Genomic DNA, 67,371 nt, shown 5'->3' with positions numbered 1-67,371 from the left:
CCTTTTAATGAGAAATTTTAATCCTTTAAGTAACAGAATAACCTTCAAAGTGAAAGTTTTGACATGACGTTGTTGCACTGAAATGTTTTAAGAGATTAACTGGATATGTTCTGTTATGTATTTGAAAAAGACGAACAAGCTTTGCGTTTGAAGAGTTTCCATATTTAATTCGAAATTTACGTTCGCTAATATATGATGGAGTAGATGAACCTGGATTTGGACCATAAAATGTCAAATTGAAAGGGTATACTTAACATCTCAATTATTGCTGTTCAATTAAATACTATCGTTAACGAATTTTTATCTATGATTTCATATACATTTAATTATGTACCTCCAGTTGGAAACCCTTCGTGCTTTAATTTTATGAAAAATAAACCCCGGTTTTGTTTGGTTTGGTATTCCTCAGTCTTTAGTTTTCTATTTGGTGATTTGTCGCTAGTTGTATAAGTTTGAATATGACTTTTGTATTTTCCGCCTTTCTTTTCCAAAATAATGTTGTAGACAATCTTAGCTCGTCCCATACACTCAGTCCTGCTCGTTTTGAGTTCGTTCATTTTTCTTGAATTTTTATTGTTAATAACCATGATTTTGATCAATAGGCAATTAAATACACTGAAATAAATAAACGAAAAAAACAAATATTTCAAAGAACAACTTCCACAGAAGGAAATGTTAATTATCGAAGACGTGAAATACTGCATCCGCAGTTAATGTTAAATTAAAAGATTAACATTTACATACAAGTTAATTTTATTCTGATTTCGATTTTTATGATGCTTAGATGATACTCAAATGCAAAGACACACTTTACAATATTTGCCATTGTTCCTGTTTATATGAATGTTTTCTATTCTGGTAAAAATAAAAAGTAAGACAAAAGCTTGCATTGAAGCATTTATATGTAGTTGTATACCTGTCATAAACGGCGAGACTGCAAATTTGTCAAGAAGTAAATACAACTTGATGGTCTTTGCATACATTACATAATATCCTTCTTTTTTTTGTCTTTCATTTTTGCTGATGTGCTTTGTCTATCATTGTTTGTAGTAGAACATGTCTATCGACCATTCTGTCTTTATTTGTAGTAGACATAGTTGTTTGTTCTTATAGTGATTATAGTTACGGTTACATTTTTTACATTTTTACCTGTTATATGTGTTTGATTTGAGCACACATTGTTGTTATTATAAAAAAAATTATATGCAACTGTCAATCAATTGAGAGGTTGTCAAGCTTAAAAACAGATTTGAATAGCCATTTTCTACATAACAATCAAGTGAGAGGTTTGTCAAGCTTCAAAAACAGATTTGAATAGCCATTTTCTACATAAGGCGATTTCAGAACCAAGTGAGAGTTAATTTCCATCGTTTAATGCGTTTGAGCTTTTGATTTTTGAATGTAGAGTTTTTAGTTTTCCTTAAAGTTCCGCATTTTTTGTGATTTTACCTTTTAGCTAATCAGATAGGTATATCACTCTTAAATATAAATTAACATGCAGATATTGTAAATGCTACTGATATCAAGGCATTAAAGATAGCAGTTAAAGGGAACACATATTATTTCGCTTATAGGGTCTTTGCGTCGGACATAAACATATTCATTCTAAAACAAGTCATTTGCAGTATACGGGTTATGTTCTTTTCGGATATTTTATAGTGGTATCATACTAAACCCCTTATGGGAGGGATTGTTCTTGATTTTCATAAGATGAAGACGTAATTTTTCGATCAGTCGAAATTAAAAAAGGTCCGGAAATGGTATTACAGTAATGGCTAGTAGAACTTTGTTAATTTATGTTGAAGGTTCCTTATTGTCGTTTTTGTAATATTCTCCTGGTAAATCATATATCATATCATGCATTTTTTGTTTTTCTGACTCGGATGTCTTTAAAAATAAGTTTTGTTGTGCGTATAAGTGTGTTCTTTTTTATTTCACATTGGCTATATGTAAAATGGGAAGGTTGAGATCTCACAACCATGTTTTACCCCGACGCTTTCATTTTCCTGTCCCAAGTCTGGAACCTGTCTGCCTTTTTTATATTGGTTCATTTATATGATTTTGTGTTTGGTGTGACGTCCGTATCCGCTAAACAAATATACAATTAAAGCGCTGTTCTGAAGACCCGTTGGTGGCCTTTTGGCTATTTTCTGTTCTTAAATCGGGTTGTTGTCTAATTGACACATTCCCTGTTTCCATTCTCAATTTTATAAACAAAACCAATAAAGTGAATACGTTATTTGATTATATTTAGTCCTAGTCTGGTATTGAATAGTTAGCCAATTCAACATCCTTAACGATACAAAGTTGGTGCATATTTGGTGCTGGAGGCAAAAATATTTAAAAATCTAAACTTTAAATTGATATTGAAAAGCTGACAACGTAAAATAGGACCAAGAGTATAGCTAAATCTAGACAAGGTCTTACTAGAGTGATATTATAATTCTGTGGTATGAGATCTTTAAAATTGCCTTCAATTAGATAATTAAAATAAAACAGATATATGAAGTGTTCGATTTTTTTAAACTTTAAATTAGTTAAAATTGTATGGTTTAGTTTGCATTATGTGATAGCATCAATATGCATTTAAACATTCATAACATAAGACATGAATGTAATGACAAATTAGTTTCCCATACCCTAAGAAATTGAATAAACATAATAATGAATGAATGAATGATAGCAAGCGAGAAAATGATAAACTATTATCCTAATTATGCGTTTAATTCAAATTTCTTTTATTAATGGGACAACTTAAATCATGAGAAGATTAACACATGCAAAAGTGTCCCAAAGTTCGTTATTGTAAACCGGGCCATAGCTATAAAATATTGAAGACACGACATTTTTTTAAATTTCATTTGATTGTATATGAATGACGACAGATTTAAATAAACCGTATTCAATAATAAAAAAAAAAGTTATGTAAATACTTACTAACATAGGGTAAGAGGGGTAAGATATCCTTCAAAATTTCTAATCGACCTCCTTCTACATTCGCCATTACGAATCGGTGAATAGTTGAAAAGGATGTATGAGATGTACATACTCTTTGGAATACGGATAATCGAGTGATAGAACATTACCTATACATCTGAAAAAGAAATTAAAAAAAAAATGAAAGGTTTCTGTTTTAATTCTGCCTCTTATGAGTACAAATAACATGTTTGTTAGTAGTGCTTCACATCAACCGACTGTCTGCTTTTAAAATTATCATTCTACCAAAATGTGCATCATTTTCAGTGAATTTGATTTGGAACATGGTGTGGTTCTTCACAATGTCTGTCGTGACTTAATACGACAAATGTATATCACGTTGTTGTACATAAAACTTATGTGAAATGAGATGAAGTACACGATATTTCATTTGAACATCTCTATCTCCGGGTAGAATGATGATACGAACTCAGTAAAATGATTGGAACATCTTGATGGTGTGAGTTTGTATTGTTTTTCAAAGATTTTTGTGAAATTTAGGTATCCCATTTAAAGTATGAAGATTTTCATTGTCAATGTTATGTTAATATTAAAAAGTAAAATTACAAACAAAAAAAACTCCGATGAAAATTCAAAACGTAACATCCTTAATCCAAGCGCTAAATCAAAAGCTCAAACACACAAACGAATGGACTTAAATGGTTTTATTATACAAATTATAACTTGGATGGAGAGTTGTATCATTGGCACTCATTCCACATCTTCACTGTAAAAATAGTGCTTAGAATTTAAACATGTTGCAAGACTTATGTGCTGAGGAAAGTGTTTAATTTCTAAACATTAAAAACTAAACATGTTTTGGCTCTCAGCACTTCGCACTAAACATGTTTAGGCTGTCAGCACTTCGCAATAAACATGTTGTTGTGCTAAACATGTTTAGCTACATCGTCAAGTATATGAAGCTAAACGTGTTTCAATTCTAAGCACTTCCAATATTTAGACACTTTCCTAAACACGTTTAGAATTACAACACATTTAGGCCGAAGACGGCATGCATACCACGTGCTTATTTTTGAGCGGGAAGAAGGAACAAAGAACCCGAAGTCAAAGGCCACGTTGTTTACTTCTGACAATAACTGATCGTAACTTAACTGTTTCAGAAAGGTAAGGAGTTTTAATTATACTGATTTTTATTTTGTACTGCCAATTTTAAATGATTATTGACAGTTATAAGTAATGTTTAGAAGTACACTGCTGTATAGTCAATGCAGGAGAAGAAAAAGGGGGAACCATCCCATGAAACAAGTGCTTGTAAGAGCTTTTAGTGTTCAAACTATCTTGTGATGGATGAGAGTTGTTTAATGTTCTATCATGCAAGCTAGCACTTATTATTTTATATGTATATATTCTTGGAAAGGAGTTTGTGAGGACAATTTTCATTTGGTATACTCCTCGGCAGATTATTATGGAACATGAAGGGAATTAAACGGAATCTGCCGAGTGCATCATTCGCAAAACCAGTGTCATATCGAGTTCATTGTTTTAGTAAGGACTTCCTAAATGCACAATCAACATTTGCTGAAATATAATTAAAGATACTTGTTTTTCTTCAATAATTATAAGCGTTTGTGCTTTCTTATATTTTTATTGATGTATTGTTTTATTTTAGATGAGAGAAGTGCAGAGTAAATCATTTGTCTAGACATGCAAAAAGAGGAAATAATGCACAGTAGCAACTGTATTGCTAGGTAAGAATCCGAAGTGTATTTGATTTTAAAAATGTCAATATATATTTGATCAAATGAATGATATTTAGCATGAAAAGAAGTTTTACATTAAAAATATCAATTGACTCAACAGTACATTTATGCTTTTATACCACGGTTCTAATGTTGTTATCTTGATCTTAAATCATGCATTTACTTTGTTGTGTTTTAGTTCGTATACTTATATTTATTGATTAATTCTACTTAGTTGCTTATCAATATATTTCTATCTTTCAGGCCAGTGGCCAGCAGTTGGGTACTAAGAAAGGAGAAGCTCTTATTGACTTATAAAATGAAAACAGGACATTTTCAAATTGTTTTGATCGGTTAATATTATGTATATGTACGTTGATATGAATTTATGATTTTATATTTAATTGTGTTCAATGATTAACTGGAAATAAACAATCACATAAATTCCTTTGTTTCATATGTTGTAATTTTGTTTTAATTCTACTAGTAGAATTAGTATAATAATAATTTCATTTCAAAAGTTCCAGACTGTTTAATGAGTATTTGAAATGAAGAAAAAATGCAATAGTCGAATGTCAACAATTGAATTAAAGATAATACTCATTCAGATTGAAAAGGTTATAGTCACAATGAATTTGATTTGGAATTCCAGTTTCTTAGTTTTATGCGTTTTTCTCCTTTTGTGATGGTATGAAAACATGTAGTATTGAGAGCTATCATACGTTTTACAGTCTAGCCTCCGGAATATTAGTTTATTTGGAGTCTAATGAAGAAACAGCTTATCGCATTAAAACGATAAACATGTTTCTTCACGACCCTTTATGGTCTAAACATGTTTATATTCAAAACACTTCACAACTAAACGTGTTTCCTGACAAAACACTTCAGAGCTAAACATGTTTTCAGATACAACACTTTACAACTAAACATGTTTACAGTCTAAGCACTTTTTAGCAAAACATGTTTCTAGTCTAAGCACTTTACATCAAAACATGTTTACAGTCTAAGCACGTTAAAGCTTGACACGTTTAGGCTGTAAGCACATTAAATATTAAACATGTTTAGATTTAAAACATGTCAAAAATCGGTTTCACAAATGTGTTTAGGAAAGTGTTTAGGCTCTAAACACAATTTTTAGAGTGTTCTTATATCTACCAACTGTATTATTCCGTGAATTAGTACAGGGAAATTTTGCTGGTTTCATAGCTAGCTAAACAACTCACTTGTATAAAAGTCGCATAAAATTCCATCATTTTGACAGTAGGTAAACAGACAACTATTGTGGTATAATCTCAATCACTATGAAAACAAACAATAAAAAAACCTCAAAAGGCACATAAGCAGAATCGAATCACAAGAAGAGGAATTAAAGGAAGACTTTAACCAGTTATTTAGATGATAGACAACGTCGGTACCTATAATCTATACTTCAAGACCATCGACCATCGTGTATCATATATGAAGTTGATACAGAATATTTATCAACAAGATATTGGTACCTTCCGATGAACTTTTTTAGAAACTGGACGAGTCGTTTTATGACATACTTTGGAGAAAGAACGAATTTATGATTTTCTTAAATCTTCTTTCTCGGGAAAGATATTGGTATTTCCCTTTTGCTACGAATTTTAAGTTCTGTATTGATACATTTCAGATAATGGTTTTTCATCTAAAACAACATTGTTTATTTATATGTATGAAAATGTGGTATAAAAGAGAATAAGACAACTCTAAATTTATCACAATTTGTAAAAGTAAACCATGATAGGTCAAATTACGGTCTTTGTTCATAGTCTTGGATTTTACCGAACACCAACATATAAAGGGTCCTCAATCTGACTAATGTAAAACCATTAAACAGGAAAACAAAATTTAAGAAAAAACAAGAAACAAGAAACACCATAAAGAAGATAAAGTCACAAAAATACTGACATTTAAAAAAAAACCAAGTGAATATGCACGAAACGAATAGATCTGATCTATGACCTATTGTAAATAAGAAATATATTTGTATTGTTCATAAAGGCAACAGTAGTATACCGATGTTTAAAACTCATAAATCACTGGGCAAAAAACCAAATCCGGGTCACAAATCAAAACCGAGGGAAATGCATTAAATATAAGAGAATGAAATCGAAATGTAACACACACAGAAACGAACTAAACATTAGACAAAATCCAATGAGAATAACAAATATAACATCAGAACTAAATACATGAATTTGGGATAGAAAGTACTGTGACACGTCTTATAATAATGTGAATTCACACTCAAATATAAGAGGAAACAAACGATACAAAAGAAACAACATAACTTTGAAATGTAACACACACAGAAACGAACTCTAATTTAACAATGACCATATTCCTGACTTGGTACAGGACCCTGGTTTTATGGCATGCCAAATCTACCTCTTTTAGTCTGTTAAATATAACATTAAAATGACAACACAACATTACAGGACTTCAATACACATAAATAGGAGAATCACGCGAATAATAGCTAACAAAAGGCACCAGGTTTCAAGTTTAATACACCAGAAGTGCGTTCTGTACACACAGGACTTACTAGTGATGCCTAGATACAAAAATTTGAAACCCAAAACAAGTTCAAAGTTGAAAAGCATCGAGGACCATCAGGTCAAACAATTTGTGCCAAAAACTTCAAGGATTTTCTATAAGGTTCCAGAACATCCCTATTATTTAGAATAATTTATACCTTTGCAAACAGTAAATTTCATAAAATGACTATATAAAAGATATACATGATAAAACTGAAGTATAACTAATTACAGAAAACAACCGGATATATTACATAACCCGACAAAATCCAACACAGTCCAACACAAAAACTAGAAACACCCGAATTAGTCGAGACCGCAACGTAAAGTGACGTCACATTTGAAATTGTAAAAAAGGACAAAAAATGACGTCACATTTGAATGAATATAACTATCCGTCAAAAATAAGATAGAACTAGGATTAAGAAATAATTCATGGGGGCTTGAATATATCGTGATTTTACCACGGGTTGGCCCTTTATGACAAATATTTTACCCTGAGCGATAGCGAGGGGTAAAATATCCACATAAAGGGACAACCCGTGGTAAAATTTAGATATATTCAAGCCCCCATGAATTATTTCGATTCTAATAAGACAAATACGGCAATTCTTTTGGATCGAAGCGCTCTAGGTGGAGGCAAATATTTGCCGTTCCCATAAATTAACGCACTTTTAGATTGGCGGTAAAGAACGGAGGAAACAGAATTAGTGTCATGTTCAAACTATTTACAATAACATATTTAGATAAATTTGGAAAAATGTTAATGATAATTTACCTATATATCTTCTATGTATATAAAATAGGGCTTATACCACATTTTAGCATCGTTTGTTTACGTTTCTTTGTTGTGATGATTTTCGGTATCAGAAGCGTGTATTTTCCCGTAAAATGCTTAAATTATTACGTCATTATTCTATGACGTCGTGTACTTCATTCATAAACAATCATGTGACGTGAGAGTACAATCGGAACAGCCCAACCAATATATTCATATTTTACCACGGGTGTGTACTCAAAGCGATTGAAGGACGTCATGTTAGAATTGATATTATATTTGTACAAAATACTGATATTACATTTAATAACAATGAAAATTACCTATATTCTATGTCCGGTTAATTCAGAATCAAACTGCAACTGTGATACATCGTACAAATTACGTTGAACCAAATCAAATCTAATAAATGAAGGCGGTGATTAACTTTCTTTAATATAACAGATGAATATAACTGAAAAGACATCAAGGCATTTGACAAAATCCGATGACAATTACAAATATAACATCAAAACTAAATACATGATTTTTGAATAGACAAGTACCGTAACACGTCTTATAGCAATGCGAATTCACACTCAGCAAAACAGTCACAATCGAACACAAGTCACGTTTGGTAATCAAAAGATAAGACGAAGTAATGACAAACCATTATCTAACAGGTGATAAAAAAAAGTCTTAGCTAGTTTGGTCAAAGACACATCGTATGGATCGACCAATTCGTGATGGTGTCCGTAAAATTTACGGAGTGTCAATTTTAGTCCTCTTTATAACTTTGTTGGAGCAGTGTCTCCAAAGGGTACACTCCTGTATATGAAGTCCGTATAGTGTGAACAAGCACGCGAATAACGTATCAATTGAGATATGTAAACACCATACGAAGGGGCAGAGGGTATGTTACTGTCTGTGGTTACTGCTGAGAAATAGGAAATAGATAATTGTGAAGTCGTCCATTTGCGTCAATATTGAGGAAAAGATCAAGCTGTGATAGTACGAAAACACTTATCAAAGCTGATATATATACAAAATAAAGATACTAGATATAACACTAAATTCATAATCATTAAATAACAAAAAATGATTTACACATTGTATAAACAGGTCATATTAATATATATAACACAAACGTACGATTTGAGAATACTCGCAATTACTACAAGCTAGTTAAAAATTAAAAAAACAAAAATTAAAAATAAATAATTATGCACCAGGAATTAAAGCGTTATCGGCTAGAGTAAACACATATTTTGTCGTGTATGTAACACAAAGCATCCACAGCCTCTGGATTTTTGAAAAGATTAGAAACTCGTGAGCACAACGTTTTTCGAAGATTTTGAATGAGCTTTTAAATACACGAACGAACAATTTTATTTTCTATACATTTAGAAGAAGTGTCCATTTTTGGTTCATCTAGTTTTATCCTTTTACTGGCATAAATTTCAAAAGCATACATCAGTAGCCTGAATATTAATTAGTTCGTGGACTGTAGAAAAGGATACTTTGTGCAAAAACTCTTTAAGTTGTTATTGGTATTCGAAGATTAAAACTTAAGAAATATCTGACCTGTCATACATGGAAATATAACAGAGACGTGCCTCCTCTTTTCACATATGTCATTTTACTAAAAGCACTGTATTCTGTTATTGATTTCAGCCTACTAGATACGTGTCTACTCAGAATTAGATCTCATAATATAGTAGCGCCTCATTTTCTAGTGTGCTCGAGCAACTGTATCACTAGCCTATCATTTCTGAGAATGTGAGTTCGAATTCCGCATGTCAATTTTGCTGACTATATGATTGTCAGCTTTCTTATCCAAGGTCGATGGAACTCTATGGTCACTCCGTCTGTATCCATATCCATTAATGCAAACTGACCGCCACGAAATGCATCTACTACGTATGTGATGCGTTGGCCCTTGTGTGGGTGTCAGTATATTATAATAAGGGTAGCTCTGACATACCTACAATTAGACATAGACCTGCTCACCCTTGTTCTTAATTTCAGTATCATTATTCTCTAAGCTATATGTTTCATTCATGTCAATAAATATATGTGTTTCATTTTAGATGTCACTTTTCTTTATACATGTTAAGTTAGTCATATATTTTATTTTACTAGAAATTTGTCTAATCTGTCAAAGATGCATCATAAAGTTCATCGGTATTTATAGATGGTTTGTTATTATCGAAATTAAAACTTAAGAAATAGTACAATTGAGAATTCTTTCATCATTTAGACCAAGCGGGAAAAACAGTCTTGAAACGGTCTTCATAAATGAAAACACAATGCCATTTGTTTAGCAATAAAAGCACCGAACAACAAAATAGAAAAGAAAAAAGAATGGAAATCAATACGAAATACTGCATACAATTGTGAACGTAATTAATAGAGATTAATAATGTACTTTCACATAATCCATAATTCACGTTTGAAGATTAAAAAGTACTTTATGTAGGACAGGAAAATACCTATTAGTATGGTTAAGTGAATGCAACTCCTAAGTTGAAGAATAGTCTAGACTAACGTATTCATATGTGATTATAAAAGTATTTATTAAATACAAAGTCTAAATTGTGAAGATAGAATTATTCATATTTTAAAGCAAAAAAAAAAGATTTATCATCCTTCTCTTAGAACATATTGTCAGGATAATATAATTCAGCACTTGAATACTATTTATTTCCTTCCCTTTAAACTAGGTACGTTATCTCATCACTAGTATAATTTTGACATTATACATGAGATATTACCGTGGATCGTGTATATGTTTTGGTTTTGAAGTATTATTATATATAGTTTGGAACTTTGTTTTTCTTCAAATTTTTCACAATTTCTTAAATGAAAAATGAGCAGTTGAATAATTGGGTTAATTATCATCGTTGTATTTTTTTCATTTTTTGATGAACTCATTTCGAAAAGTACTAATCGTTCTACCTTTCATAAGCCCTCTTTTACAATAATAAAATGTGGGTCAATATGTTTGTAGGTTGTAATTGACACCCAAGTGCATGCAACCAAGATAATAGGGCACTAAAAGATCAAAGTGTTATCAATAGTATTAGATTATTTACACTTAAATTAGCAATGATTCTTATATTTTATTAAAACTTGTATGTGTTTCATTATATTCATATATTTCTATTTATGTCCTCTTTTTAATAATTATAGAAAAAAGTGAAATGAGACGACATTAATTCGTGCAAATATTTAAACAGACGTTATGATATTTGCATATAAGTATATTCTAAACACTTGCATCGAATATAAATTAAATAACTCCTACAATAAATGATGAAGTCTCTGGCAAAAAAGGACAACTATGTAGATTGTATCTGCAAGAAATTATACACAAGAGATTAATTTGCTGGCACTTTACCCTTCATCAGGGATAATGGTATTTTAATGTAGTTAAAAAACATATCAGATCGATGGAAAGCAGAAAAAACAACTAGTAAAAACCCAGACGAGACGTGTCTTAGAACACCAGGAGCAGTATAGAGTATGTACACCTCTGAGAAGCCCAAATTTTCGAGAATTAAACTTTTTTTCTAAACCTGATCTGTGGGTTTATATGACTGTAAAAAAATAATTGATGAAAAATATATCATATGGTGATATGGTTCGTTTTTTGCTACGACCCTTTGTAAGTACCTAGTTTTAATGTTTTCTCATTTTTCAACAATTTTTACCAATTTATCGTGAAAAAAAACAGAGTTCAACAATTATACTTTTGTTCATACTCTCAATAAAAATTTACCAATCTGAATGAAATAAACTGAAAGATAATATAGGTAGGTGTTAATGTCAATGAGACTGAAAAGTCAGAAGAATATATCCTTAATAGTAGATCAATCAAAAATCATAATTTAAAAAAGTATAAAGATCACAAATCAAAAACACCTCCAACTGTGGTATTCGTCCCATAATTATTATATTTACAACTCTTTTTTATCTTAAGGTTTTACCAAACACCTTTTCTAGAATTAATTTGGTTCGTTTGATTTCCCAAAATATTCACTTTGACCCTTCTATAAAAATATAAAGATTTCAAACAAAATTGAACCACAGTTTGACCATTTATAATTTTGATCTGTAATTGTCGATTGTTTCGACAAGGAGAAGTTACTCTATATCTACTTTAACAGTAACTAAACAAAGCATGGCTATTGGTGATTAAACCAAAAAATATGGGTCACTATGTTTGTATATCTAATTCAAAACTCACAGAGCATGTAACCAGGTTAACAAGGCTTCAAAGGATCTAAAAGTTATTAATACTATTTCATTATTGACACTTTTACACAAATATTTATCTTAAGTGGTAATATATACATCTTTAAATTTTGTGTTATAGTAGCTTAATAAACATGTTCATGTCATATGCTTCTATTTATGTATTTCAGATAAAAAAAAATAGAATAAAAGATATCGATAAGTTTATAAAAATATTTGTAAACACGTAATACCATGAATTCGGCATACTTAAAAGTATATTTTTAACACGAAAGACACCAAATATAGACTTGATTGAAAAGAACAATTTTAATCAATTATCAAAACATTTGGTTGAAAAGAAAACATTGTATTTCCATCAACAAAATGTATGTTCTGTATTTAAAATAACGTTTTAGTAGATATTTTTGTTGTCTTAAATACCAGTATTGTAAGGGTAAATATTCGTCATAATCATTAAAAGAGGAAAGTTTTGTTTCAGTTGTTTGAGGTTTGTTTGAATTTGTAAACATATTGAAATCAAGCAGATGTCTTTTACACATACAGTGTGTTAAACGTTTGTAATTGATATGCTTTTTATGACATAATTAGATTTTACTAATTAAATGCAAACCAAAAAAGATTGAAGATATCTATCATGGACGTCAGATTATTCTATGTATCAAAAATACAGATACATAATATCTGTTGGTTGCTCATTTTTCGGAGGTTATGTTTCTAAAAGACAAAAAGGTCGTTACATCACACATAAATTATTTCTATTATCTTGTTATCTGCGGAATGTTTAATTATACCATGAAATTAGCATAACAAGAAACGACATGGTGACCTATATTATCTCAATCGCTATGATTTATGAGAGTTAAAGGAGTATTTTTAACTCTTTTTAAAGAAACTTATACTGTACTTTATCAATTCTCGCAACTCAGATGGTAAGGTTTATTAGTTTACCCAATCTCTTGGGTCGAGTTTTCGAGAGAAATGTGATTAATGTATATTGATATATCAGTCACTGTGAAACAATGTTCTGAAAGCTTAAACGATATATTCAGGATATGTGAATCTGTAGTGGAGATTATTTTATTTCTCGTATTTTTTTCATTTTTAATTTATTTATTTTATTTTTTTTTATTTTTTTTTTGGGGGGGGGGGGGCTCAGGCTTTGATTGCTTTAAGTCGTTTATTTCTGTTGATTGCACTCTTGATATCTTCTCCTTCTGTAACTGAGATTTGGTTCTTTGTTTTCCCTAAATTGGGGTAAATACGTGCTTCCAGTTTCCTTATCAAGCAGTTGATGTAATGTTATTTATGAACAAAGATCGTTTTGTTTGTAGCTTTCTTGCTCTGTCAGGTCTACAACAGTTAGACAAATGTCTAGAAATATATTAATGTTAATCTATATCAACAATCGACAGGATCAATTCTATTTTTCTATGTCAAATATGAAGCTTTCCTGGTACCTTTGATAACTATTTACACCACTGGGTCGATGCCACTGCTGGTGGGCGTTTCGTCTCCGAGGGTATCACCAGCCCACTTGTCAACACTTCGGTGTTGACATGAATATCAATAATGTGGTCATTTTTATAAATTTCCTGTATACAAAACTTTGAACTTTTTACTAAAAATAAGGATTTTCTTATCCCAGGCATATATTACCTTAGCCGTATTTGGCACAACTGTTTGGAATATTGGATCCTCAATGCTCTTCAACTTTGTATTTGTTTGGGTTTACAAATATTTTTGTTTGAGCGTCATTGATGAGTCTTATGTAGACGAAACGCGCGTCTCGCGTACTAAATTATAATCCTGGTACCTTCGATAACTATTTACACCACTGGGTCGATGCCACTGCTGGTGGACGTTTCGTCCCCGAGGGTATCACCAGCCCAGTAGTCAACACTTCGGCGTTGACATGAATATCAATAATGTGGTCATTTTTATAAATTTCCAGTATACGAAACTTTGATTTTTGAAAAAACTAAGGATTTTCTTATCCCAGGCATAGATTACCTTAGCCGTATTTGGCACAACTTTTTGGAATATTGGATCCTAAATGCTCTTCAACTTTGTACTTGTTTGGGTTTATAAATATTTTTGATTTGAGCGTCATTGATGAGTCTTATGAAGACGAAACGCGCGTCTGGCGTACTAAATTATAATCCTGGTACCTTTGATAACTATTTCGACAGAATTCATTACAAATCATTGAGAAAGGCTTATAAACGCTTAGTCTTTTTGATAAGACGTTTCGTAAAGAAGGTGCGAAAGATACCAGAGGGACAGTCAAACCCATAGACCGAAAATAAACTGACAACGATATGGCTGAAAAATACAAAGACAAACAGACAAATAGTAGTACACAAGACACAATATAGAGAAGTGTTTTGACAATGAATAACGTTGTATGCTCAAATTAAATATGGATTTCAAACTTTTATTAATACAATTAGGAGATAATTGATATAAATATAAAAGAGAGGCGAAAAATATTCATTTGATAGTACATTTTCAAATTACCGACTTTTAACTACGGAATTTACATTTGTTCAAACGGCTACATTCTGTGTGGTAGAACATCCTGGTACTTGGCCAAGTAAGAACAACTTAAATGAGTTAATTCAATATTTTAATCGGGAAAGTTCAATGTTTAAAGCGTTCTATACATAACTTTATCATCGCATTATATTCCCCCCTCCCACAGAGAAGGTTGCCTGTTGGTAAATTGTAAAACCCGGAGTCAAAAGTCAGTAATAAGAAAATGGTACCAATATTTCTGGACCAGATGCACATTTCCATAATGAATTGAATGTTCCACCAATTATTGTGATGCTTGAGTCAAAAGTTCCAACACATAGAAAAAAATACGTTGCAGCCCTGATATAACTGAAAACGAGAAAAAAATATTGCAGAATTCCAGGCTAGTAACCCAACGTATATGTGTAAGAGAAAATATCTTAATTTCTTTTGTGATTTTTATATTCAAATACAAAAATATTCGTTTTTTTTTATATCTATCTACTGTACAATTGAAATCCTAGAGTAAGTTCAGAGGTATTGATTGACCCAGCACATGTATTTCAGTGTTGTTTTTTTGTTAATTACGATTTTGACAATTAATGTCTCTTTTTGGTGTTATAATTTTAGTTCGTTAAGCAGACGTGGTATGATTGGAACACACTGATGACTAAAATTAGGTAAGGACTTTAAACATGACTGATTTCTCATAAAGATTGATTCTTAATCAATAGATCAATGCTTTTTTGGGCTAAATTAAACTTTTTTGTATTATTTCAGCAAGTCGGAAAAGTCAGTGATGGGTAGAATAAGGTTAAAGATGATAAAAAAAAATGTGCATATTCAGATTAGATTTTTTCTCGGTTTTTTAAAACGTATTTGATATACAAATTGTAGTTTTAGAATTATATGTGAATATCATATGATTTCGTACAAAATTATGGTAGGTCATTTCTGAAGATAAAAATGCAGTAACTGTCCTCCAAGGGGTGAAGGCAATAGATATGATAACCCGTAGAAAACATTATCAACAACTTCCGTGTGTAAGTAGTAACAACTTGACCTTTATACATTTATACAAGGTAGATTGTTGATTCAACCTTACAAAGATTATAAAACTTAACCTATATTTACTTTGCTTCGCAAACAAAATTTATTAATGTATAATTAAATCTTACTCAATTATGGTAACCTGAAATATGGACATTTTAAGTATCAACCTTTTTATCACGTACACGTTGTCATTGTGAGGTCAATGAAATGTATATTGGGACATGTGTCCTAATGGGACAGTCAAAGTTATAAGTATAATAAGAACAGAACCCAGCAAGAAAGAAAGATAAATACGACAAGACAAACAACATATTCAGCACTTCTGTGTTGACTTGAGTTATCATTGATATGTTCATAATCATAAATCAACTGATAACAAAACTTTGAATTTATGAAAAACTAAGGCTTTTCTATCTCAGGAATACATTGCCTAAGCTGTGTTTGGTAAATCTTTAAGGATTTTTTTGTCCTCAATGCTCTTCAACTTCGTACTTTATTTTGGCCTTTTAGACATTTTTTCATTCGAGCGTCACTGATGAATTATTAAATTTGTTTTTATGTTTATCTTGATGACATTTTTGCTTTAATAATCAAGTATTCATTAAATCTACTACAGATAATGACCAAGAAGAAAACACTTGAAATAATTCGTATTCTCCTAAATATACGTTACATATGTATTACTATATACTGATTAGATGTTTTTAAAATTGTTATATCATTGTTTCATAAGGTCATACATCTATATAAGTTAGCAAAATACCGAATTCAAGGCAAATCCAAAAAGGGGAATCCGTAAATACTGACAAAATCAAATAAAGGCAACAGTAGTACACAGCTGTTCTAAACTCATAAATCCATGGACAAAAAACAAAATCGGGGTAATAAACTAAAACTGAGGGAAACGCATTAAATATAAGAGGAGAACAACGACACAACATTAAAATGTAACACGCACAGAAACGGACTAAGCATTAGACAAAATCAAACGTTATCAATCAATGGACTAACGGCACAAAAACAACTGCCGTATTCCTGACTTGGTACAGACTTTTTCCGAAGAAAATGGTGGATTTAACATTGTATTATAGCTAGCTAAGCCTCCAATTTGTATAACAGTTGTTTATATTTATATCATATTGGCAAAATGGGTGAGCAACCCATACAGACATAGTAGGCCCAAACCGACTGTGTAAGCCTACATCACAGACCTACATCGAACACTACAAAAACATTCAAATGAACATACAGATTAATCTAACAAAGATGCCAACAAAACATGTCAACTTGAAAACATAAAATCTATATCAAGCCCATCTTGTATTATTTTTAAATTAGATGCTGAAAAGTTATCTGTATGATCTAAATAATTTCCGATGAATTTTTTTAAGGACGAGACGTTATCTGGCAAAAGCCTGGCTCAGTACTTTTTTGCTAAGACACCGATACGATATACAAAATGTAAATAGCAACTGAATCTTGAATATCATGTGAGTTGAGAACTTCGTTGGAATACCCGAGAGTTCTTTTATACCAAAAACGTTGACAAGAGGCTCGAAGTTGCAGAATTTAAATTAAAATTCAATATTGTTTGAAACTTCATCCACTGAAACAACAACATATGTGACGGAAAGAGTTAAACGTTTTAGTCTTTGTCTTTGAATGAAATGCATTTGTATGGCTAATGTGATGTTAACTACCCACATCAGCCTATATGTGTTTTTTTTTCCTTTTGAAAGTAACACCAGTACCATGTTGAGCTGAAGTTATTTTCAGAAATGGGATTGATTAATTTGCAGGGTTTTTTTCATGTTTACATGCTAAATAAGTCTCCACCATTTAGATTTAAGGTTATTTATATGTATTTTGTTCAAATTAGTACCCAGATATGCTCGATTTGTATTTCAAAAAAGACCTTGTTATTCAAGTATATATTTATTCCTTACTGTTGACACATTAAGCATGACATGGATTAACAATATATAAATAACACATAGCTGAGAGGGTGATAGAGCAGATTGTTACCCCGAGAAAACATTGTCAAACGCGGCAAATTTGTACAACGAACGATAACTCAAAAATGTTTACTGTAACTGGCTTTACTTTAGCAGATATGTCACTCTCACAGCTTAATTCTGTGTACCTAAATAATACGGGCTATTTCTTATAATATTTTAAAATTTTAGCCTAGTTTATATAATTTTCCTGAAACATGTTGTTCATGTTTTTAAATAGAGATGAATTACTCTATAGATATAGGAAGATGTGGTGTGAGTGCCAATGAGACAACTCTCCATCCAAATAACAATTTAAAAATTAAACCATTATAGGTTAAAGTACGGCCTTCAACACGGAGCCTTGGCTCACACCGAACAACAATTGTTCAAGCTTTGTCTTTAACTATAACTAGTTTCATCAAAGGGATTTCTTACGACAAAGAGGACATGCATTTTTCACTCCGCACACCTTAACAGATTATTTCATTGAAGGTTACAGCTTTATGTCGCCAAATCTTCATCTGCATGATCAAAATCTCATTTGTTAATATATGTCGATGGAAATTTGGTAAAAAGAAGCTAATTCTAAGTAATGAAGACAAGAATTTCATTGATATTATTTCTAAGAAATTTTTCCACCGCTGGTTTGTTTGATTTGCGATATATATATATATATATATATATGTGAAGAAATTAATAACCAGTAGATTCACTTTAATCTCATTATACTTTTTAAACATAACAATCACGCTTATCTACGCAAGAATTTACACTGTAATATATGTTTACCAAAACATCAAATATTGCAGAAACGTCAAAAACTTATCTAGACCAGCTTTGCTTAGACTGTATTTTATTGGTAAACACAAAAATTGCGCATCTTTTATAGACCTGATGCGATTAAAAGCTTGTACCATTTTATATTGTTGAAGATTGCTGGATGCCTTCTAGTAAGTGTCTTTGGTCGTGTGTATTGCTTTTCAATGGCGTATACTCTGCATCTCATTTTATTCATCTATATAACATTTTGCGAGACGTTGAATTTACTGTAACGTCACGTACATAGTATTATAATTTCATACGCCAGACGCGCGTTTTGTCTACATAAGACTCAACAGTGACGCTCAGATCAAAATAGTTATAAAGCCAAACAAGTACGCATCTTTTTGATATATTGATAAATTTATTCGCAACCTTATTAGACCTGATGCGATTAAAAGCTTGAACAATTGTATATTGTTGAAGATTGGTGGGTGCCCTCCAGTCAGTTTCTTTGGTCGTGTGTATTGCTTTTCAATGGCGTATACCCTACAACTCATTTTATTCATCAATATAACATTTTGCGATCAACTATCGCATTATATTTTAAAACAACTAAAAGTGAGACGGACGCTTCCTTATGGTTGTTTATCCTTTTATGACAATAACAGCCAGACAACAGCATGGCAAAAAAACTGAAAATTAAAATGCGTTGTTAAACATCAAAATAACAAAAATATCGAACTCCAATGAAATTACAAACCAGAAAGTATGAAGTTGGTACGGCATATTTAGCAACAAGGTCGTGGTATAGGCCACTTTCTGCTCAAATACTTTTGACATTTATTAAGTCTTATTAGCAGCTGCAAGTTCATGAATACCGAATGAGTTGGGACATTTATATCCTATGTTACGTGATCCGGTATTAAACAAAAGCAGGTTAGTGAGCGATTCTTATCTACTCACAAAATTTGTAAATAATTGGTCATGAACATTTCTGGCCCTGCAACTGGATCGAATGGAAATTTTAAAATGAAACACTTTTGTCATGACAAATAAATGAAAAGACGGACTCAGTATATACAACACAACAAGAAACAATTAGACCTATTGGTAATCTCATCTGCTTCAAAAGGATAAGAAAGGCATGTATAGTACATATTTGGACAAACACTGGGATAAGTATAATTCTGCGATGAGGAATTGCAAGATCTGAAATACCAAGTTCGATAGGATAAATGCATTCAACATGCATGGCATGGTCTCTAAATTTTGATAGTAAACATAACCTTTATAGTGGAGGGCGATGTTAACAGATAATGGAAGTGTAATTCCGTCCTTCTTCAAAAACTCATGTATGAAGCCTTCCCTATATGAATAAAGGAGCAAGTCGGCAAGAAGAGGAGCACAGTTAGTTCCCATGGAAATGACGATTGATTGCTGAAATATATGTCTTCCAAACGTAACAAATTTCGTCAACGAGATTGCCTGTTTACACAGATTAATGTGTACCTCCTTAATACAAGATATTTGTATTTACATGGGTCATTAAATTCAGAAAAAAAGTGTTTATAACCGTTCTTTGTAACGACTCTTATGTTATATTTAAGTATTCAATAAAGAGTATAAGGATCCAATTCTTCATTTTTGGTTGAAATTTCAAAAGAAAGAAAGAAAAGTGAACATTATTATTCAGAATTTTCTCTTTTGTCAGTACTGTATGGGCCTATGTTTTTAGTTTGCATATGAATTATCAATTCAGAATTCTGTAATCAAGTAGTTGTGTAATATTATCTATACACACAAACGATTTTGTTTTTAATATGAATCAATATCCTGTTTTATATTACAGGACACTTAAAATAACTCAGAGAAATACAAGGATGTTATTTGTTAACAAAAGGCTGTGATTTCTTGTCAAACACGGTTCGTATTTATATTCTTCTATTTTGTATTGATAGGTTAATATCTTTACACCAGACAATATGCAATGAAAAAAGAAACGAATATAGTATAAGAAATTAGTATCGGACAGAATGTACATGTTATACACATCGGAAATAGAAAGTAGACCATGCAATTTTCTCTAACAAATAAACACCTGCCTGTTTACACACTAGTAAACATGGTACAATATTAAGTTTCATAATATTATTTCAAATATGGGACATGTATAGCAATAGACTCATTCTGTCGACGAACCCGGTTGCTCTGTTTGGAGTTCATGAAAATCCCTTTATTTCTATCTGTTACCTTGATTGAATCTTCATCCATCCATGATGGATTTATTCCTTATCGATTTTAAAGATTTCAATGAACATACGTAAACTACAGGTACCTTAATCAAATACCATTATAGTAAATGAATGTGGTATTCACTAACCGTAGAAAACAAACTTTCGTAGTTCCTGTTTATAAACAGTAAATGTACAAAAGAGGGGCGAAAGATACCAGATGGACAGTCAAACTCATAGATAAAAGGTAAACTGACAACGCCATGGATAAAAAAAAAATACCCACGGACTAGAGAGAGCCGTGGTGTGGTGGTTAGTCCATCGGACTACTAGCACAAAGGTTCCTGGTTCGATTCCCGTTCGGGATGAAAATTTCAGAAACTCGGCTCTCCCTTGACACCATTTGCGAGTATGGTCTTGAGGAAACGATGAAAGTCCGTCGGAAGGGGACGATAAATGGCTGACCCGTGTTAAGAGAGAGCCATATCTCTTGCACGTTAAAGACATCCTTGTAGATTTCGAAAAAAGTAGGTTAATGCCGCTACAAGGCAGCACTCGCACCCGCAAAGTGGAAAGGGTTTAATACAAGTTGCAAAACTTGTTTCCCAATCCACTATAAACAAATATGTTTAAACTAAAAAATAAAAAGACAAACAGACAAATTATATTACACAAACATGCCGTATAAATCGAGGAGGATACCAATTAGGACGTGGCGGAGCATTGAAACGTAAATTCCAAAAACACCAACGCCTAGGGGTAGAAAACCCTGTTAAACACAAGTTTGCAATATATAATATCAATCATAATTTATGTCAACACAGGAGTGCTGACTACTTTGCTGGTGATGACCTGGTAATAACCTTCTGAGGACGTCACGTCAGCGACCGCTGTAACGTCACAGTGTTTGTTAAACAACTCATAAAGGACAATGCTTACCATGTATAAGTACAACACGCGTTTCTACTACTTAAGATTCATTAAACGAAAATATTCGGACGGTATTATCATCTGCAAATTAAAGAAAGTTGAAACAAATATAATTATAAAACTATGAACATTAACTTTGTTGACTACTGGGTTGGTAAATAACTGATCAACGTTGATTTTACATTTGTTTAGTATTGAATTATCCTTTCCGTTTTTGCATAGACGTAATTACAATACACATTAAATCTATTACGGGTCTATCAAAATTTCAATTGGCCTAAATCAATGCAACCACATTCTTTTCCTGCTTTATTTCATAAAAAAGGATGGCCAATTGTTGGATATCAGTATCTTGTATTAGGGAGGAATAAACCCTACATTGTCAAAAAAATCTTCTGATTCTAACAAACAAACTCTGAAAATGATTTCTTGTATGATAATATATTTGCTACGTTCGGAGGACGTATTTGTCAATCACCATTAACATGGGAACCAATAGTTATCAAAAGTACCAGGATTATAATTTTATACGCCAGACGCGCGTTTCGTCTACTTAAGACTCATCAGTGACGCTCAGATCAAAATAGTTAAAAAGCCAAACAAATACAAAGTTGAAGAGCATTGATGACCTAAAATTCCAAAAAGTTGTGCCAAATACGGCTAAGGTAATCTACTCCTGGGGTAACAAAATCCTTAGTTTTTCGAAAAATTCAAAGTTTTATAAACAAAATATCTATAATGTGACCATATAATTGATATTCATGTCAACACTGAAGTGCTGACTACTGGGCTGTGTCCTTCGTCTTGCCGATTTGTGTCTCTATTCATATGAGGCTGACTTCATACTGGTTTGCAGTATTCTTTAGCTTTAATTATTGCTACATAGATGTTCTATCATCAAAGCATTCAAAATGTGGTGATTATATAATGCATATATCCTATCGAACCTAAGAAATAGGATACAACAGATAGAGTCAAGTCTGCCACATATCTTCACTTAAGAAAGAAATTGACAATGTAGGTAGGTTGAAAACAAAACCTTATGACAAAAGAGATAATTTCAGCTTCCTTATTGTGAACTTTCCATTTTTTAGTTGCAACATTCCAGCAGCACCTGCATACAGAGTACTTTCATATCCGAGTTGATACGATACCTCAGGGCTTGTATTTCCTGTCATGATTTCCTTGATAGATGATTACTGCTCACATGGAAGCTATTAAACCATGAATACCAAGTGGTGAAATTGAAATCATCCCTCCGTAAATTTTATGGACCCCATCACGAGTTGGTTGACCGTTATGGAATATCCATTTCGTAAATGAAACCTGATATGTTCGAAATGTAGTTACTACAATCCCGTCCTGAGATCATGTCCAATTTTTGTTGGGGTTCATATTACTCCGTCTTTAGTTTTCTATATTGTTATTCATTGTCGGTATTTTTGTCTTTTTAAGACATGGCCGTTTTCAACTTATGAGTTTCAATGTCCCTGTTGTATTTTATGTCTCTCTTTCTGAACATTTACTTTAAAATGCAAGTATTTCGTATCATATTTTCAACTATTTTGGCATCGAGCATCGATGAATGGACGTTTAATATCGACATGCATATCTGGTGCATTAAAAGTTATATCGTTAATGTTATGGCTGATATTAAGACACATCAATATAAGAACGATTTTGCCATATAACTTCCCCTTTTTACTTTTTCTTAGAGTCCAGTATTTTGTTATCCTTTTTTCGCTTATTAACAATATGATAGCCCGCAACATGAAATTGTCAAATGGGTCATCATATGTACTATGGCATGTTACTAATGATATCACTTGTCTTATTGTAATATCACACTCAAACAATCATTTGTAGTTACAATTTACATAGATAGCTTCTTGAGACTAAGGAAATAATATTAAGGTATACACTTATATTTCAGGAGGTGATAATATAATGGATATATCAAGAAATAGTTTACCTCCGGGAAAACAACGACATGTATTTTTCTTGTATCGCACTGAAGGACAATCAAGGAATTTTATAATGGAACTTTGGCAAACACTTAAACAAATTGGTTACGATTGTGGTTGCCATGAACAGGATTTTGTCATTGGTAAATCCTATCTGTCTAATCTAGAAAACTGCATAAAGACGTCTGTTGTGATAGTTCCGTGGATCTCCGAAGAATTTCTCAAAAGTCCATACTGCATGAAAGATCTAGATATTGCCTGCCATTATTTCGATCAAGGAATCATGGTTATGCCCCTGTTATATGAGTTACAGCTACATGATATCCCCGAAATACTACAAAAGCTTGTTTGCTTAAATGTTTCTGCAAATATGCTTACGTGGAAAAGTCGGTTTCTTCATTCATTAAGTCGGCATATCGAGCCAGTACGTGAATGTATTTCCGCTGAGGAAGAAGTGCATAGATTAATCGACCAGTTTGCTGGTATGTCTAAACAAGCAAAAATACTCTTTAGCTTAAAATTTTCTGGAGACAGTAACTTTGATATTATTAGCATGCTAGATACCTTGCCAACCAAAGAAGTGTTGGAACTTTTTCAATTGCAGTTTGTCCAAAACAACTGTTTTCATATAGTACAACATTTCTATAGAACCGGCGTGTTGGAGAGTGAATGTGAAAGATGTATTTTGTTATCAATTAACAGTAAAGTGATTGCTTTGTGTGAGCACAGTGTATTAATGGTGTTGAGTCGTGTGTGTGCAACCCAACTGAGTACTATAGTTGGTAATTCCAACGGTCATAAGAAAGTATGTGCTGTACTAGAATACATATTTAACGATCTACAGGAAAATGGAGAAAACAAACTCTACATGTTTCACCTTTGTTACGAAAACAACTATTTTACAAATAAAATCGGTTCTGCTACGATGAAAGCAACAAATCTACTGGTATACGACGAATCAGATAACGGATTAGAAGGTCCTGCCTTGGGTTGACATATGTTGACAAATGAGTTCAAAGAATACCAAGGACACAAGAAACTTATGTACCTTATTTGTTCACTATCTGGAATTCTGTCATTGTTGCAAACTATTCTTTTGTTAATTAAACGCAATTTCAACAATACAAAAACAAACAATCATACCATTAAAACGTGTAATCCCGCTGCAATTGTTTGTACCTTTCCTAAGTCAGGAATCTGATGTTTAGTGGTTATCGGTTTGTCCATCAACTGTCCACAAGAGACCAAAATGACACAGACATTCAAAACTATAGGTCACCATACGGCTTTCAACAATGGCCAAAGACCATACCGCATAGTCACCTATAAAAGGCTCGATGTGACAACGTAAAACAATTCAAACGAGAAAACTAACGGCCTTATTTATATAAAAAATGAACGAAAAACAAATACGTAACACATAAACAATTGACAACCTCTGAATTACAGGCTCCTGACTTGGGACAGACACATACATAAATAATGTGGCGGGGTTAAACATGTTAGCGGGATCCCAACTCCCCCCTAACCTGGGACAATGGTATAACAGTACAACATACGAAAAAACTATAAAAATTAGTTGAAAAAGGCGTAACTCATCAGATGGACAAAAATACAATTGGGCGTGGCCGGGTAATTGTATGGTTTATTTTTTCTTGTGTGCAGATTGTCGATTTCTTATACTGCCTGTGATAATTAAAAGTAATAAGGGTATTCTAATTTTGGCTAAAAGAAGCGTAATCACAAAAAAATAAAGTAAATTCCTGTTCACATCAAATCATCTGGATAATGTTTTATACTGCAAACAAGGAATACAAAATGAAACATATATGAAAAGATCTTTTGAACATTTAAATTCGCATTTGCGTATACGTTTATATTACAGCATTTTTTTTCAGATATTCAAAAATCCACGCGATCAATTCCAAAAACTAACAAGAGGCTCTAAAGAGCCTGTGTCGCTCATCTCGGTCTATGTGCATATAAAACAAAGGACACAAATGTATTCATGACAAAATTGTATTTAGGTGATGGTGATGTGTTTGAAGTTCTTACTTTACTGAACGTTCTTGCTTCTTACAATTATATTTTATAATGAACTTTGCCCATTAGTAACAGAGAAAAATATTTGGTAAAAATTTACATAAATTTACCAAATTATTGATAATTGTTAAAAATTTACTATAAAAAGCAATAACTCCTTAAGGGGTCAATTGATCATTTAGGTCCTGTTGACTTATTTGTAGATCTTACTTTGCTGAACATTATTGCTGTTTACAGTTTATCCCTATCTATAATAGTATTCAAGATAATAACCAAAAACAGCAAAATTTCTTTAAAAATTACCAATTGGAGGGCAGCAACCCAACAACCACTTGTCCAATTCATCTGAAAATTTTAGGGAAGATAGATATTGACTTGATTAACAATTTAACTCCTTGTCAGATTTGCTTCAAATGCATTGGTTTCAGAGTTATAAGCCAAAATCTACATTTTACCCCTGTTCTATTTTTAGCCGTGGTGCCAATCTTGGTTGGATGGCCAGGTCATCAGACACATTTTTTAAAACTAGATACCCCAAAGATAATTGTGGCTAAGTTTGGATTAATTTGGCCCAGTAGTTTCAGAGGAGAAGATTTTTGTAAAAGATTACTTAGATTTTATGTAAAATGGTTAAACATTGACTATAAAGGGCAATAACTCCTAAAGGGGTCAACTGACCATTTCGGTCATGCTGACTTATTTGTAAATCTAACTTTGCTGAACATTTTTGCTGTTCACAGTTTATCTCCATCTATAATAATATTCAAGATAATAACCAAAAACAGCAAAATTTCCTCAAAATTACCAATTCAGGGACAGCAACCCAACAACGGGTTGCCCGATTCATCTGAAAATTTCAGGGCAGATAGATCTTGACCTGATAAACATTGTTACCCAATTTCAGATTTCCATTTAATGCTTTGGTTTTTGAGTTAAAAGCCAAAAACTGCATTTTACCCCTATGTTCTATTTTTAGCCATGACGGCCATCTTGGTTGGTTGACCGGGTCACCCCACACATTTTTGAAACTAGATACCCCAATGATGATTGTGGCCAAGTTTGGTTCAATTTGGCCAAGTAGTTTCAGAGGATAAGATTTTTGTAAAAGCTAACGCCGGACGACGTCAACAGACGACGACGACGGCGACGACGGCGACGACGGCGGACGCCGGGCGCCAAGTGATGAGAAAAAAAGGTTTCATAGTAAAGAAGGGTCATATGTTTAAATTGTAGCAGCAACACGATATTTTATTTGATTTTATTTAATTTCGTTTTTGCAGTGTTATTCAATGTCGTCTGACAATATTAATCGGCGCTCAAGCACCTATAAGAAAACGTTTGGAGCTCCGCCTGATAGTTTTTTTTTATCTGATGTTCAAAACGGTATGCATCATACAGTCCCGTTTTTAATTGTGAATCTATATGGTGACCTGCATAGACGCTAAAAGTGTTTAACTACTGGAAAGTATTTAATTAATTTATGTGAAATTCCACAAACGTGTTCGCTTATCAAATGTAAATTCTATATTTTGTAAAAATCCATTTTTAAATTTTATATGTTGATAAGCAGGTCTGATGCAAAGAAGACACAATTATTCACCGACGATGGAGGATGTAAACAACTACAGGTATACCTATTTATGGACTTCAAAAAAATTAGCAAACCCCATATCGGATGTTATCCTTATGTATATGATGTGAGAAAAATCCTAAGTTCTTATGGTTGTTTTGTATCGTAAATAATGGTTGCAGATTTTTGCAGATTATAATTTATTTATTTGTTTACAAGAAAAGAATCGATCATCGTTAATATATTCTTTGAATATTGTTTTCTTTTTTATAAAACAAAAATAACTCACCATAGTTTTAGAAAAGAATAAACTAAAAAATGTTGAGTTTTTTTCCTGTACGTAGCAAGGAAATGAGCATGATTACCTTATTAGTTTAATAATTACATGTATATAGTTATCAAATGTACCAGGATTATAATTTAGTACGCCAGACGCGCGTTTCGTCTTCATAAGACTCATCAGTGACGCTCATATCAAAATATTTGTAAAGCCAAACACGTACGAAGTTAAAGAGCATAAAGGATCAAAAATTCCAAAAAGTTGTGCCAAATATGGCTAAGGTAATCTATGCCTGGGATAAGAATATCCTTAGTTTTTCGAAAAATTCATAAGTTTTGTAAACAGGATATTTATAAAAATGACCACATTATTGATATTCATGTCAACACCGAATTGTTGACTACTGGGCTGGTGATACCCTCGGGGACGAAACATCCACCAGCAGCGGCATCGACCCAGTGGTGTAAATAGTTATCAAAGGTACCAGGATTATAATTTAGTACGCCAGACGCGCGTTTCGTCTACATAAGAGTCATCAGTGACGCTCATATCAAAATATTTATAAAGCCAAACATGTACGAAGTTGAAGAGCATTGAGGATCCAAAATTCCAAAAATTTGTGCCAAATATAGCTTAGGTAATCTATGCCTGGGATAGGAATATCCTTAGTTTTTTTGAGAAATTCAAAATTTTTGTAAACAGGATATTTATAAAAATGACCACATTATTGATATTCATGTCAACACCGAAGTGTTGTGTAATAGCTTTGATCAAGAGCTATCTCATTAGAAAGAGACAAGAAGACATCAAGGGGACATTAAAAATTCATGGATCGAATGTAACTGACAACGCAACGCAAAAAAACAAGAGAAGACAAAAGGTTAAACAAGTATATAAAACAAGAATGTTTCCTAAGTACACGGATGCAACACTCGCACTAACATTTTCCATTTTCAATGAACCATGAAATTGGGTAAAAATGCAATTTGGCATTAAAAGAAGAAAGATCATACCATAAAGGGAACACATATGTACTAAGTTTCTAAGTTGTTTGGTCTTCAACTTCATCAAAAACTACCTTGACCAAAAACTATTAACCTAAAACTACCCTTTCATTTTCTACGTTCAGTTGACCGTGAAATTGGGACCAAAAGTGTAATTTGGCTCTAAAATTAGAAAGATCATATCATAAGCAACAAGTGTAATAAGTTTCAAGTTGATTTGACTTCAGCTTCATCAAAAACTACCTTGACCAAAAACTTTAACCTGACGTGGGGCGAACGGACGCACAGACGAACGAACGAACGAACGGACGGACGGACGAACGAACGAACGAACGAACGAACGACCAGAGGCACATATCAGAAAGCATAATGCCCCTCTACTATCAGGTGGGGCATAACAATACTAAACAATATGAACTGAGCTAAAACAGGGGTCTCCCAGATGGATAATTCTATTCCGCTAGTTACTCATGTTAAGAAACAATTCGATGGTGAGTCTCATTTGGGGATGTCAAAATAGAGGGAAAGTGGACTTGATTTTAGTTTCGACAGCTGGAGCATATCCGTGGTCATCAATGGTACAGACATTCAACAAAGGTAAACACTCATGATGGCGTTCAAAAAGTTTCGACGGAAGTGACTTTGAACAACTGTAACCCTTTGAGCCCATGGTTCAAAAGCTTCCTTGTAAGCAGTAACCCTAGGTCCAAGAAATAATGATAGGAAACGCGAGCGCTTGAAATCAAATGGGTTGTTTCTACTTATAAACGAAAAGTTTGCATTTGAAAAACTGAAGATGATAGTTTTTCCAGAAACCGACCGTAACCACTAATGTAAAGGTTAAATGCATACTTTAAACTTCATAATATAAATAGTATTAGGAATAAATAGACTTTAGTTGATTGATTGATTGATTGATTGATTGACTGACTGATTGAATGATTGAATGATTGATTGACTGATTGATTGATTGATTGATTGAATTTGTGAACACATGGGCTGGTTTGTTTTTGTTGTTTTCTTATGTCCATGCACATTCGTAAACTACAGGTACCTTAAGCAAATGCAATAATAGTAAATGCATGTGAGATTCACTAACCGTAGAAAAAATCTTTAGTATTTCCAGTTTATATACAGTGAATGTACAAAAGAGGGGCGAAAGATACCAGAGGAACAGTCAAACTCGTAGATAAAAGGTAAAATGACAACGCCATGGATAAAAAATAAAAAAGACAAACAGACAAATTATATTACATAAACAAGACGTATAAATAGAGGAGGATACCAATTAGGACGTTGCGGAGCACTGAAACGTAAATTTCAAAAACATCAACGCCTAGTGGTAGAACAACTTATTATAAACAAAATAAAGCATTGATGAACAGAAACACGAATAAGTTTGCAATATATAATATCAATCATAATTTATGTCAACACAGGAGTGCTGATTACTTTGCTGGTGATGACTTGGTGATAACCTTCTGAGGACGTCACGTCAGCGACCGCTGTAACGTCACAGTGGCTGTAAAGCAACTCATCAAAGTACAAGGCTTACAATGTCTAACAACTAAAGATTCATTAATTTTAAACGAAAATATTCGGACGGTATTAGCAATCTGCAAATTAGAGAGAGTTGAACAAAATATAATTATAAAACAATGAACATTAACTTTAAAAAAAACTTTCGTATTAAAGATATATTTGTGTTGGAGTAGGAGTGTTGACTACTGGGGGTTGGTAACTTACTGGTCAACGTTGATTTTACATTTGTTTAGTATTGAATGATCCTTAAAGTTATTCAAAAGACGTAACTACAATACAAATTAAATCTATCACGGGTCTATTAAAATTTGTTGGCCTACATTAATGCAACTACATTCTTTTCCTGCTTTATTTCATAAAAAAGCATGGCCAATTTAGATATTAACATCTTGTCTAAGGAAGGAATAAACCCTACATTTTCAAAAAAAATCCTCGGATTCTAACAAAAAAAACTCTGAAAATGACACTATCCAAATGCTTGATTTCTTGAATGACAATATATTTGCTACGTTCGGAGAACGTATTTGTCAATCAGCATTTACATGGGAACCAAAAGTGCCCCTCTTCTTGTCGACTTGTTTCTTTACTCATATGAGGCTGACTTCATACTGGTTAGCAGTATTCTTTAGCTTTAAGTGTCGCTACATAGATGTTCTCTTATCAAATCATTCAAAATTGGGTGATTATATAATGCATCTATCCTATCGAACTTAAGTGATATAGGATACAACAGATACAGTCAAGTCTGACACTTATCTTCACTAAAGAAAGAAATTGACAATGAAGTAAGGTTGAAAACAAAACCTTATGACAAAAGAGATAATTTCAGCTTCCTTATTGTGAACTTTCAATTTTTTAGTAGCAACATTCCAGCAGCACCTGCAAACAGAATACATTTATATCCGAGTTGATACGATACTCCAGGGCTTGTATTTCCTGTCATGATTTCCTTGAAAGATGATTACTGCTCACAAGGAAGCTATAAACCAAGAATTCCAAGTGGTGAAATTGAAATCATCCCTCCGTAAATTTTATGGACCCCATCACAAGTAAGTTGACCGTTATGGAAAATCCGTTTCGTAAATGAAACCCGATATGTTCGAAATGTAGTTACTTCCATCCCGTCCTGAGAACATGTCTAATTTTTGTTGGGGTTCATATTACTCAGTCCGCAACATGAAATTGTCAAATGGGTCATCATATGTACTATGGCATATTACTAATGATATCACTTGTCTTATTGTAATAACACACTCAAACAATCATGTGTAGTGACAATGCACATAGATAGCTTCTTGAGACTAAGTAAATAATATTAAGGTATACACTTATATTTCAGGAGGTGATTATATAATGGATATATCAAGAAATAGTTTACCTCCGGGAAAACAACGACATGTTTTTTCCTTGTACCGCACTGAAGGTCAATCAAGGAACTTTATAATGGAACTTTGGCAAACACTTAAACAAATTGGCTACGATTGTGGTTGCCATGAACAGGATTTTGTTATTGGTAAATCATATCTGTCTAATCTAGAAAACTGCATAAAAACGTCTGTTGTGATAGTTCCATGGATCTCAGTAGAATTTCTCAAAAGCCCATACTGCATGAAAGATCTAGATATTGAATTGCCTGCCATTATTTCGATCAAGGAATCATGGTTATGCCCCTCTTATATGAGTTACAGCTACATGATATCCCCGAAATACTACAAAAGCTTGTTTGTTTAAATGTTTCTGCAAATATGCTTACGTGGAAAAGTCGGTTTCTTCATTCATTAAGTCGGCATATCGAGCCAGTACGTGAATGTATTTCAGCTGAAGAAGAAGTGCATAGATTAATCGACCAGTTTGCTGGTATGTCTAAACAAGCAAAAATACTCTTTAGCTTAAAATTTTCTGGAGACAGTAAATTTGATATTATCAGCATGCTAGATACCTTGCCAACCAAAGAAGTGTTAGAACTTTTTCAAGTGCAGTTTGTCGAAAACAACTGTTTTCATATAGCACAATTTTTTTACAGAACCGGCGTGTTGGAGAGTGAATGTGAAAGATGTATTTTGTTATCAATTAACAGTAAAGTGATTGCTTTGTGTGAGCACAGTGTATTAATGGTGTTGAGTCGTGTGTGTGCAACCCAACTGAGTACTATAGTTGGTAATTCCAACGGTCACAAGAAAGTATGTGCTGTACTAGATTACATATTTAACGATCTACAGGAAAATGGAGAAAACAAACTCTACATGTTTCACCTTTGTTACGAAAACAACTATTTTACAAATAAAATCGATTCTGATACGATGAAAGCAACAAATCTACTGGTATACGACGAATCAGATAGACGGATTAGAAGGTCCTGCCTTGGGTTGACATATGTTGACAAATGAATTTAAAGAATACCAAGGACATAAGAAACTTATGTACCTTATTTGTTCACTATCTAGAATTCTATCATTGTTGCAAATAATTCTTTTGTTAATTAAACGCAATCTCAACAATACAAAAACAAACATTCATACCATCATTAAAACCTGTAATCTCGCTACAACTGTTTGCACCTGTCCTAAGTCAGGAATCTGATGTTCAGTGGTTATCGGTTTGTTTATATGGTTCATAAAAGAGGGACGAAAGATACCAGAAATCGAACATAAACTGACAACGTCATGGCTAAAAATGAAAAAGACAAACATGATCCCCCATGATACAATGGGTTTTGGATTGCATGTTAACGCGGGTACGCCTACTACTACGCCTACTACTACGTCTACTGTACGGCGTTGGATTTGTTTCTGTCATCTAAAGTAGTAAGTCGTTGATCATCTAACTGTAAACCCTCATCGAAGATAGCGGGTAAAGGAGAGCATGTCCAGCACGTCCGTTCAGCTGTAATGATTGAGACGTGACTGTATAAATGATGGATTGAGCGTAATGTAATTTGGAAGATGTGAACAACTACAGGTCTATTTATGGACTTTAAACAAAATTAGCAAACCCAAAATCGGAGTATATGTTATCCATATGTATATGTTGTAAAATCTTCCTAAGTTCTTATGGTTGTTTTGTATCGTAAATGAAGGGTGCAGATGTTTGCAGATACTAATTATTTGTCTTTTTTTACAAATAAAGAATCGATCATCGTAACGGTTGATAAAGTTTTGTGAATATTGCTTTTTTTATAAATCAAAAATAACTCACCATAGATTAAAAAAAATGTTTCTGTACGTACCAAGGAAATGGGCATGATGACCTCATTAGTTTAATAACTATATAATAGCTTTGATCAAGAGCTATCTTATGGAAAAGAGGAGAAAGACATCAAGGGGATATTCAAATTCATTAATCGAAGGTATCTGAAAATGCCACGCATAAAACAAACAAAAAAACGTCAAAAGGTTAAACAAGTACAACGAACTATATATAGATAAAATACTGAATAATATGAACTCAGCTAAATATGAGGGTGATACCAGATCCCCCAGATCGGTAATGATATTCCACGAGTTACTCATGTAAGTAACAATTCGATGACGAGTCTTGTTTGTTGATGTCAAAAAAGAGACAACTGAAACATATCCGTGGTCATTAATGGCACAGATGTTTATCAATGGTAAAATCTCATGAATTGCGTCCAAAATGTTACTAAGGAGGGACTTTGAACAACTGTTACCCTTGGAACATTTGGTTCAAGAGCTTGTAAGTAGTAACTCTTTGTCCAATTGGTCAAATGGGAGATATAAACTCTGTATGAAGGCGCCGCTGGGTTGTTTCTACTTAGAAACGAAAAGTTCGCATTTGAAAAGCTGAAGATTTGGAAAGTCGTTTGTTGTGAACCGAACGAAACTGCTAATATAAAGATCGAATGCATACTTTAAACGTCATAATATAAATAGAATTTGGAATGAATACACTATAAGTCATTGATTGATTGATTGATTGATTGATTTTTTTGGGGGGAGGGGGGTAGGGTGTAGTGGCTATTTCACCGGCACCGATATCATAGAAAGATGCTATGTTGTCGCCTCTGGTTAACATATCTTACTTTAACTAAGTTTAAGCCGGCATAATAGCATATTTATATAGCATTGGCTATTTTACCAGCACATAAAATTGTGTTTACAGATGTGCAATTCAAGGAACTAATTATTTCAAAGGCAAATGTTGTTTATATTTAACATTTTACACCATACAACTAAAAGTCAGAGATTTTATTCTGCAATATGCAAATGAACTGGGAGTGATTAAATTTGAAGTAATATCAACAAAACATTTTGAAATATATAATTGATTGAATGAGTGTTAGTGTTTTAACGCTACCTTTAAGGGCCATTTTGGGCTATAAATGTCGTGGCGGTCAGGGTTTTTTTTTGGTTTTTGTTGTGGTTTTTTTTCTTTTTTTTCGGAAGCTGGAGCGTGCACGGAGTAAAGCGCTGACCTTCGATGGGAAAATTGACAATCCTAGTCAATTAAGATTGTAGTCGAGTGCTGACTGGTTAGTGGCCTTCCCTCCCTGTTTTGATAAGATTTCTCTGCTACAAATGGATGCTCAATATTTCTATTTTGATATCTTAAAATATTTCTACTTTTAATTGGACTAAAAAAGTTTATAAACGATGATTTCTATCTCAAATATTGTTACTGTTATCTTATTTTACTATATAAGTATTAATTTGATTCATTGAAGTTGGCAATACAAATTATTGTAGTACTTTTTAAATGTTAATAAAAATTGAAATTAACTATTTTAACGTTAAAATAACAATTTCACTATATATATATATATATATATATACGGCGTCCATAAAATTTACGAAGGGATGATTTCAACTTCACTATTTGAAACTCTTTGTTTAATAGCTTCCTTGTGAGCAGCAATCCTCTATCAAGAAAATCATGATAGGAAATGCAAGCACGGGAATATCGTATCAATTGGGAGATATATACCCCGTATGCAGGTGCTGCTGGAATGTTGCTACTAAGAAATGGAAAGTTCACAATTGGAAAGTTGAAATCTCTTTTGTCGTAACGTTTTGTTTCCAAACCGCCAACCGACCCTCGTTGTCAGTTTCTAGGTGTAAGTCAAGATATGAAGCCGACTTAACTGTATCTGTAGTATCCTTTATCTCTAGTTCGATAGGAGTTTAGATGCATTCCACATAGTCACCAAATCTGGAATTATTTAGTGAAAGAACATCATATATAAAGCGTAAAGTAGAGTTAAAGGATATGGCTAACTTCTTATCTTTCTTCCTAAGAAGTTCCTGCATGAAGTCAGCCTCATAATAATAAAGAAATAAGTCGGCAAGTAGAGGGGCACAGTTTGTTCCCATTGGAATGCCGACAGTCTGTTAAAAAACACGTCCTCCGAACGAAACAAATATGTTGTCAATCAAAAAATCAAGTATCTTGATAATATCAGTTTCAGAGATTTTTTTGTTTGAATCAGAGTGTTCCTTTACAAAGTAGGATTCATCCCTCCCTACTTGTATCTACGTTGGCCATTCTTTTTTTATGAATACCAACTCAATCGTACTTTATTTGGCCGTTTTAACTTTTGTGGATTCGAGCGTCACTTATGAGTCTTTTGTAGACGAAACGCGCGTCTTGCGTATACTTATTTTAGTCCTGGTATCTATGATGAGTTTCTTTTCAATTTGTCTTTTAGTTTGGAATGTGATAATAACAGGTTATCAAAAAGTATCTAAAAGACGGAATAACATCAAAGGTTAAATCGTCGCATGTATGCGTCGCATCAACCGACGAATTTATTATCATGTTCAGTCCAGAATTGTCTTTAAACATGTTAAAAGCCGGCTTAGTTTTAGACCGAGTTGTCGTACTCTAGGGCCGAATTTTCCAAATAATCACCGGAAGTGTGCTGTGAAAAAACTGATGAAGACCGAAAAGGTCCATGCTTGCATTACTTTGAAAGCTTGATCTGTATATAAATACTTGTAAATAGATACCAATTTCTATTTCCGTACGTATACCGAGGTAAGTCAAAACGTTAAATTGATTAAGAACAAATTATGATATAAACCAACGGTCATGACAGTAAGAGTCTGGGAAGATCTAGCTTCGGAACCACAGACACATTTTACTATCCATGGGAAGAACCACAATTAACATATAGTTAGGAGCTCATACACAGTCACAACCACTTGTTTCTATCCATGGGAAGATCCACCATCAACTTATATATTCATCCATGACACATTAAATGTCTTTAAGCAATAGTTGATTAAACCTGTTTGAGTGGACCATATCAACCATGTCAACTATGAACTAACAGATATCACAACTCCTCATCTGTTAGTACATTGTAGTAGCATGCTTGAACATCTTAAATGGTCTACCCTACAAGAACAAAAGAAACATAGCCGCTTAATAATGGTATATCATAATGGTATATAAGGTACAGAAAAACTTTGTCAAAATTGATACAACCAGTAAGCTAATACCATGAATACCAAATGAACACCTTTCCAGAAATAACAACGAAAAGGCACTTCATATAAGGGAGCTTCCATTTGATTTTTAGGGGGGGGACTAGGACGAAACTTGAAAAAATAGGCGGGACAGGAGTTTTTATTAAAAAAAAATAGACAGGATGAGACACTTGCAAAAAAAAAAAGTCAGGATGACAATTTATGTAAAAAAAGTCAGGATAAACTAAAAAAAAAAAAAGCAGGACCGGATAGAGTGAAAAATAAAAAGGCAGGACAGAGATTACAACTAAAAAAAAATGCAGGACAAAATTTTTCATCCTTGCCCAACTCTACCGTCTCCACCTCAAGTACTGAATCTTTCAAGGCTCATCTCTATCTGACATCAAGTCATTGTAGTTTGTATCATCAAGTCATTGTATTTTCTACCTCCAAATCATTTTGTTTTATTTCATCAAGTCATTGACATTGTATTTTGTAGATGGCTGCCACAACAGAAGAACCTCGATCAAAGAAATACCATGGGGATGGAGTTGCACCTATAAAAGAACAGTAAGTCACATATATCCTTAACTGTATCGTCAATACACTAATAACAGCTGTAAGTCCCTTATAAAAGTAGGAATGTAATTGAATGATAGATACTCAAATTATAGCATTATTTCACAGATTGAAGTTCACAAGAAAGGCCATAATAAATAATAGGTTTGTTTGCCCAAACGCTACCTACCCAGAAAAAAGCTGCCTACTCAAATTCTTTTATTGTCCTGATTTGAAGAAGTTTTTTTTTAATCAGATAGGCATGAAGAGTAATAAACATCTGAGACTTCAATTTCTGTTTTTTGAAAAAAAAAAAAATGCCTACCTACCTACCCACTGTCTCAACCTTTGGGTAGGGTTTGGGCAAACCAAAATATTTTTAATAGTGGCCAAATTAAACATTTAAAACAAGCCAGTGTTCTCCTCAGATATTTCATTTAGCATCCTGGTAAATACACAAACAAACAAAAAACATCAAAAGGACCTTAAGAGCTACATTTTTGCAGCTAGGTAAATAGAGGGAATTGAAATACCATCTTGGTTCTAAAAATTAAATCATCTCATCCATAACATAATCTATTCAAGAAAACCACTTCAGATAGCATCACATTTAGGATTATAGCAACACATTACCATGATGATAAAAGGCACTGGGGGAGAACACTGAAACAAGCTAATCAGTATTTGAACAGTTTAAACTTGAACACAAAGTTACCTCAGACATAACAGTAACTCAACACTATTAAACATGACAGTCATATTAGACAGGAAAGGGACTAATTTAAATCAGACAAGACAGTTTGTCAAATCAAACAAGAACCACTTAAATAAAACAGGAACTGTTACATTGGACATGGCAGTTACATCAGACAGGTTCTGTAACACTGGACCGTTAGTTAATGTGGATTCACTGTTATTTGTGGGATACGAATTTTCATGGGTTTTGTGGGTACATGTGAATCACGAATTGAAAAGTTCAACAAATTGCAAATTTTATATAGGCTTGTATATGGTTTGAAGGCCGTACTTGAACCTATAATGGTTTACTTTTTAAATTGTTATTTGGATGGAGAGTTGTCTCATTGGCACTCACACCACATCTTCCTATATCTATTTGTATGCATAGATTGGCAAAACCACGAAATCAAATATCAGCAAAAATGCAAGTTTTCCTCAATCCACAAAAAAATAAATGAATCCACAGTAAATGAAACAGAAACTGTTACTTATAAGTCAAAACAGACATGACAGCTACTCAAATCAGAAAGGAAAAACTGTTACTAATTCACAACAGACATGACAGCTACTCATATCAGAAAGGAATTGTAAACAATGTTAAAGGACTGTATTAGGCAAACATCTATCAACCAATGAAATATAGACAATTAATGTACATGTACACCACATTTAAAGTAATTGTAATTCTATGAAATATATCATATAAATGACTTTGATATGTTTATCTTATTTTAGATATATAGTACAAGATTACAAGCCAGAAGTGTCAGTAGAATATTTATCTGAAGAAACAAAGGCCAAACTGGAAGAATCAGAATCACTGAAAAGTAAAGAGATTATATATACATGATATATACATGTACCAAAAACCTCACACAAACAGTATAAATATCACTGAAAAGTAAAGAGATAATATATACATGATATATACATGTACCAAAAAAACCACACAAACAGTATAAAAATCACTGAAAAGTAAAGAGATAATATATACATGATATATACATGCACCAAAAACCCACATGAACAATTTATTTATCACTGAAAAGTAAAGAGATTATATATACATGATATATACATGTACCAAAAAACCCACACGAACAATTTATATATCACTGAAAAGTAAAGAGATTATATATACATGATATATACATGTACCAAAAAACCCACACGAACAATTTATATATCACTGAAAAGTAAAGAGATTACATATACATGATATATACATGTACCAAAAAAATCCACATAAACAGTATAAATATCACTGAAAAGTAAAGAGATTATATATACATGTACCAAAAACCCCTTGTCACCATCTTACGGTGTTTATGTATCTCAACTTGTACGATTCGCTCGTATATGTAACAATGTTTTAGATTTTAACGAGAGAAATTTATGTATTACTGAAAAAATATTACACCAGGGTTTTCGATATCACAAACTAGTCAAAACATTTACTAAATTTTATCATCGGTATAAAGACATCATTCGTAAATATAGCTCAACATTATATATACATGTACCAAAAAACCCACACAAACAGTATAAATATCACTGAAAAGTAAAGAGATTATATACATTAATACATAAAAGAGAGTATATTCATTGATACATAAAAGAGATTATATACATTAATACATTAAAGAGAGTATATACATTGATACATTAATCCAAAGTAAAATACACAAACAATATAAATATGACAACAATGTATTTGATTATGGTGCTAAGAGGCTGACACAATAACTTATACTTATTCTATAGATAATGGTTTATCTAAAAACAAATTAAAGATAGAAAAAACACACATGTACATATTTGTTTGCAGGTGTTTTGGAATAATCTGCTTAGTGACTGTAAATTTGTCTATTATATAATCTTCTGCTTAAATACATATAGTAACACAAGTTTATACAGACATTAAAAGTAGTTCCTATATAAACTTATATTCAAATCAGATAATCTTTTTACTCATTATTTAAAGTATAGGAGGGAATAATATAATTTCAGCAATTGATTTTTTTTAAATAATTGTCATGATCGTGAGTATTTTATGAGAAGGTATCACAACTATTTTTGTCTCTGCATTAAAGGTATAAATGTTAAGTAGTGGTATGACTGAGGAGTTCAAAAGTATGTACACGTAGGAAAATTAAAAAAAAATGTAAGAAAACAATGTCAAGTTTTAGAGAACTCTTGCCTAATTATTTAATTTATTAAAGGGAAAAATGTGGATGCCACTGACGATAGTAAGAAAGATGATGACAAGGCGTCTCAACCTAAAAAGATCAAATTAAAAGGAAGAAACAAACACCGACCTGTGAACAACAGGGTGGAAGCTGGAGAGAAATTATGTCCATCTGTTTTACATGAACGGGTGTGTAACTTTGGTGACAAATGCAAGTTTAATCACAATATAAAGGAGTTCCTGGACAAGAAGCCACCAGATGTAGGACCTGAATGTCATAATTTTTTAACATTTGGTAAATGTCATTATGGACTTGCTTGTCGTTTTGCTAAAATGCATATATCGGAAGAACTCAAAAACAAGATTAATACTGAATTGTTTGAAAAGATGTCAACAGAAAAAACTACAGTAAATGTGTTAGATAAAGATTTACAAGTTAAGTTGTGGAAGAAAAAGTATGACTTTTCAAAGGGTAATGATTCAGAGAGACAGATCAAACGATGGTGTCAGGAAAGAGTAGCAGCTCAAGAAAGGAAAAGGGGAGTAACTCAGAACATTGACAAGGTTGCCTCATCTGTGAATGATAAAGATGGCGAAAGTGTGGGTCCCTCTCAGCCTTCAGTAAATAATGGATCTAATTCATCTGAACAATTACCAACTATCTGTGATACTGAAGGGGGACCAATCAAATTAAGGAGTCAGGAAAAGAAACTTGTACGTATAATTCACAACTTCAGTAGATTTACATAGAACAATTTATATACAAATTTCTTTTTGAACGTTTTACAGATGAGTAACTTTGCATTTTATACTACAAGATGTAAAAGTAAATTTGAAAGACTTATTGATAAAGTCTAAATTGTAAATTTAGAAATACATCCAGACATTTATTTTTGTCAATTTAAAAGTGAACAACATACAAAATTAGCTTTAATTACAAATTCAGGAGATAGTGCTGTAAAATACAAAAATGTAATTCTATGCATGCAGGTCTTCAACAAAACATTTAAATTGAATTAAACAAATGCAAAATTCTTCACACAATTATCGAACAATTGTTAACATCAGAAAAAAAAACTGAAAATAATAGCTTGTGGAAAAAACACTGTAAGAGAGGCTATATAACAAGTATAACACTATGTGGTAGAAACAATTATCAAGTTTTTAATTCATTCTACATGTACACTATATTCATGATATTACAGTCTTACATGTCTAAAGCGTATGATTTTCTTTATTATTTCATTACAGATAGATTTTTCCAACAAATTATACCTAGCTCCACTCACCACAGTAAGTATAGATATCTAGGTCTAGAATGTGTGTGGGCATTTTTATCAAAAGAGACGTCATCAATAATTCAAAATATTCAGAGGTATCTATATTGATTTGTGATATCTTATTTTGATATATTTTTTAGTATGGTGATGTTGGGGATGAGATGTTACTTAATCATTTGTTAATTTGTATAAGCAATTCATTACATCTTTTCAATCCAGATCCCTGAAACTTTGCACAAAGATTGCTAAAATGAACATATTTAATTTGTGCTCCTGATATGGAATTGTATGAAGAAGTTATGTTTGTTTTGTTTTTATTTATTTCCCCAGACTTTTTCAGCAAAGCTTTTTTCTAATATATAAATACAACTAAGATAAAAAAAAAACACTACGAAGTTAAGGTTATTGTTTTTATCATTTATATTTGTTTTATTAATATGAGATGGTCTTTTGAAATTTATATAGGAACAAACATCCATTCAAAATAGTAGATATCCTCTAAAATTTTGAATTTTAACTCCACATATATGACAATTTTATTTATTGAAAACCTGATCAGTTATGAGTATCTTAAGTTTTCCTAGAAACAGCATTATAGTTTTTTAATGTTTTTTATTTAAGGTCGGAAACCTTCCATTCAGAAGAGTTTGTAAGACATATGGTGTAGATATAACATGTAGTGAAATGGCTATGGCAACCAATATACTACAAGGTCAAATGTCAGAATGGGCTTTACTCAAAAGACACAAGTCAGAAGATCTGTTTGGTATTCAGGTAAACCTCCTCTAATAGCAACCCATATATTGTACACCTTGGTGGCCCTTTCTTATAAAAGATACGCTTATTGATATTAATGATTTTGGTCCAAAGTTGTTCTTTGAAGATGAATTTGAAAAGACTTAGATCTAAGGACCTATTCATGAATATATTAAACAACACTAAAAAAAATAAAAATAGGTTCAAAAAAGAAAAGAAAAGAAAAGTGAATACAATATTTAAATAATGAGATGTGGTATGATTGCCAATGAGACAACTGTCGACCAGTGAGAAAAGGTCAAGGATATAAACTAATATTGGTCACTTTAGGACCTTCAACAAGGAGCGAAACCTATACAGTATAGTTATATATAGAAGGCCCCAACAAAATGTGAAAAAATTCTAAACATTAAAACCAAGTTTTACTAAAACAATAAGCTAGAAACAAATTTGGAAGAATCTAGTGTAACAGCACAACACAAGAACAAGCTGTAAAAATCTGAAAAAGGTCCTTGTCATGCTCGTCAGTCAAATATAATGCAAATCACAAAACAAAATAAACAGAATAAGACACAAAGTACTAATCATGAAGTACTCAAATTTGCTAATGCTAGGTCAAAATGATATATTTTTTTACGACCGCAAATATTAAAAAACATTTTGGTCTTATATTGGTATCACATGGTCGGCATCGTCTGAACATGGATTGTTTCCGGATAATAACTTTTGAATAAGTAAAAAGAAATCAATAAAGTTTCAACACAATGTTTATAACCACAAAAGAAAGCTTGGGATTGATTTTGGGGGTTATGGCCCCAAAGGTTAAGGAATTAGGGCCCAAAGGGGCCAAAAACAGCATTTATCTAGTTTCAGGACAAAAGTTATGTTTTAGTATTTCAATTGTCCTGATTTTGTACCACAATGTGTAATACCATTCGTTGAAGGTTGGGATTTCTTTTAAGGGGTTATTGGGCAAACAGTCTAGGAATTAAGGGCCAAAAACAAGTATTTTTCTAGTTTCAAGACAATAACTTGTGTGTAACTGTATGGATCTCTCTGACATTGTACCACAAGGTTCCACACAGGGAAGGCTGTCAGAAACTCATATTATGTGAAATTTTTTATGGCAATCCAAATTCAGAGCTGTTTCAAGTTTGAATGTTGTCTCCAGACATATAAAGCTGCGCCCTGCCGAGCACCTGGTTCTTTTTCTTTTAAAAAATCTCATCTGCAAATATTCATTCTGATTTCTGAAAACATTTATTGCTATGATTCACCCCTAGATTTTCCCAAATCGATCTGAAATTATAAAAATGTATTCATCGTGAATTAAAAAATATGGAAACAATGAAATATAGTGGTTTGATAATACTAAAGTGAAACATCTTATAGATTTGTGGAGGATGGTCTGATACTTTAACTCGATGTTCACAACTAATCAATGATGAGCTTGAAGCAGATTTTTTAGACCTCAATTGTGGATGTCCTATAGATCTACTTTATAAAAAGGTAATGTATTCATTTGATCAGTTATATCAATACTCCTTACGTTTTTAACGCATTACCATTTTATGGTCATCTTTTAAATGCCATTTTGTTTAAGTGAAGTAGAGTGTACTCATTTTTCTTTCTACAATTCTTTCAAAATGTTGTAAAAGTATATGTTTGCTTGACTTTTAGATTGAGAAATAAGTTAACTTCATTAAGCATTTCACAAAAACACTATTTAAAAGGAAGTCTAACAGTTAGCTGTTTTATTTAGGAATTTTGATCAAATAAAGGTAACCGACTTCTTGTTCAAAAGTAGTTTTACAAGAAATTCAGTGCTCATTTATCGGCCATATCTTTATCCGTCTATTACTAAAGCGTACCAACCATGCCAACAGAGTTAAATGTTTTTTTTATGAATAGAATTATAGGGGCTCTCTAGCTTTTTTTTTGCTGTTATAGGTTTTGATAGGCGGGTTACTTATGTTGTAATTGTGCCTTAAATGCATATAACATAAATATTATGTTTATACGCTCAGTCCTTAATATTTTTTTTAGAATTACAACTCTTGCTTGTTTTTATAAAAGTATCAAAATAATTTTGTTGATATCATCAGAGTATGGTATTGGTAAACCTTACTGTGTTTGTAGATATCTGCAAGAATTCATATTTATTTCCACGTGGTATTAAAATATATAGTATTACTGGACTAGTTTACAATGCACAGTATTTGGTACGGAAACAATTGAAAAGAATTAATCTATTTTGACATTTTCTATAGGATATATGGCAACTGCTTTTACCAGCCCTATCACACTTTGATTTGGATTTTGCAATAACAAATTTATTGAAATGGCACAACCTCAAAAAAATTGTGTTCCTAGATGTTTAAAACTTGTTTACTTTTATAGTTTTCATAAGGCCCTACATATACATTTCACATGATATGAATGTACACGTAATAGATGTACTTTGTTTTCTTTTAAGAAATTGTACTTCCTTTAGATCAATGTCAGAAAACTTTTAATGAAGATTTAGATATTTAATTTTGTTAGCATTTTTTGTGAATGTTTAGTCAAGTAGTTGTATAATTGTATTTTCACAGGGAGAAGGTTGTGCACTGATGGGAAAGACAAATAAATTTGAACAGATTATTAGAAGTATGAAATCTGTGTTAGATATACCCCTCACTGTAAAGATGAGAACAGGAATTATGGACACCAAGAGCATCGCCCATCATCTTGTTCCAAAACTTCGGGATTGGGGGGTTTCTATGGTTACAGTAAGTATAATCAGAAATAAAATCATTTGGTTAGTTTTACTTAGATGATTTTAGAAAAATATATTTATTCAGTTTGAAAGCAAATAGCCTTTTCTTGGATTTATATAGTTAATAAAAGACATAGTGTAATTTTGTAGTAGAAGATATTACTAAATATTTGAGTAAATACATTCAGGGCTATTCTAGGAATACACAATAAAGGTGGTTAAAAGGCACTTCTTGTATAGCCATCACCCTTAAAATTGCATTTTTTTTGGAATAAAAGCGACTCAATTTGAACTTCTGACTCCCACCCTTAAACTTTTCTATTCTAGCCCATAGATGAAATCAATGTTTTTCATTCATAATCTGGATGAAAAATAATAAATATTTTATATTTCTTTTTTCTTGTTTTTATATTTATGATTAAATTAAGGTTACAAGAGCGCAATTATTCGTAATGCATTTTCCATAGGGTACCACTAGTTTTTTGTATTTTTTTTCTCTCAAAGACTACACAAATTAGGGAAAAACTGGTAGCAACTTTAGTTACTAAAGGGTCATGCGGCTCAAATTGACTTAAAATGCCGTTGAAAAAGATCGTCTACTTTTTTCCCTTCATGAAAAAGGCATATTTTTAACTGCTCCGACGTGCATAAATGGAAGATATTTTCTATAATTCGTTAAATGTGAATATGATTTTCGACAATTTTTAAACCTAATTGGACAACAATGTTGGATAAGCTGTTGATTAAATGTAATTCCAATCCTGTATCAACCAATCAGAAGCTGTATAGAATTCTATTCTGAGTACCATCTTGGGGTAAAAAAACTTGCCGGTAAAATGTAAACAAATAAATGCACTCTTGTTACCTTAAAGCATTGCCTTGTGCCAGATACAATCCTGAGACAAAGTTAATAGTGCCTTCTATACTTATATTAGATACATGGTAGGTCCAGAGAACAAAGATACACCAAATCAGCAGACTGGGATTATATAGACCAGTGTGCAGAATTAGCCAAACCTATGCCTGTCTTTGGTAAGTACATTAGATACATGGTAGGTCCAGAGAACAAAGATACACCAAATCAGCAGACTGGGATTATATAGACCAGTGTGCAGAATTAGCCAAACCTATGCCTGTCTTTGGTAAGTACATTAGATACATGGTAGGTCCAGAGAACAAAGGTACACCAAATCAGCAGACTGGGATTATATAGACCAGTGTGCAGAATTAGCCAAACCTATGCCTGTCTTTGGTAAGTACATTAGATACATGGTAGGTCCAGAGAACAAAGGTACACCAAATCAGCCGACTGGGATTATATAGATCAGTGTGCAGAATTAGCCAAACCTATGCCTGTCTTTGGTAAGTACATTAGATACATGGTAGGTCCAGAGAACAAAGGTACACCAAATCAGCCGACTGGGATTATATAGACCAGTGTGCAGAATTAGCCAAACCTATGCCTGTCTTTGGTAAGGAATATTTCATGATTCAGTTTTTTATTTAGTTTGATATGTAAAAGCAATCATGTAAACCAACTTATATTCATGCATATTTTGATTATTATTCTTTCAAGCAAGTGTCACAGCAATTTATTTTTACAATCTTCTGTTTTTCTTGTTGACATGGTCCTGGATTTAATACATTTTGTGATAGAGAAAAGTGATTATTTGCATGATCATAGAGAGGAGTTGGTTCTGTTTTTGTTAGCATTCTTGGTCTGTCTCTTTACTGTGCTAGTATAAACCCAAAAAATAAATAACTTTAGTTTATCTATAATAGAAATTGTATTTATTTCTGTTTATACAGGTAATGGTGATATTCTGTCCTATGAAGACTTAGATTGTCATATAAATGAAACAGAGGTCAAAGGTTGCATGATTGCCAGGTTTGTAAAATTTAAGTTTTATTTTATATCATGAGCACATTGTTTTTTGTTATAAATCATTAATAAAGAATCACAAATTCTTCTTGTGGTTATTAAATTCATATGAAACAAGTGAGTGGTGAAAAAAAATGTTTATCCAATTCTTTTACCAATGCATGTATATATCATAAACTTAGTCCTCTGTGCACGATTTTCTCATTTTTACGCAAATATAACGTATAATCCTCAATTTTTTTTTCTCTCTGTCTGTTATGATTTAACAAATATGGCTGCTCATTAAATGCCGTGTTTTGAAGCTGAAGTTTACCCATTGTCACCTTATAGTAAACCAATAACAAAAGGTATTGAGCACGTGTTTAACATGTATCATCAGATATTTGTTTATTTTAATGACAGATCCATGTCTATTGGGACCACCAGATTTTTACAAGGAGGGTTACGCTCAGGTCACTATGCATACGGAAAATATGTTGGCGAATTGCATTCTGGAAGGAAGCAATTAAATATAAGTAAACTTCTTCTAAATGTGGACAAATTATAGAATTTTCCTCAGAAAAAAAGTATATGTACACAAGTTGTATATAAATGAAAACTATCCATTTAGTTATAAAAAACATATGCATATTTTTTTTTAATTTGAGGTTTCTTATGACTTTAATAATTATGATGGTAATAATTAACTGACTGATTTGTTTAATCTTTTTCAGGGGAGCCCTTATCAAGCCATGGATATTTACAGAAATAAAAGAACAGAGACATTGGGATATTTCATCCAATGAAAGATTTGACATGATTAAAAGTTTTGTCAATAATGGATTAGAGCACTGGGGATCAGACCAGCAGGGAGTGGAAACTACTCGCAGATTCTTGTTAGAATGGCTGTCTTTTCTTTACAGGTATTAATCAAATTATCATTGAAGAATTATAAACCAATATAATCATTTAATAAATAAATGAAACATACTTAATACAAAAGTTGAAAGACATTTATTTATATGTGGATGTCTTTTTAGAAAAAATATTTTGAACTTGTGAAGGAAGAGAAAAGTAGATGTCTCTTCATGATAATGCAAAAGAAAAGAAATATTTCTCAAAGCTTCTTCTATTTGTTGTGATATTGTTATAGATATGTACATTGATTAATACAGACCATTGTGAAGAGTTTTGCTTTTTTGTACCTAATATATAAAAAAAAAAAAATCCCTTACATTTGCGATTATCCCTCTTTGAAACTGCATCCAATTACATAATATATAAAATGTGTTAACATAATTTAAAGAAAAATTATCAGAGTAATGTTTCAAATGCATTATTAAATCAGTTGTAAAGTTGAGATAAAGCTTAGATATTGTATTAAACGAGAAGGTAAAAACTTTTCTTGTTTAGGTTTCTCTTCTAAAATTCAATCTCACAAAGTACATGCATCTTTTGATTAATAAATGATTGACGAACTGGAATGTAGTGCTGATAGAAAGTTAAACTTTTTTTAGAATTAAAAGTTACATAACTGCTACATTCAATGATTAAAATAGGTTGAAATTGAGTATTTTTTCACCTCAGATATATTCCTGTTGGAGTGCTTGAAAGTGTTCCACAGAAAATAAACCAGAGACCACCCAAATATATAGGTCGAAATGACCTTGAAACATTACTGTCTAGTCCAAATTGTGGAGATTGGCTCAAGATCAGGTAATTGAATAATTATTTTAACTTTTTTTACACCCTTTTATGGGATGTATAAAGGTAAACTGTCCAAAGCCCTATTCAAGTAATTGTCCATCATCAACATGTCGGACAATTACTTGAATAGCTCCCTTTTGATTGTTGTTAATTTTGGATTTTACCTTTCCTAATTATTGGATTTTATTCATAAATATGGGAGATTTTCAGTTTCCAGACAATAACTCAAAAATGCTTATATAAAAGCAGTTTTCATGAAATTTTGTAGACTGGTTCATATCTTATAAGTAATGGATCATTATCTGTTGAAAAAGCCAGGAACCCATATCTATTACATTTTTTAGTAATTAATATTGACCCTGATTTTCTACAATTGTATATACAGGAATTGTCCACTGTCACTTGTGTTATGGGGATGAAGCAATACTGTTGATTCAGGAACAATTGTTATTACTGAGAAGGCTATTTTTAAAAAACTCAAAATAATGCACACTGCAAAAATGGGGATTGATTTGAACAACAATGCCACATTTGTTTTTTTGTTTCATGTCAGTATCAATGTTTTAAATGCTCAGAATTTGATGTGATATGTTATTCTTACATAATTTTGGCAAGCCTTCGACTTTAGTTGATAAAGTGAGACAAGCATTAATCCTACATTGTGTTGGCAGCATCAAAGGCGGCGTCCACAAATATTCACTCTGTGGTTTAAGTTTTTCCTGGATATTTTCCAAACTTGGACAGAAGGTTGTTTATGATCATAAGATAGTATCCAGAAGTAAATTTTGTAAAAATAAAATCCTATTTTTCAGTTATTTACTTGTAAATTGACTCAGTTTTTCTGCCTAGGAAACATGTCATTCACTCTGTGTTTAAAGTTTTTTTTAAATTTTAATAACTTTCTTAAACTATGCTATTTTTGTTGAGCGATTAACAGCAAAAGTAGGCAAGACACTGGGTTCCGCCGAACCCTTACAAATTTTTTTAAGAAAATATTCTTCTTATTTTTATTGATTTATTTATGAAATTTTTTTTCAGTCAGGGATGATAACTTTCTTTACTTTTACACAAATATGTTTGTTGTTATCAAATCAAACAAATCTTACAATACACTATTTTGTTCTATTGCAAGATAAGAAGATTTGGTGCTCTAATTTGTCTTATTATTTACAGAAAGACATTAATTTGTATAATATATTTTTAAAGGATGTATATTTACATGTTTTATAGGTAATGTAATTAAACACGTTGTTTTTTTGTTTTTTTTAGTGAGATGTTGCTAGGACCAGTTCCAGATGGATTTAATTTCTTACCAAAACATAAAGCCAATGCATACATGTGATATGGACAAACAAATGCAAAACTTTTTTTTAAAATAAAATGTAAATTTATAGTTGTATTTGAATAACTTTATTTTCATACACCAGGATTTTTTTTTATTAATGAGTAGTGTTCAAAGCTAACAATCTTTCCTTAAGGATGTACACCTCTGAGGAGCCAAAAGTTTCTAGTATTAAACTTTTTTTCTTAATCTGGTTTTTGGGTTTATAAGACTGTAACAAAATAATTGGTGAAGAAAAATTTTAAGGTGGTGCACTTTTTTTTTGCTACGACCCTTTGAAAATGACCAATTTTTGATGATTTCCCCGTTTTTCATATTTTTTGGCTATTATCGTGAAAAAAATCACAGTTCCACAATTAAACTTTTTTTCATACTTTCTATAAAGATGAAGTGGACCAATCTGAATAAATTTTACTCAATAAAACTATAGGTAGGTGTTAATATAAGAAAGTTTTATCATATTTTGACGCTTTTTTGTGTAAAATTTACCATGCTGTCAATTTTGTAATTTTGTGATTTTATCTTAGTTTTAAGAACAAAATGCATATTATTTCAACTTTTTTGTTACGAATGATTGAAAATATACATATCTTAAGAAATTTGAAAAGACCAAAATGATGAACATGATTCTTTTAAAATCATTTTTTGTATCCCTTACCCATTTTCTCAAGAATAATTTTAGCTAAAAAAACAGACTTGATTGGTCGTAAAATTTGAAAACTGGATTACTTTATTTTCCACTTGTATCACATGTTTTGGAAATAGTTCAAGAACAAATTTTAAAGAGACTGAACGAGACTGAAAAGTAAGAAGAATACTTTCTTAACACAAGTCTGAGCTGACATGTTTACAACATCAAACTGTACCATTAGGAGGTCATTTGAATGCATGTGTACAATATCAAATGCATGTGGTTCTTAGGGGAAACAAATAATTAAAAGCTACGTCAGTACTTCGATCCTTTTCATTTTTCGAATTTCTCAATATTTCATTAAAAACCAAACTTCATACTACCTCATTGATACTACTGCATATGTAGTAGAGAGTGCTATAATACAAATCTCATCTTGTGTAATGGATTTCAATAAAATTCTGTTTTAGAGTTGAGGATATATTAACCTAGAAATCTATTACATTATAAATAATGCAGTTTTGACATAACGAAAAAAACTATTCTATAGGAATAAAAAAATGTGATATTCATGAGTGCCAATGAGAAAACTCTCCATCCAAGTCACAAGTTGTAAAAGTAAACTATTATATGTCCAAGTATGGCCTTCAACACAGAGACTTGGCTCACACCAAACAGCAAGCTAGAAAGGGCCGCACAGTGACTAATGTTAATCAATTCAAACAGGAAAACCAATGATCTAATCTATGTAAAAAATCAGAAACGAAACCACCTATGTACCACCCCGATGAGGTTACTTCCTATATATTTAGTGCTATGAGTTCGCTGCAAAACAGGGATGCTTTTTCATGAGTCTTTTTTAAACAAAGTCTTTGTCTAGAAGATAGCTTATTTAACTGTTTAGATACAGTCTAGAACCCAGATTTAGAACAGCATCTATTTTATACTGTCTAGAACAGGGTATACATTTTCTGAGAGTGTCTAGATCAGCATATGTTTTTCAAAATTTCTGTTTAGAACAGGCTATGTTTTTCAATGTTTTCTGGTTAGAACAGGGTATGATTAAATAAAGACAAATAGTAGTATACTACTATTCAAAAGTCAAAAATGGATTGAGAGAATATTTATTCAGGTAACAAACTAAAACCAAGGAATAAAGGAACAACAGAAACACTGAAGTGCTACAAAAACAAACACCAACAAACATAGAAAACAAACTTTTTGGTAACAGCTGTCATATAGGACTGGTGCAAACAAATGCAGCTGGTTAAAACATTTCAACATTTTAAACATATTTCCGAGAAAAATACAATCATTTCATGTAATAAAACAGAGTCATTGGGAGAATGTTATGGAAGCATGTGCATGACATGATATTAAGCAGCATGAATAACAGTCATTGGGAAGATTGTTATGGAATAAAATTGAGAATGGAAATGGGGAATGTGTCAAAGAGACAACAACCCCACCATAGAACAAACAACAGCAGAAGCTCACCAACAGGTATGCAATGCAGACAGCGGCGTCCTTCAGCTGGCTCCTAAACAAATATACTAGTTCAGTGATAATGAACGCCATACTAAACTCCAAATTGTACACAAGAAACTACAATTAAAATAGTACAAGACTAACAAAGCTAGAGGCTCCTGACTTGGTACAGGCGCGAAAATGCGACTGGGTTAAACATGTTTGTAAGATCTCAACCCTTCCCCTATACCTCTAGCCAATGCAGAAAAGTAAACGAGTTCGATGTCAGAAGATGTAACCAAAGAAAATAAACAAAATGACAATAATACATAAATAACAACAGACTACTAGCAGTTAACTGACATGCCAGCTCCAGACCAATTAAACTGACTGAAAGATTATGTCTTCATCATTTGAATATCTGGCACAATCCTTCCCGTTAGGGGTTTAGTATCATACCATCATAACATATATGAGAAGAACATAACACCTGTCATGCCAACAACTATTTTTTTAAATAAATGTATTTAGTTCTGATGCAAAGACTAAGATTAAGAAGCATGTTCGTGACATGAAATTAAGCAGTATTCGAAATAAACGTATTAGGAAGAATGTTATGGAAGAATGAGTCATAGTTGGTTGACCGTTATGGAATAACCGTTTCACAAATGATATCGGATATGTTCCTTTACGTCGTAACTACAATCCCCTTCCCTTTCATGAATGTGACCTACCGAATTAGACTATTTACCGGATTTGTAATCACATAAGCAACACGACGGGTGCCACATGTGGAGCAGAATCTGCTTACCCTTCCGGATCACCTGAGATCACCCCTAGTTTTCGGTGGGGTTCGTGTTGTTTATTCTTTAGTTTTCTATGTTGTGTAATGTGTACTATTGTTTTTCTGTTTGTCTTTTTCATTTTTAGCCATGGCGTTGTCAGTTTATTTTAGATTTATGAGTTTGACTGCCCCTTTGGTATCTTTCGTCCCTCTTCTATGGAAGCATGTGCATGACATGAAATCAAGTAGCATTAATAAGAGTCATTGGGAGAATGTTATGGAACCATGTGCATGACATGAAATTAAGTAGCATTAATAAGAGTCATAGGAAGAATGTTATGGAACCATGTGCATAACATGAAATTAAGTAGCATTAATAACAGTCATAGGAAGAATGTTATGGAACCATGTGCATGACATGAAATTAAGTAGCATTAATAACAGTCATAGGAAGAATGTTATGGAACCATGTGCATGACATGAAATTAAGTAGCATTAATAAGAGTCATAGGAAGAATGTTATGGAACCATGTGCATGACATGAAATTAAGTAGCATTAATAAGAGTCATAGGAAGAATGTTATGGAACCATGTGCATGACATGAAATCAAGTAGCATTAATAAGAGTCATAGGAAGAATGTTATGGAACCATGTGCATGACATAAAATCAAGTAGCATTAATAAGAGTCATAGGAAGAATGTTATGGAAGCATGTGCATGACATGAAATTAAGTAGCATTAATAAGAGTCATTGGGAAGAATGTTATGGAACCATGTGCATGACATGAAATTAAGTAGCATTAATAAGAGTCATAGGAAGAATGTTATGGAAGCATGTGCATGACATGAAATTAAGTAGCATTAATAAGAGTCATTGGGAAGAATGTTATGGAACCATGTGCATGACATGAAATTAAGTAGCATTAATAATAGTCATAGGAAGAATGTTATAGAAGCATGTGCATGACATGAAATTAAGTAGCATTAATAAGAGTCATTGGGAAGAATGTTATGGAACCATGTTCATGACATGAAATTAAGTAGCATTAATAAGAGTCATAGGAAGAATGTTATGGAACCATGTTCATGACATGAAATTAAGTAGCATTAATAAGAGTCATTGGAAGAATGTTATGGAACCATGTGTATGACATGAAATTAAGTAGCATTAATAAGAGTCATAGGAAGAATGTTATGGAAGCATGTGTATGACATGAAATTAAGTAGCATTAATAAGAGTCAATGGAAGAATGTTATGGAACCATGTGTATGACATGAAATTAAGTAGCATTAATAAGAGTCATAGGAAGAATGTTATGGAAGCATGTGCATTACATGAAATTAAGTAGCATTAATAAGAGTCATAGGAAGAATGTTATGGAAGCATGTGTATGACATGAAATCAAGTAGCATTAATAAGAGTCATAGGAAGAATGTTATGGAACCATGTTCATGACATGAAATTAAGTAGAATTAATAAGAGTCATAGGAAGAATGTTATGGAACCATGTGTATGACATGAAATTAAGTATTTTGATAAGAGTCATTGGGAGGAATGTTTTTGAAACATGTTCATGACATGAAATTAGGCATCATTAATAAGATTCATTATGAGAATGTTATGGAAGCATGTGCTTGATTTGAAATTGTGAGCACTTGCAAGAGTCATTGCAAAGCATGTTCATGTCATGAAATTAAGCAGCATTCATGAGTAATCACTGAGTAGAATGCTATGGAAGAATGTTCATGAAACGAAATTAAGCAGCATTCATAGGAGTTTTTGAAAAGAACGTTTAAAGCATGTTAACGAAATAATGATAATAAAATACAGCTCAAGGACATACTGTTTGTGTTGTTTATACTGTCAATCCAACCAAAAACATTTTGTTTAAGGTACTCTAGTAGTATGGAGGTCTTCAATTGTGAACGGATTCAAAGCTGACTGAGTTATAAATTTGATGAAGTGCGGCTGAAGTTATGGTCCTTGATGATCTATTGGAAAATTGCATTTATATCCCTTTTCGTGAAATTAGTTATGGATCAATTATCAAATGCTTTAAACTGTTGTATCATGATGAAAAATTGAAGTCAGTTAGATTTTGATCATTTTGACTTTTGCTGAGATATGGTGACAAAAAGGTGGCAAAGTTTGAAATTGTCGCTTTTAATTTTTTGCTGTTTAGAAGTTTTAGTCCTTGGTAGAACGGCAAATAGCCGTTTAAATTTGACAGGTAAAAAAAAGATAGAGAACGCCTTTCAAAAAACAGAAAACCCAGTCTTCCTTGTTATCCTTTGGATTGTTTAGCTATTTGGATATAGTGACTTTATTGTTCGATTAAGGTCAATCGAGAAAAGCGCTTCGGGTGCATCAGCTTTATAAAGCGTTGTTTTCAACTATTTGATAACTGGATTATTGCCCACGATACCTTATCTTATATTCCTAGATATTTTATCACTAAAACATAATGGAATTGTTTTCATAACAATAGTACACATGCATAATTGATGGTGGATATATAAGTATCAGTTATGTCAGAGTTGTCCTCATTTGAGCGTGCGTGTAACAAGGTTGCAATGTCTAGTATTATTTAACGTGATAGAAATATCTTATTATTCGGCTCTAAAAACCTGTGGTTTGTGGTTCATATCAAAATAGAACATGACAGATATTATTTAGAACATGCAGCAGTAGGCTTAAGTAACCGGGGATTTGTGGTTTTTAGAAACTGAAGGATTGTCTTGTAGAGTTGATGTATTTCTATATTTGTAACTGTTGAAGGCTTTAAAATATAGGTTGTAATCGATAACTTTTCACAAAACCTTTTATTTTCTACTGATGAAAATGCATGTACCTATTCAAGAATATGACAGTTGTTTGCCATTGATTTGATGTGTTTGATATTTGAATTTTGCCATTTGATTATGGACTTTGAATTTTCCTCGGAGTTTTTTTTTTTTTTAAGATTTTGGGGTACTTCTGAAATATTTAGATAAATGCAATTTCAGTTATACCGCTTTTTATAAGTCATAAATCGATCGAGAGAAAACAAAACCGGTCATAAACTAAAACCCAGGAAACACATCAACAATAAGAGGAAAACAACGAAACAACAGAAACACGGAAGTGCAACAATAACAAACGACTATGCACCCCACATTAAAACAAATAATAAGATAACAACTGCCATACTCCTGAATTGGTACATGACATTTTTAGATAATCAAAAATGAAAGGTTGAACCTGGTTGTCTGGTTAGTCAAACCTCGTGCTTTAAGTCAATGTTGGATATACCTTGAAAATGACAACATTACGTGACAAGAACGCAGTACAAATAAATGGAAGATCATCAGGACAAAGAAATACATAAATAAATAATATCATAGAACACTTCGACATGTTGACCCTAATATATCAATGAATACCTAAAATAGGATAGGACAGTACACAAAAGCTGCATAATAAAATTACGAACATAAATCATATAAATGATATGGGTGATTAATAACGTGTACTTTTCCATACGAATAGAAAACATAAAATAGAATAACAACTCAAAACGATAAGACATAAAACAATATCCGACCAGAATGACAAATAAACACATCATGACTAAACACATGAATGTTGAATTAGCAAATACCGAGAACCGAGACACGTCTTGTAGCAATGTGTATTCACACTCAACAAAACAAGTCATTTTCGGGAATTGATGACGTCACGGTCCTTATAACCAGATGACATAAACTACAATGTAAGACTTGGGGAAATTGTCCTTAGTTGGCTTATAAACAGATATGTTTTATTTCCGGGTACTTCTTGATATATGACCGATAATTTCAAATTTCTGGGTACTTCACAAGATAAGATAGATCATTTCATATTTCTGGGTGCTTCACAAGATAAGATAGATCATTTCCTATTTCTAGGTACCTCTAGAGATATGGCGGTTCATTGCATATATCTGGGTACTTCAACAGATATGATGGTTCATTGTGTATTTCTCTGTACTTCACAAGATATGATAGATCATTTCATATTTCTGGGTACTTCACAAGATATGATAGATCATTGTGTATTTCTGGGTACTTCACAAGATATGATATATCATTGTATATTACTGGAAACTTCTAGGTATATGATAGATCACTGTGTATGTCTGGGTACTTCACAAGATATTATATATCATTGTATATTACTGGGAACTTCTTGGTATATGATAGATCATTGTTTATTACTGGGTACTTCACAAGGTATGATAGATCATTTCATATTTCTGGATACCTCACAAGATAAGATAGATCATTTCATATTTCTGGGTACTTCACAAGATATGATAGATCATTGTGTATTTCCGGGTGCGTCTTGGTATATGATAGATCATTTCATATTTCTGGGTACTTCACAAGATATGATAGATTATTGTATATTACTGGGTACTTCTTGGTATATGAAAAACCATTGCAAATGTTTGGGTAATTCCTGATATATAATAGATTGTTGTATATGATTGGGTACTTCCTGGGATATAATAGATTATTATTGTATATGTTTGGGTACTTCCTGAGATATAAAAGATTATTGTACATGATTTCTGGGTACTTCACAAGATATGATAGATCATTGTATATTACTGGGTACTTATTTGTATATGATAAACCTTTGCAAATGTTTAGGTACTTCCTATTTCTTATGAACAATGCCTTTACTCATTTTGAAACCAGGATGTAAAATTGAAAAAATGGTAATGAAAAATTTCCAGCGTAATATTTTCTCAATGTCCATGTTGCTGCACATTGTCAAATACTTTTTTACTTTATTTTTGGAAAAATTCAGAAAATTTTTGTGTTCTTTTGAGTTTACAAAAAAAAACATTTTCTTCTTATTATTTTTTTTCTAAATTTTTTTTTTATTTTGGCAAAATTTTATTTTTTAAATTGTTTTGGCAACATTTTTTTTTTTTTTTTTTTTTTTAATTTTTTTTAATTTTATTTATCCCCGGGTGAACAAGGGTGGGCTGTTATTTACACCGCGGTAGTCAACCAATCAGATTGCAGTATTTTTGCTGCATAAGAAATAAATTCGTTATCTTGGTGTTAACAGAGGTGTACGGAATTTTACATCGTTGTTGAAAATTCATACAACCATTTGGCTGCCTCTCAGGGTGTATGAATTTTCAACAACGGTGTAAAATTCTGTACACCCCTGATTACACCAAGATAACTAATATGATGGTAGATTTCTGGATACTTCACAAGATATGAAAGATCATTGTATATTACTGGGTACTGAGATATGATACAGTATTGTAGATTTCTGGGTACTTCACAAGATATGATAGATCATTTTATCATATATTTAGTACAAAATACAGCTATTTTGTATATCTAATAAAGGTTCTTTTTTCCAGTCTGTATCACCTACCCTGTATCGCATACCCCGTATCGCATGGCTAAACCCGTATCGCATATCCCGTATCGCATGGTAAATCCCGTATCGCATACCTTTTTTTTTTTTTTTTTTTAACTTAAGTCAGTTTTTTAGGGTTTTTTTTGCTTAAGATTTTTTTTTCTAAAAATAGGTAATTTTTTTGAATGACGTCATTGTTTGGTATGTAACGTCACGAACATAAAGTTTTCATATTGTATGTGACGTCACGAACATCAAGTTTTTACAACATATTTTTTGGCACACTCAATGCAACTATAAAAAATACAAAACACTCAAATATATACAATAATAAACTAAATATTTTCAAAACAACAGATTGTAAGGTAACCTAGGTGCTTCGTATAAATAATTGAGCAGTTATTTTAAAGCTTTGAAACAAGACAAACGCAGAACTGAAGGTAACCCAGTGCTATGGATCAGAAAACAGTTCATATACTATAATACTCTTCTGTTGAAATATATGATAAAGCGTATAATACATGGCAAAATCCGTATCACATGCCGTATCACCCTCGACCAATATCATCCCTCGGGCCTAAAGCCCTCGGGCTGATATTGATGTCTCGAGATGATACGACATATGATACGGATTTTGCCATGTATTATTCTCTATGTATATTACTGGGTACTTATTTGTATATGATAAACCTATGCAGATTACTGGGTACTTCCAGATATATGATAGATCATTGTAAATTACTGGGTACCTCAACAGATATGATGGATCATTGTGTATATTTATGGGTACCTCTTGAGATATGGTGGATCATTCTAAGTATGATAGATTTATTACGGACTGCTGTGTTCTTCCAGAGTAATGACATCAATAGCAGAATCAGCGGTATACTATTTTTGCCTTTATTTGTGATTACTTTAAACCGAAAATTGCTTAAATGATGTGTGTTTTTACAAATACATAAATATATTCCAATTAAGGTTTTGCCCGTGTTTCACTCATCCTGGGGTGTCATCCTGGTTTGCCCACTTTTAATTACATGTATATGTAAACATTATAGTTTATTACTGAATTATAGTCATATTTAAAATATATAACATTCTGCAATTAAATCAAAGAAAATGTGAAGATTTTTCTATATTTTATATATATTTGGCACGGAAATGTATTTTATCAAACAAAAAAATTAGGAAAAATTGAATAATTATTCCAATTTATCAACAAATGGTTTTAAAAAAAATATTGGCTCATTCTGAAAAAAGTAAACTGATGAAATTAAAGATTTATAAGAAAAAATATCATTTAAATATCTTTTAATTTATTTAACTTACTTTTTTTGAAATTTGAAATTTAAAAAACACTGTTCTGAAATTTTTTATAAAAAATATCCAATTATTTATGCTAACAACCAGAACATAAATGCAACTGTTTAGTAGCCAAGCTATAAGTATGACACAGTTTGAATAGTAATCTGCATCCAAGCTAGCTTGTTCTTCTAAAAAAATAAAAATAATATATCATTCTACATTTTCTACATTTGAAAATTCCTGTACCAAGTCAGGAATGTGACAGTTCTTGTCAATTCGTTATTGATGTGTTTTGTCATTTATTTTGGCATGTGATTATGGACTTTTCGATTAGATTTTTCTTTAAGTTCAGTATTTTTGTGATTTTACTTTTTCATTTAATAATCATGATTGCTAAATTTATTTTTAATAATTTTTTGAAAATTTCGTCTGACTTTTTTTAACAGATCTCATGAATTATAGTATTATAAATATGAAATTGTACAACATTCAAATCATTCAAACCAATTATGGCAAATGCACAAATTCAACCACTGCAGTGTGTACAGAATAAGTTTGGTAGAGATAGTTTGGTCATTGGAGGTCATCTTTACAGAGTAAAAAAACCAAAAGAAACAACAGAGTCTACTGGCGATGTACTATTCCAGCCTGCTCTTCAACAGTTAACACTCATGAGGGTCATTTAGTCAAATTAGGTCCACCACACAACCATCAAGCCAACCAATCTAAGATAGAGCTTATAAAGATAATGCATACTATAAAGCAACGAGCTAAGAATGAAGTTACTCTCATACAATTAATCTATGAGAAAGAACTTGTCAAGCTACGCACTCCAGAATAAAACGACGACAGACAGATTGTTGAGCAACTACAAACCTACTACTCCTGCAAGATATGACTCTATTACCAAAGGGCACTCGACAGACCCGTCCTACCTAAGACAACTATCGACATCCACCTGTAGATATAATGGTGCCTTACTACTACAAGACAACAGTTTCTTTAACCGTCAGACAACATTTACCCATTCATGCTGATCTTCACAACAACAAACAACTTGACCCATCTAGCTGCTGTCAGCACAATCTTATGCGACGGCACATTCTACTCATGTGCAACGCTCTTCCACCAGCTATAAACAGTTCATTCAATGATAGATGGTTCTATGTTCCCACTAGTGTATGCTCTACTGCCAGGAAAAGACCATGTCATCTACTCACGCTTCTTCAGCCACATACGAGACATCGCTCAACGACACCAGTAACAACTTCAACCAGAAACAATATTTATTGACTACGAAACAGCAACCAACAATACAGCACGGACATTGTGGCCAGGGATAACCGCGAAGAGATGCTTCTGTCTCAACTTCACCCAGTGTATTTGGCAAAAGCACAAACATATGGACTACAGTCATCCTATTATAAAGATAATGAAGACATAGCTCAACTGGTACGACGAGCCGCAGTATTACCTCTTGTTCCACTTTACCTTGTTGATGATGTTTGTCTTAACACTTAAAAGGACATTGGAGAAGCTGAAAACCTACCGCTATACCTTATTTACAGATTACGTGACAGAGGTTTTGGTTGAAAACTACCGCTTTCTATGAACCACTATTACACAGATTGACCTAGAACCACAAATCACCTGGAAGGATGGAACAAAAAAAGTAGGAAGAGACTCAAACATGCCTACCACAACATCTACGAGATCATTGAGCTACTGAAGAAGACATAGAATGCAACATTATCCATTATGCAGCAGGAGGAGCCCGCCATCCAAAAAACGACGATACAGAGTAATAAACACCAGACCCCAACTACTGAAAGCCCGATACCAACAAGGACTTGTCAACGTGGTAGATAACTCTGACGCTGCATCCCATCTTCTCAAGTTGAACTGAACAATGAAATGAAATATTGTAAATTGTGTCTTTGTAAATATGAAAATTTTTGTAACTTTTGATGTTTAGATATAATATTGTATTCTCGTCATTTTACATATAGTGCCCTTATTACTTTAGTGCAGAAACAAATAAACTATAAAGACACTTTTTATAACAGTATATAATTTGTTTATTATTTGTTATTCATGTATTCTTAGTATAAAAAATATTCTATTTTGAAATTAAATATATCTAATACTATTTAAATTCAAATTGTGTCAAATAGGATAAAACAAGTGCTTATATCGATCTGTCTCCATGGTTCTACCTTGAAATCGTTACATCAACTCAGATCAAACTTGCTTTGAAGGATCCATGGAGGTATCTTTTATCAAGTTTGCAACATGTGGAGCAGGATCTGCTTACCCTTCCGGAGCACCTGAGATCACCCTAAGTTTTTGGTGGGGTTCGTGTTGTTTATTCTTTAGTTTTCTATGTTGTGTCATGTATACTATTGTTTGTCTGTTTGTCTTTTTCATTTTTAGCCATGGCGTTGTCAGTTTGTTTTAGATTTATGAGTTTGACTGTCCCTTTGGTATCTTTCGTCCCTCTTTGTTTGAGTTTTCTCCGCAATGATGGTTTGCTATGGAACAAAAGGGTAAATGGCCATCTTTAACTCACAAAAGAAGCAGAAAATCTGACGGCGTTGAAATGTCAGTATTTACTCTCTATTCCTAGAAATTTAGAAAAATAATGACTAGGCTATAAAATTTAGTGAACAATTATATCAGCATAAGAATATCTTATGTCTATGAAGGTTATTTGGCCCTGATCTTTCAGTCACGGCTCATGGACTTAGAATGATTTGTTTAGTCAACATGCTAAAGAATTGGTATTTTGTTTTCAACATTTTGTTTTAACTATCTAAACTACATACAGGTGAGACGTATCTCTGTGTAAACAATTAATCATTGAGTCCTTGGATTGTTATTCTTTATGAATGGTAAATTTTCAACTACTATCTTGAAAGCAATAGATAGAAATTAAAAAGAGAAAAAAATATGCGTAAAGTTAAAAAAATATACGAAACGCGCGTATGGCGTCCTAAATTATAATCTTGGTACCTTTGATAACTATATATATCAACCGCAGCTTGTAGGAGTTATTATCCTTGAACGACGATTGTTTACCAATGTTCAAGTTTTGATGGTGATTTTTTATACAACCAACTGACTACGTGACTACGTAAATAAGTAATTGCCATTAAATGATTTCTTTTTCAAAATTAACAATTTTTTTTTATCATTTTGAGATCAACTGTAATAGATACAGAGAAACTGTAAACAGTAAACAATGTAACTGATACAATACCAACAATAATGTTAATATACGTGGTACTGTAAACATTTTTTTTTATCATTTTGAGATCAACTGTAATAGATACAGAGAAACTGTAAACAGTAAACAATGTAACTGATACAATACCAACAAGAATGTTAATATACGTGGTACTGTAAACAACAACTTAATACTGGAGTCCTATCTTTAAAACAATAGATACATAGACATTATGAAGAGCAAAAATGATGCGTAATACATGTAACATAGAGATTTAAAAATAAAATATCCACCGACTCTAGTAGGAGTTATTATCCTTGAACGACTTCCAGTATTGGTTTACCAATGTAAAAGCTTTATACGTTTGATTAAGAAAAATGTTATGAATTGAAACTATGAGGTACAAAACTGATCATCATTACTATTTTAAAAATTCTTATATTACTGACACACATAAATGACTCCTTCTAAAAGTTACTTCCCTTGAATGATTATATATTTGGAGTTTAGCTTATTGCAACGAAAAAATAAAAGACAAAACATGTATGCTTAAAATTTTTTATCACAAATACTACGTCCAAGAAAAAAAAGTTTGTTTGAAATGCACGGGGTAAACAAACTATATTTTGTTAGCTATTCAATAACCTGCAATCCAGAAACCTTACAAAAGCAACATATGAACGATCAATTAATCGTTAGCATAACCTAATTTGTCAAATTCTAGTATGATTTCAAGATTTATGAAAGATACAGACGGATTGAGGAGACGGATTTCCAAACTTGTTTCCGAATCCCATATTTGAACTTCGTGTAATATTTTTTTATTTTATTCTTGTAATTTTTGTTAATAAATACTGTTTAAACTGAAAACAGCAAACATGACCAGCAAGGCAAGTTAAAATAATAATTTACATTACTGAAACAATGGACTTTTAATTTAAGTTAATGCCCTTGAATAATGATATCGTGAACATTTGTTTTTGTTTGGTATAAAATAAAATAATTTGAACTTTCAACAACAAAAAGGATAAACAGACAACTACTGGACGGTTCACAAATACATTTCTTGATATGTTCTATTTTACCAGAATTATTTGTACGCAGTATTATTATTTTAAACATTGTTACATAATAAATCATTAGAACTGCGAGCACATATTAGATTTATTGTCATTATAAAATAAGAATTATTGCCATATTCCCATGTGTTACAAACATCGCAGAACTATGTCGGTTGAAGGTAGGCGTTTAATTACCTATATTTGGATTTGTGGTTTTAAGCAATGGATTATTGTGACAGTTAAAACGTATTTGTCTCTGGTTTTTGTGGTTTGTTCTAGAATTATCTATAATAACTTCACGTGTTGAAACATGAACAGACAATGGTGCAAGATTGAGGGAAATGGTATGGCGTATGGAATGCAAGCAACAGTGTAATGATTTAATGAGACGAAAGTTCTAACCAAAAGTACTCTACTATGTTTTGACAGTGACATTAAAAATCATAGGTTCTATTTATAGAATTGTCGCTATATTGTATGGTATGATTTAAACATAGTACTGTACTTAGAAAAACCTCATTTTTGTGATAATTCCTATGAGTAAAAACAAGCAGTATTGTCAATATGCAAACAAGATGACAAGTTTACTTCAATAATAACTATATGGTTAGCAATAGTCCATGTTACTAGCAACAATGTCCATATGGTAAGCAAGAGCCATATACTACCAGCAATAATATGTGTCTGGCAAGAAAGAGTACTCTGTATTGCCAGACACATATAACCAGCAATAATGTCCATATGGTAAGAATCACTTGCATTTCAAATCAACATGATTGCCGGTAGTATATTACTCTTGCTCACCATATGGACATAATTGCTGATTACGAAGGACTCTTGATTAAAGCTGGTAGTGTTCGACTCTAGCGTACCATTAAAAGAATTGAATGCTGCTTTTTGTAACTTTCTTTGAGATGTAAAAGTGTTGACCGAAGTACATTTTGTATGAAGCGCGAAAGTACTTCATTCTAAACAAGTGCGCACAGTCAGCGCTTTTACAACCCTATGAAGTTACAAAAAGAAGCATTTAATTGTTATAATTACATTTTTAGCTTCGATCAGGAAAACAAGATTTTTATCAAGTTTTTATTTCATTCACCTGGGCATTTTATTGTGGGACCTCGTGTCATCATGAATCATACATATTTTTGTGTTATGCAATTGATTAAGGAATAGCGCGAGATTTGCAGTTAGCCAATCAGATAAACGTTTTATAATGAAACATACACCTAATGTAATTACATGAACTTAACCCATTTCCATGACGTCAGTCTATTGTTCTAACAGTGGATTTTTCAAGAATCCACTGGCCACCATGTTAACTTAAGATAACTTATATTAGAACTTTTAACCTACGATAGTTTATCCTTTCAAAAACGGGTGAATATTGAAAGGTTCGACCTGACGCGTATTTACGACAGTAAAGTCTGTAGTTCATTCATGATACCACTAGACCACGAGTGCTGATATAAATTATTAATTAAATATCACTCTTATATCGTATATTTGTCGATGCATGTCAATACACTGTATTTCTGTCGTTTTGTTATCTAATTAAATATATAAACACTATAAATCAAGGAATTGTGAATATCACTTATTAGTACAATTCCTAAACATCCATGTATAAGTTACACTTATCACTTTTAAAATACAAAGCTTTTCCCTTTTCATCATATCAAATGCTTACTTTAGGTTTATGATTATAATGATATCAAACTATGATCACTTAGTTTTTCTTTGATTGATTATACATGGTCCAAATATACATCAACATTTAATTGACACTTATGTGAATAAAGTGTGATAAGCTACAACTGCAAAAGTACTTCTTTGACGGTGAAACCAAAAACAAAATCGTCAACTTTATAGTAAAAATGAAATATAGATACCTCTCAGATTAGAAACAATATGTTGGTAGAGAAAAACATTACAAAAAAATATTATCCCGGGTATAAGGCTTGAACTCAGCACTGTTGGTATCACAGTTTTATTTTCTTTCGGTACCAAAGACTAGACAATCACGGCTATGCACAGCTTACATGTTACATGGCAAAATTGACATAATTATATATTGTACATTTGAAGCAAAAGTAATTCTGCTTGGGTTTCAGAATGCGTACCACAAATAATACTAGTTCATTAACTGATTCACGATGGATGCCAAATGTGATAACGTTCACAAAATCAAAACAAAATGAAAGGGAAGCAGTTTACATGTATTGTCGAAATGCGCATCTGGTGCAAGAAAATTGGTACCGTTAATTTAATTAAACATAATTTGTATATGATTTTTCAATTAAGACCAATCATTGAATCTATTTTATCATCAACTGGTGTCTAGTGAAGAGGTGTTATTGTGCATTTCACACTTCATTTAGTTTTTAGTCGTTTTGCATTTGTGTAATATTTACAATGAAATGGAAGATATAACTGCAATTGAATTGTTCCTTCAGTTGCTAAAAACTATATATCTAAATATTAAAGGTTGCTAAATGGTGGTACTTAAATTTCTTTAACTTTCCAAAAAAGATTTTTAAAAATCAATATATTGATTTTATGTCTTTTTGAATTTTAAAATCTAATCAATATGAATTATTTGTAATGATTCAACATTGAATGAAATTATTATTTACAAATACAAAATCTGGTATTAAAAAGGGAAGATATCAACACATTTAAGTTAAATTGAACTTATATTAAGTTAAGTATAAATGTGAACCGTGTGGATCTAGTCAGTTCCAGCTATTAGACAATATAAAAGACAAAATACGAAATTATTTTCTTGAAATTCAGTTGATTCATTGTCAGATCATAAAACAGATAGTCGTTTTACTAGAAATGAGTTAAGCTAGAGAATTGATAAAAAGTATTGGATTCGAAAACGATAATCAACTCGCGACTAAAGTCGCTCGTTGATTATCATTTACGAATCCACTACTTCTTATCAATTCTCTACTACATAAACACTGATAATGTATGACTATTGCTTAAAATATAAACATGTTTGAACATATAAACATATAAACATGGTACGATAACCGAAAAATTAATATGAGAAACTGAAAAACAAAAGACAAACACTTAATTACAATCAACTAAAATGGGACAGGTATATACAGAATGTGGCGTCCCAAGTCACATATAGAATGTGGATGTTATTGTTAATCCTCTTTGTGCGTTGATGCACATAAGGCCGACACTAGCTTTCTCCATAACACTCTGTCTTGTGCTTTCTTCTCTACTTCTCGCCAAGACATCCCAACCTTCTTCATCTCTCTTTCTACTGTTCTTCTCCATGTTCTTTTAGGTCTCCCCCTTTTCCTCTTGCCAGTTGGAGTCCACCTCAGTGACACTTTAGCGATGTTTGCTGGTTCCTTCCTTAAGACATGGCCTATCCATTTCCATCTTCTTGTTTTCATTTGTGGATGGTGGTCAGCATATTTTCGGATTTGAATGTCCCTTTGGTATCTTTCGACTCACTTGTATTACTGGTTATGTTTGGATTTTGCCAACCTAATTGTCAATGTTGCTAATATTTGGTTTTTGCCTCACACATACATTACATGATTTCTATTTGCACATTTCATTAAAGATCCATACCGATTTCTTTTTTTTTTTATTTTTAAAATTCCTTTATTTCCATCAGTTGCTTGTTACATTGTCTTCAACAAGTCCAAGCTCCTTGTGAAGAATACATATAAATTTCAACTCTATTATATATTAATAAAT

The 67,371-nt window shown here is 32.2% G+C and overlaps 1 protein-coding gene across 4 annotated transcripts; it reads left to right on the top strand.

Moving 5' to 3' along the window:
• Positions 1 to 20,428: 20,428 nt before the first annotated feature.
• LOC134706458 (tRNA-dihydrouridine(47) synthase [NAD(P)(+)]-like) lies at positions 20,429 to 49,808 on the top strand. 4 transcript variants are annotated; one of them, XM_063565414.1, is made up of 13 exons: positions 20,429 to 20,503; positions 37,069 to 37,139; positions 38,601 to 38,692; positions 40,088 to 40,767; positions 41,305 to 41,346; positions 41,955 to 42,107; positions 43,482 to 43,598; positions 44,684 to 44,860; positions 46,223 to 46,319; positions 46,657 to 46,735; positions 47,443 to 47,631; positions 48,296 to 48,424; positions 49,685 to 49,808. In XM_063565414.1, exons 2-13 carry the CDS (start codon positions 37,069 to 37,071, stop codon positions 49,755 to 49,757), a joined length of 1,899 nt encoding a protein of 632 aa, XP_063421484.1. In that variant the 5' UTR covers positions 20,429 to 20,503; the 3' UTR covers positions 49,758 to 49,808. The 4 variants fall into 4 exon arrangements, with proteins under 4 accessions (XP_063421484.1, XP_063421483.1, XP_063421481.1 ...); XM_063565413.1 differs by lacking the exon at positions 20,429 to 20,503 and adding an exon at positions 35,931 to 36,135; XM_063565411.1 differs by lacking the exon at positions 20,429 to 20,503 and adding an exon at positions 36,457 to 36,534.
• Positions 49,809 to 67,371: the final 17,563 nt, after the last annotated feature.

Source organism: Mytilus trossulus, chromosome 2 (assembly GCF_036588685.1).
Source record: "Mytilus trossulus isolate FHL-02 chromosome 2, PNRI_Mtr1.1.1.hap1, whole genome shotgun sequence".
NCBI classification, from domain to species: domain Eukaryota; kingdom Metazoa; phylum Mollusca; class Bivalvia; order Mytilida; family Mytilidae; genus Mytilus; species Mytilus trossulus.
This window is presented reverse-complemented; position numbering and strand designations above follow the sequence as displayed.

Bases quoted from the DNA above. Each gene is read 5' to 3' on its own strand.
- LOC134706458 (XM_063565411.1), top strand. From the start codon at position 36,472: ATGCTTGAACATCTTAAATGGTCTACCCTACAAGAACAAAAGAAACAT. The intron at 38,693-40,087 runs GTAAAGAGATTA...AATTTATTAAAG, and splicing joins AGAATCAGAATCACTGAAAA to GGAAAAATGTGGATGCCACT. The intron at 44,861-46,222 runs GTAAGTATAATC...TAAGTACATTAG, and splicing joins GGGGGGTTTCTATGGTTACA to ATACATGGTAGGTCCAGAGA.